This window comes from Oryza glaberrima, chromosome 5 (genome assembly GCF_000147395.1).
Source record: "Oryza glaberrima chromosome 5, OglaRS2, whole genome shotgun sequence".
NCBI lineage: Eukaryota > Viridiplantae > Streptophyta > Magnoliopsida > Poales > Poaceae > Oryza > Oryza glaberrima.
This window is the reverse complement of record NC_068330.1, coordinates 11711263-11782889: the sequence shown is the minus strand read 5'-3', so window position 1 is coordinate 11782889 and position 71627 is coordinate 11711263. Positions and strand designations below refer to the sequence as shown.

At 41.6% G+C, this 71627-nt stretch overlaps 4 protein-coding genes, 1 long non-coding RNA gene and 2 pseudogenes across 12 annotated transcripts in view; 5 read left to right on the top strand and 2 right to left on the bottom strand.

Annotated features, from left to right (window-relative positions):
* Window positions 1-3457, bottom strand: part of LOC127772551 (leucine-rich repeat receptor protein kinase HPCA1-like) — a 6116-nt gene extending 2659 nt beyond the window's left edge. Inside the window, exons 1-13 of the mRNA XM_052298485.1 lie at window positions 3017-3457; window positions 2196-2322; window positions 2001-2072; window positions 1672-1746; window positions 1470-1541; window positions 1200-1361; window positions 1039-1113; window positions 871-942; window positions 713-781; window positions 535-603; window positions 373-447; window positions 207-278; window positions 1-127 (exon numbers count right to left, since the gene is read on the bottom strand). The exon at window positions 1-127 is cut by the window's left edge and continues 11 nt beyond it. Of these exons, the coding sequence (XP_052154445.1) occupies window positions 1-127; window positions 207-278; window positions 373-447; window positions 535-603; window positions 713-781; window positions 871-942; window positions 1039-1113; window positions 1200-1361; window positions 1470-1541; window positions 1672-1746; window positions 2001-2072; window positions 2196-2322; window positions 3017-3104 (1155 nt within the window). The 5' untranslated portion in view covers window positions 3105-3457. The remainder of the gene's footprint in view (window positions 128-206; window positions 279-372; window positions 448-534; window positions 604-712; window positions 782-870; window positions 943-1038; window positions 1114-1199; window positions 1362-1469; window positions 1542-1671; window positions 1747-2000; window positions 2073-2195; window positions 2323-3016) is intronic.
* Window positions 3458-8270: 4813 nt separating this feature from the next.
* Window positions 8271-9418, top strand: LOC127774167 (protein ALP1-like). The gene is made up of 3 exons (XM_052300447.1): window positions 8271-8720; window positions 8812-9037; window positions 9111-9418. Exons 1-3 carry the CDS (start codon window positions 8271-8273, stop codon window positions 9416-9418), a joined length of 984 nt encoding a protein of 327 aa, XP_052156407.1.
* Window positions 9419-9810: 392 nt separating this feature from the next.
* LOC127774166 (uncharacterized) lies at window positions 9811-10735 on the top strand (annotated as a pseudogene).
* A 3016-nt stretch (window positions 10736-13751) lies between these two features.
* LOC127772627 (uncharacterized) lies at window positions 13752-18939 on the top strand. Of its 2 annotated transcripts, none has more exons than XM_052298579.1 (7): window positions 13752-14187; window positions 15496-15595; window positions 16469-16528; window positions 16848-16962; window positions 17430-17512; window positions 18006-18067; window positions 18462-18939. In XM_052298579.1, exons 1-7 carry the CDS (start codon window positions 14003-14005, stop codon window positions 18562-18564), a joined length of 708 nt encoding a protein of 235 aa, XP_052154539.1. In that variant the 5' UTR covers window positions 13752-14002; the 3' UTR covers window positions 18565-18939. The 2 variants fall into 2 exon arrangements, with proteins under 2 accessions (XP_052154539.1, XP_052154538.1); XM_052298578.1 differs by having other exon boundaries at window positions 13754-14187; window positions 18459-18939.
* Window positions 18940-19845: 906 nt separating this feature from the next.
* Window positions 19846-35470, bottom strand: LOC127774091 (disease resistance protein RGA2-like; annotated as a pseudogene).
* Window positions 35471-36892: 1422 nt separating this feature from the next.
* LOC127774092 (uncharacterized) lies at window positions 36893-45388 on the top strand. 7 transcript variants are annotated; one of them, XR_008017705.1, is made up of 4 exons: window positions 36893-37489; window positions 37686-41744; window positions 44589-44944; window positions 45203-45388. It is a non-coding gene; the product is annotated as an uncharacterized LOC127774092 (long non-coding RNA). The 7 variants fall into 7 exon arrangements; XR_008017704.1 differs by having other exon boundaries at window positions 37686-41786; XR_008017706.1 differs by lacking the exons at window positions 44589-44944; window positions 45203-45388 and having other exon boundaries at window positions 37697-37793; window positions 37954-43855.
* A 15138-nt stretch (window positions 45389-60526) lies between these two features.
* Window positions 60527-64183, top strand: LOC127774088 (pentatricopeptide repeat-containing protein At5g16860-like). Its single transcript, XM_052300362.1, is given in 3 exon segments — window positions 60527-61518; window positions 61520-63318; window positions 64146-64183. Coding segments are annotated over 2 exon segments (2655 nt in total). The 5' UTR covers window positions 60527-60636; the 3' UTR covers window positions 63293-63318; window positions 64146-64183.
* The last annotated feature ends 7444 nt before the right edge of the window (window positions 64184-71627 follow it).

Genomic DNA, 71627 nt, shown 5'->3' with positions numbered 1-71627 from the left:
GCCTTTGAGGTTGTTGTACAATGTAACAGAGGCAATTTTGTTATTCTGGATGTCGACAAGGTTGAGTTGTTTGCTGATGTTGTTGCCCATGTCAAGCGTTTCATTGAGTTGATTATCACTCAGTATTCTGCAATATGTTCAACGAATCAGTAAATTTTCATGAAATACACATGACAGACATCCTTTGATTTTATTTTTATACTTACACATGTTGCAAATCAGGAAAGCTGAAAAGCTTCTGCGGCAGTTGTCCGGAAAGGCTAACTGATTGCATTGTTCTAAAAAACATAAGTAAAATAATTATTCTGATCATTTACTGCTCTAAAACTGTCCCTTAACTGAAGACAATTTTTACGGTGGACTGCTACTTACAGTGTCGTTAACTTTGGCAATTCTGAGAACCAGCTTGGAACTTCAGAAGGCACAAAGCTGTTGTTACTTAGATCCCTGGAGATGTTTCCATGCAAGGTGTCAGTCATAGTGGAAGAGAAAGGTTGTATAAAATCCGATTTAAATTGTATTAGAAGTTCTTACACATTTTCAAGCGCGCCAATTCCAGTCAAGTTAGGCATCAGTCCAGTTAGTTTGTTATTTGACAGCATTCTGGAGATTTTCAAGAATATGTTACAAGTGACACAACAGTATTTATCAACTGTATGTTTAACGTTTCCTTTTTTTCAAAAAAAAAAAAAAAGCTGGTGCAAAAACTTACAGAACATGGAGCATAGTTAGGTTGTTCATAGCAGGAACTTGTCCCGTGAATGCATTGTCATTCAAACGGCTGTTTCAGAGAGCACATGGAGCAAAATCATACACAAATCCCAAATCCGTACAGCAATTCTAAAGCAAGTTCTGCAAAAATCTACTTACAGTACTTCGAGCTTGGAAAGTACCCCAATAGATGCCGGTATTGATCCACTAAAGTTGTTCCTGTCAAAAAGTCTGGACACGCAAAAAAAAAAAAAAAAAGTTTCTGTCAAACAAATCGCATTCAAAAGTATAGAGGCAAACAACAAAGACCTGAACTTTGGAACTTACATATGCTTGAGCTCCATGCTAGAGTTGAATAGATAATCTGGAACTGAACCTTGCAACTTATTTTGGTTGAGATGGCTGGAAAAAGAAAAAGGAACAAGGGGCGAATGATGATCAGATAAATATATACTTAACAATAGACTCGTGTTACTAGTGACACTTACAAGTGTTGGGCCTTAAGTAGCTGGTCAAATCCAGCTCCATGGTCCCTAGAGTTTGGGATTGGTCCAATCAACTGGTTATCAGCAAGGTCTAGCCAAGTGACCTTGGAAAGTTTGCCCAATGATGGAGGAATGATGCCCGTGAATTGGTTAGAGTTCAGAGCACTGTGGAACAGCAACAATTCAAGAAACCACATTGAGATCAAATAACAGACATCTTTCCAGATATTTAAAAATCTCTCAACTGTCAAATGATAGCCCAAAAGATCTTACAGGAAATTGAGTTGTGACAGGTTCCCTAGTTCTTTCGGAACATTACCACTGAAACTGCAACCTATCAGTGCTCTGCACAATGGTTCAAGTTACACATAAGATGGCAAGTAGCAATTTTATGGAATGATCGTGGAATCAGAAGATTATGAATTTCATAGGAATAGCACTATCTCATCTGTTTCAGAAAATTGTTGCAACTTACAAGATTTCAAGCTGAACCAACTTCCCAATAGTCGCTGGGAGTGTACCACCAAGGTCTTTGTTTGAGGATAAATCTCTGCAGTGGAGTTCATCACTAGATGATTCAGTGTCTTAATATTACTGTGTGACATCATAAGAGACATAGCACCGGAGATATCTTTCGACAGTGAACCTAGTCTTTTTGTTGTGAAAAAAAGAAAAAAAGAACGTGCGACCAGCACTGAACCTAATTAAGAATATACAATATCAGAACAACTCTTCTATATGCTAGAAAAACTCCAAGATGGTTTCATAAAACAAAGCTGTGATGGCGATCAAGTTAGAACTTACAAGATCCTCAGTTCAGTCAGGCTTCCAATATCATCACTTAGAGTTCCTTTCAAGTTCATACCAAACAGATTTCTGCGGCATCAGATAGAGTTTCAGAAAAAACGAATTCATGATCTTGAACAGCTACTAACATATCAACTCTAGTTTTTTTTTTTTTTTTTTTTGGGTGGGGGTACTGGGAACAACTCTACTCACAATGATGTAACCCTTGAGTTCCGATCACAGATAACTCCATCCCATCTCACACAAGGATCATTAGACTTCCTCCAGCTAGCAGGCACAGTTTTTTTCCATTTCTTCATCAAAGATCTGAGCGCAGCCGCTGCAAGCGCGAGAGGGAGACAACAACTTGTGAACCAACTTTTAGGCCAAGCAATGGATAAATGATTTAACTAAGAGATTGTGACATGCTATAATTAGCATTATATTGGACTCGCTGACTCGGCCATATATAGAGAAATGTCAATTTATTATTACTTGCTGAATCAAAGTTCCACAAAATCTATTTGGTAAAAGTTTTAATCAGCATTTATTCTGGGGCTGCAAAAATTGGAATGCATCATGTCTATGCATATTCTATCCAACAATATCATACTGCAAGGGAGTTTATGACCATGTCATTAGAAAAAAAATTTTTCCAAGCAGCTCTCATCTGGGCAAGAATTTGTACACAAAGATGCAGACAGAAAAACACAAGAGAAGGACCTTTGCAAAAAGGAACAAGAAAATATATTCTCCACTCTACCATGTTTTCTTGGGGCAAAACCCAACATTTCTGAACCCAAGCCCAGAAAAGCTACTAGAACTGAATTCCCAGTCCAATTATGCTTTTTAACAAGCTACAAATTCTCCCCAAAACAACAGCTTGACCTCATTTTACCGCTAGAATCGAACCTTCTTTCACCGAAAAGTTCGCCCGAATTGCACATCCAAGAAAAGCAAAAACCCTCATCAAACTAACCTGCATGCAAGAACTGCAAGAACCAGGAGGACGAAAAAAGAAAAAGAATCTTTACCATCTTGCGGGTTGGTATCGGCAGAAGCGATTCTTGACCCAGCGAGGCAGCACAAGAACAACAGCAAGAACAGACACCTCTTCACCATCCCCCTCCCTACTTCCTCCTCAGCAGGAACCGCAAAAAGAACCCCTTTTTTCTCTTCCAATGTTTCTCCGGGATCCTCTCCTGCAGCTCCTCTTCCCTGCAAAAAAAAAAAAAAAAAATAGCCGCTTTCTCGCGCAGGCACAGGGAGGAAATTTCTGAGGTGGAAGAAGGCGAGAAGCAGAGACTTTGCCCACGCTGAAATACAGGAGCTTTTTCTTCCTGCAACTTTTGGATGTATACTCAGTCCAATTCCAACCCACTGAAATTTTCCAATGTTTCATTTTTTTTTCTTTTTCACCTTCTCCTTTTATTTAATTATTTCTCTAAATGCATTCACACTTGTTAGGTTGCCACTCCCCTTCCATAGATATTCTACAAATTCTTCCAAATTAAAACACTCGTAGTTGGTAATGACTAATTAATCCTTGCCGATTGGTTCTGTGAACTTGGAGCCTATGAGTAGCAAAGAAAAGAATCTTCTTGCCACTTGCTGAAACGGATTTTTTTCATGCATATCTCTGCAGTGGAAGAAAGAAAGAACGCGCACGCTTCCCGAACAAGTAAAAGTGCGTTTTTTTAAAAAAAAAATCTGTTAAAAAGTTGCTTTAAAAAATCATATGAATCGATTTTTAAAATTTTAAATAGTTAATATTAAATTAATCATACGCTAATAGCCCACCTTATGTTGCGTATCTTCTCAATCTTTCAATCTTCTCTTCTCTCAAACAGGTGAGAAAAAAGATTGAAGAGAAGATTGGTAAGATACGTAAAACGAGGTGAGCCATTAGCGTATGATTAATTGAGTATAAACTATTTTAAACTTTAAAAATGGATTAATATGACTTTTTAAAACAACTTTCATATCGAAAATTTTAGTAAAAAACACACCGTTTAGTAGTTCGGGAAGCATACGCGCGGAAAACGGAACAAACTATCTCCCAATCTCACTGTGGCGAACGCAGCGAAACGCTTAAGCTTGTTTTTAATAGCACTGATCATAAAATTGATAAGAGCAAGTTTAATAATATAGCCCACTACTAGTTCCAATTCATTTATAGCCAATCTAATAGACAATTCATACAATAGTCGCTTACTATACTATTAATATATGGTCCCACCTGTCATACACACATTGCGTCTTGGAGTCCGTGATCTGTAGCCGCTGCTCTTCTCTCTCATCCTTTATCTCATTAAAATATGTTTATAACTGGCTAATAATCTGTTATTGTACCTGCTCTAACGATAATTTTGTCATGTTCTAGTGAGTAGTAACAGTTGAAATGGACTTCTTTTCCCTTGCATTTTCAGGCTAGTTCAATGTATCTGAACTGAGAGCCCAGGTAATTCACTTGTGCTAATTTTGACAGATTTAAATTGTTTGGAAACTTACACTTAAGTTCGTTCTTGTAGAGCACTAACCATATTTTATTTATGACAATTATCTCAGGTTCTCTGTTAATGTGACGTGTGATCTCTGTTAATGTTTACCCTTTCCTAAACGCGTCTGCCTTTTTGGTAGCTAAACCAGGTCAACAAACACGATGGCAACATGCACCCAGTCGATAGATGCATGATGATGGTCAAACAAGTCTCTATTAAAATAGTGGAGAATCTCTTCCAGAACCCATTCGTGTACTGCTACTACAACTAATCTATTTATCTTTTTTAGTATTATTTGAACATTTTGACTTAGGAGAGAGGATTTGAAAACAAAAGGATGCATGGGCACCTCATCTGGACCCCTGATGTTCATATAGTTGATGCATGCATACGCACTGGCAAATCTTGGTTAGAACAATATTAAAATGTTTGGCTGTTTTTTCTATGTTGTTTCCAGCAACAATGCATGCACCTTTGGTAATTGGTATTGATTATTGAACTATTTTGATCCAGAGGACAGGGAGCAACTTGATGATAGTTTGGCTCAAGGTCTTTTGAATGATCATGTGATCACAGTTCAACGCCAGGGAAGAAAAAAATATTTAATAAAGTATAAGAACCTGTACTAATTTTTGTTGGCAAAAACTCTAATACATATGGCGATAAAAAAGTGTGGTAGGAAATTGCCGTTGAAACATTACTCGGGGAATTGGCAAAGATGTATTATTCCCGAGCTTGTTACTATGCTACCTGAGAAAATTCTCATCAGAGCAATTAATGGTCATGTTATGCTGAGGGTGTAAACCTTAAAATTAAACTTTGGACAGAGTGTGAAAAAAAAAGTCATGGTTAACATTTTTTTTAGCATTTATACCATTTGGCCTCCAATCATACTTCATCCATCTTAAAATATAAAAATATAAATGTCCAAGTTTTTTTATACGGATTTCAATATTATACATTGATGATTAATTTATTTTATAATAAATTATCAGTATTAAAACAAAACCCTAGTTGATCTTTATAAAAAAATAAATTGACATGGCCAATTTTCACTGAAGGTTAGAAATAGCAAATAATAACAGGCCCGAAAATGACTGCAAATTGGCAATACTGAAATGCAAAACAGCCAGACCAACTGCCAACAGTTTCAATGTGCGAAAAGTCTACTTGACATCCTGAATTTTCACGAAAATTTAAAAATCATCCGTATACTTTAAAACCGAACAGTATTCATCCTGTACTTTCCATACCGTTTACTTTCTCTCCTATGACTCAAAATGTGTTGTAATGCTAAACACACACATGCACAAAAATATAGAGACGCAAATATTAGGGAAAGACCTAATATCAAATAATCAAAAGGGGATAGGCTTTGAACCTAGGTCGTCTAGCCCACCACCTTGTGGAGCTAGCCAGAAAACCCTAGGCATTTCTCACATGAACAAAAACATATTCCTTTTGTTTTTGTTTTAAATTTAAAACAAAACAAAAACATATTCCTTTTGTTTTAAATTTTATGGCGCTGATGAATTTTGAATGTGACATTTGACCATTCGTTATAATAAAAAAAATTATGCAAATAGAAAGAACTATAACTCAAAATGCCCTAACTGACAAAACAAGTTATCATACTCTACATAATACTTACATAGATTATTTTATCACGTGACACGTAATCACATGTATTATAGTAATAAATTTCACAAAACTACATCATTAACCAATTTAACATACTCATGTGTCAAATTTTGAAAAAGCTTTACTCATATGGATGTAATATATATTTATATGATGGATAAAGAACCCTAAATTTGAAATATGATTATAAAACTAGATAAAAGTAAAAAAAAACATCAATAGTATGGTTTTGTAAAACTTTATGGCTATAATATATGTGGTTATGTGCCACGTGCCAAAACCCATGTGGTTTTGTACAATTTAGATATAATAGGCGGGGTAAGGTGAAATTTACTTTATGACATTTAGTTAGAAATTATTTAGAAATAGTAACGACATACATCAGAAGTATTATGAATAAGTCACATACTCATTGATCAATAATAAGTTATTTTATCTTAAGGAACACTTTATTATAAATACATAGATATAGTATCTAATACAATAATTTCTATGATTGTCTTTGGGACATATCACTAACAATCACACCGATGCACGGGGCCTTCATTATTTATCAAGGATCAATGACATTCTACTTGTACTGAATTTTCTAATAGCTAGGTGCATCATGGGCAATCCCAACCTTGTCCTTGTGATCAGCCCAACAACGGGAGGCGCTATATTGTTGGTTTAGGCTGCGTTCGTTCCAGATACAATGAGTTAGAAAGTGCATCGTTTTCCTCGCGCACGCTTCTCAAACTACTAAACGGTGTGTCTTTTGTAAAAATTTCTATAGGAAAGTTGTTTTAAAAAATCATATTAATCTATTTTTAAAATTTAAAATAGTTTATACTCAATTAATCATGCGCTAATGGCTCACCTCGTTTTGCGTATCGTCCCAATCTTCTCAATCCCCTATCCCTCAAACTCACCCTTAGCGTGTGTTTGGTTGCAAGGTTTTGGTGGGTTGGGCTAGAGCCATCCCATTTTTACAGGTGTTTGTTGAAGGACTGTGTGGACTGGGTTGGGTCAAAAAAAGAATATTCTGTCCATATGTGAGTTGGTCTTGCTCGGCGAAATGTGGCGAACTGATCCATCCCACCTGTGAGACCATGCAAGAGTAACCCTATCTCTTTTCTCACCATGTTTTTCCTCTTCACAGTCACAAGCGAAACAAATCCAGATGAGAGAGGGCGGCGGCGACTCGTGCGCAAGAGGGCGGCAGCGGCAACTCGCGCGCAAGAGGGCGGCGGCGCCAGTGTCGTGCCACGGGCCCTGCTGCGCCTCCTCCTTCCAGTCCCGCGGCTGGAACTCCCACCTCTCCCGCCCCGTCAGCTCCCCCTCACCTCCATAGCCAAGGTAAGGAAACCCTAGCTATGTACCATATCTGCTATTTTGTTTATAATGCTAGATCTATGCGATTCCGTTTGCATGAATGCCCTTGCTGTCCACAACTTTTGTTCAAGCACATTGCAATATTTTTGTTTCATCAATTACACCGTAGTTATTTTCCTGATGGGAACAAGTATTAGTATGTGAATTGGGCAAGTATTAGTATGTGATTTGGGCAAGTATTAGTATGTGCTTTGGGGTTTCACAGTACTTATTTCCTGGGGAGGGAACATGTATTAGTATGTGATTTGGGGTTTCATCAATTTTTATACGGTAGTTATTTCCTGATGGGAACAAGTATTAGTATGTGATTTGGGCAAGTATTAGTATGTGATTTGGGGTTTCATTACATAGTACTTATTTTCCTGATCTGATGGGAACAAGTATTAGTATGTGAATTGGGCAAGTATTAGTATGTGCTTTGGGGTTTCACAGTACTTATTTCCCTGATGGGAAGGGAACAAGTATTAGTATGTGATTTGGGGTTTCATCAATTTTTATACAGCAGTTATTTTCTTGATGGGAACAAGTATTAGTATGTGATTTGGGCAAGTATTAGTATGTGATTTGGGGTTTCATCAATTTTTACATAGTACTTATTTTCCTGATGGAAACAAGTATTAGTACGTGATTTGGGCAAGTAGTTTATGATGAGATGATTTATGCTTGAGAATGACATGGCAATGTGTTTAATTTTCTTTGATTGTTGTTGTAGATGGATAAGAGGACCAAGATTTTAATTTTTGCTGCTGCTGCCAATCTATTGTTGTCAATGATGGCCATGATTATTCATGATAGGAAAAGAAAGAGAGTTTCTAGGAGGGAAGGTGTTAAATATGGCCCAATTGTTGAAAGGGATAGGATGAGAATTGAGTATCTAAACACAAAAATTTGGAGGAACGATACCACATGTGTCGACATGCTTAGACTTAGAAAAGATTATTTCTTTCGGTTTTGTAAGCTCTTTAGAAATCGTGGTTTGCTTGAAGATACCATCCACATGTCTATTGAGGAACAAGTAGCTATGTTTCTAAATACAATAGGGCACAATCTTAGAAATAGATTAGTTCGCACTAATTTTGATAGGTCCGGAGAAACAGTTAGTCGTTATTTCAACAAAGTGCTTCATGCTGTTGGTGAGCTGCGAGATGAACTAATCAGGCCTCCCTCATTGGACACCCCAAGTAAAATTGCCGGGAACCCTAGGTGGGATCCTTACTTTAAGGTGTGAGATTAATCCGTGTCTCATTTTCAATTATATATTTGAACAAACCTCAATGTGCCCTAATCTGATTATGGTGTTGAATATAAAATAGGATTGTATTGGAGCTATTGATGGCACACATATTAGAGCCTCTGTTGAGAAGAATATGGAGCCCTCTTTTCGTGGTAGGAAGTCTCATGCCACGCAAAATGTAATGGCAGCTGTAGATTTTGATCTTCGGTTCACTTATGTCTTGGCTAGTTGGGAGGGTACAACACATGATGCTGTAGTTTTAAGAGATGCATTGGAACGTGAAAATGGCCTTCTTGTACCCCAAGGTAATAGAATAATTTAGTTTATCATTTTCTCCATCTCAATAGAAATGTGACCAACTTGTCCATCATATGATAGGAAAATTCTACCTAGTTGATGCTGGATGTGGAGCCAAACCAGGATTCCTCCCTCCATTTCGTGTTGTCCAGTACCACTTGAAAGAGTGGGGGAATAATCCTGTGCAAAATGAGAAGGAGTTGTTCAACCTTAGGCACTCGTCCCTTCGTGTCACAGTTGAACGTGCATTTTGGGCACTAAAGAGGAGGTTCAAAATTCTAGATGATGCCACCCCATTCCCTTATCCAACTCAAGTAGATATTGTTGTAGCTTGTTGCATTATTCATAATTGGGTCATAAATGATGGAATTGATCAGTTTATTACTTGATAAGTGAGACCACAACAGAGCCATTTGGGCAAGCAAATGACCATGCATTGATGGTTCAGTTCAGACACGGACTTGCTGATGACATGTGGGCTAACCGTCAAAACCATCATGGGAACTAATACATAGCTGTAATATTTGTATTTCTAGTCATTTGTGTGCTGATATTTTATTTGTATGGACACCATGTGTGCTGAATTTTATTTGTATGGACACCATGTGTGCTGAATTGTAGTTTCTATGGACACCATGTGTGCTGAATTGCAGTTTGTATGGAAACCTTGTCTGCTGATGATTATTTGCATGGACACCATGTGTGCTGATTTGCAGTTTGTATGGACACCTTGTGTGCTGATTTTTATTTGTATGTACTAATAATTTATGGTATGTAGGAAATGGATAGCAACAATGGAAACGGAGGAAGCACTCATGCTTCATGGACATCAGCAATGTCCTCTTTCATGCTAACTCATCTAGCCAATCTTGTGGCTAGTGGCATTAGGACTTCATCGGGCTTCAAACAAGTCCATCTCAATGCATGTGCAAGAGCTCTCAATGAGATGTTTTGCACTACTCTCACAGGTGATCAGATTAAGAATCATTTGAAGACATGGCAAAAAAAAGTTCAGCAAGATTAATAGGCTAAGGAAAGTGAGTGCTGCTGGTTGGGATGAAAAAAATTTCATTATTACTCTTGATGCTGAGCATTACAATAACTATGTGCAGGTATGCTTTATCGTCATTGAAAGTTAAATTGGTATTTCACATTTATATTACAAGTGCATGATTTTTCGATTTTTTTTTCAATATGATCACAAGTGTGATGCTGAGTATTTTAACAAACCTCTTATGCACTATGGTGAGATGCTTACAATCTTTGGGAGCACAATGGCTACAGGAAAGTTTGCTAAAGACTCAAGTTCAATTCTTGGTACTGAAGATGTTGAAACTGAAAATGAAGAGGTGAATTGTGGCCCTCCCACTATTGATCTTGATGCTGAAACATCATCTGCAAGCAAGCCAAAGAAGCCCAAAACAACTGAAAGTGAAGATGATGGGCTGATTAGTGCATTCACTAGTGTTGGTGACAAGCTTGCCACTGCCATAGGAAAGGCATGTGAGTCAAACAATAAACTACCATAAGGTTTATTTGATACCCTGAAAAGCCTTCCTGGTTTACAGGAGATTCACATATCTTTCTATTATGCTCATTTGGTGGCCAATCCTCACATTGCTAAAGCTTTTGATGGACTACCACTTGAAAACAAGCTACATTGGGTTGGTATGTTCATTAGTGAGAAGTTCCCCGGATCAATGTAGGATTGTTGGATGGGATGGGTAGTTATTTTGCTATATTATAAACTGTGTCGCTTGAATTGTAAGGCTTCAACTTTTGCTATTATGAATTGTGCGACTGAACTAAGGCAGGGAACTAGCTACAATGTGCAAGACTTGAATTTGCTACTATGTGTAAGACTTGAATTTGCTATTATGTGCAAGACTTGAACTCCTTATTATGTGTGGCTTGAACGTCCTATCTATGCATTGATGTATGCTAATTATAGGTAAGGCTTGAACTTCCTTTTGTGTTGGTTTGAATGGATGAATGTCTCCAATGGTCAATTTTCTTGTTTTCATCTTGGTTTGCTGTAATGATTGCACGTAATGGTTAAGGCTTGTACTTCTTTTTGTGTTGGTTTGAATGGAGGAAGGCGTGTCTGCTGTTTTCACCCTCTTTTGCTAGGCAGAGCAGCATCAAGAATGTACTTGTGCATGTTATCCTAGATTTTATGGAGATTTTGTCCAAGTAATTTCATATGTGAGGTAACCTCACAGGAGGTATCTCCACCTAAACAACCCACATTTATCCCACCATCTAAATAGAGGATAGAACCATTCCGACTCACCATATCCCTCAAACCAAACAAAAAACAGGGTCCGTTCTATCCCTCCAACAAAACAGAAACTGGGTCCAACCCATCCAAAAAAACAGGAATGGACCTAACCCATCCCACCATATCCCCCAACCAAACACATAGTTAGTCTAATTCAATGGGTCACATACTAGTACTTACTGTTTCAATCGTCCTTTCCATTAGCCTCCCTTTTGTTGTGAGATGAGAAGAGACCTAACTATAATGCAACACTTATATCTTTTACTCTTTTCTCAAACCAGCTGAAGAGCTTCCTGTTAGGGGAAATAATTGAGCAACCCACGGGAAAAAAAATAAAGTTCTTTTATATATGGAATAAGTTCACCGGAGGTCCCTTAATTTGACAGCGAGATTTTTTAAGATCCCTTAACCACAAAACCAGAAATATGTACCCCTAAACTCTCACAAACCGTTCACCAGAGGTCCCTCGGCAGTATTTTTGTCCGCTTTTGCTGACGTGGCATCCTAGTCAGCAAAAAATAAAAAATAGATATGTGGGGCCCACATGTAAGTGACACAAAAATGTTAGGTCAACAATCCTAGTCAGCACTGATATTCATAAATAAATAAACAATTCCATGATTGACAGCATATTAAGCTCTTTTCACCCATGTGTGGAACCGCTAATCGCTGGTAAGGCAACTATATAACACTAACTTTGATATAGCAGTTCGATTTAGTCACTCCCTTTGTTTCATGTTATGAAACGATTTAATCTTTCATTAGTTAAACTTATTTAAATTTAATTAAATTTATTAAAATTTAGCAATATCTACAACACCAATCTGGTTTCATTAAATCTAGCGTTATATATATTTTGATAATATATTTGTTTTGTGTTAAAAATATTGCTATATTTTTCTATAAATTTAGTCAAACTGCTAGAAAAAAAGTCAGTATAATATGAAAACAAAGGGAGTACCACGGAAAACTAAACAAGCCATTAGCACTTGATTAATTAATTATGTAATAATTGTTATAAAATTAGAAAATGGATTTATTGATTCTTTAAAAAACTTTTATAAGTTTTTCATGAAACTTATCGTTTTCAGTTCAGGAAACATGTTCATGATATACGATAGCCCAATCTAACTCCAGATTAGAAGTTAGTACACATCCTATCACTGCTACAAAATCGATTTTGGTATACGGTCAAAACTGATTTTTGCATATGGTTGCTCTTGCTGCATGCACGAAAAGGTATGTGAAAATCGGATTTTTCATGCGGCTAGGGCAACCCATAGAAAAAAAATTAGATTTATGCATCCAGATGCTTAATTCGTCCGACTACGAAAATAGAAAATCAAAAAAAAAATCAAGAAACCCTAACAATAGAAGCTCGCAGCCGCCACCGACGGCCTTCTTTGTCGCCATCATCGTCGCTCGAAGCCTCCATCACCGTCCTTGTCGTCGCTGTCGCTTGCAACCATCATCTCTTTGTAGGTGGAGGGGCCGCGGGATGTGCGTGGGAGGGGGACTGGTGCCGGCTCCGCCCCTCCCATCGTCGTCGTCATTATCACCGGAGCTGGCATGGTAGATTCGGATCCGCCGCCGCATATCATACCTCATGTGTATCTAATCAGACAAATATTATATGTAACACTTACCTAGTCAAACACACATCTATACTATATATCAACCTATTAGAGTGGAATGCAACGTATAATGAAAACATAAAATAGATACAGAAACACGGACGTGAACCTTCGTATTCACATAACCCTTTTACCCAGGAGAAATAGAGATGCGATTCACATATAATCATTTGCATGATTGGAGGCAGTGAGCTCTATCCAACCATCCATATATAATCATTTGCATGTGTCCCTGGTTCGCCATCGTCCACCTTTGGATAGTCTAAAAATGCTCATCGTCTCCACCACCAAGGGTGCGTGAAGGTCTGATTTGACTATCGTACAAGTAGAATTCGTCCGCCTCTCCGAGTGATTTAGGTGAGACTCGGTAGGACCGCCGTCTCCTAGGGACGATAGTGACATCAGATAACGATATAGAGGCGAACGTTGACCCCACGATGAGGTGGGGTCATGGTTCAGGTGTATCTAGTCGGACACACATCTCCGTACCAACTTATCTAGTCAGACACACGTCTATATATCAACCTACCTAATCAGGCACACGTATATAACGAGGCAAACAGTACAAGCCCTCTAACTCTCGATCTATATATAAACCGGAATGCATATGTACTATGTAATGGAGACATACGCTTAAAAAATATACGCGGAAACATAAAAATGGAAGCCTCCGATTCATATTTACCCTAGAAAAAAAAAAGTGAAAGGAAGACTCAACTGAACCAGGAAGGCAGGAAACTTATTTTTTCATGATTGAAGGCAGTTACTCAGTGAGTTCCAATCCAGGCCATCCATCCATCTACCCCCCACAACATAAAAAGCCCAAATTCATTCATTTCCCTTCTCCCTTCCTCGCTCCCCGTCCCCCGACTCGCCGCCGGCTGCGCCACCGGAGAATCCAAACCCTCGCCGCCGCCTCCGCCGCCCGACCGCGCAGAGCTCTGATTCCGCGGAATCCCTGCGCGCCTTCCCGAGATTCCGTCGGGTTTCGGCGGGACCGTCGTCCCCTGGCCTGAGGGGGGGTTGCCGAGTTGGCGGCGGCGGTGGCAGGCGGCGAGATGGGGGCGAACGCCGACCCCACGGGGGTGCTTCTGGGCGGGCCCCACCACCGCAACCCTTCCCCCGCGCCGGCGCTGGCCCCGCCGCCGGGCGCGACCACCGCGGCGGCTCTGCGCCACGACCCGGGGCTCTCCGTCCGGTGGACGCCCGAGGAGCAGGCCGTGCTCGAAGGAGGGCTGGCCAGGTGAGTTTTCTAGGGTTTCTCTTCCCTTCGTCTAATAAACTCTTAGAGAGAGGATTCTCTGGAATAGTCCGTTCTCTCTACTACTTTTGATTGCTAGTCTGGTTAGGAGGTGGAAGAGCTTTGTAGATGGCATCGATCTTGGGGAGTTCTTGGATCGTGGGTATGGTGGTTTTAGTGATTATATTTTCTAATCTACTGTTCGCTCATCTAGAATGGAATTATTTTACTACATGTTTGCTATAGTTTCTCCACTTTCCCGTCTAGGATGGAATATTTATTTGTTTCCTTTACTAGTGAATAGTAGCAAGTTATTCTTGGGTAGGAATGTTTGCATGCTTCCTTATGGGGAGTAGTTATGCTTGGCTAGGTTATTTTTTCCCATCTTTTATTCAATATATCTTCAAGGTTTTTTATATTCATTCATGAGCAAGTGATTGTAGATGGTTTTCTGTCTATTATGATAGAGTATAATTTCGCAGTTGTAGCTGCTGTCATCTAGTCTATCTAGGATGAAATTCCTTTTGTCGTAGTTGCAACGGCAATGGTACTTTTAGGGCTCAGGTCATGCCTGTTGCTGCATGACTTGCGAACAGGACAAGGAAATGGTAATGCTCAAGTGCTTGTATAGAAACGGATAACTGCCATCGGTTATTGCGTTGTAGTTTGGTTGGTAATTTGGAAGCTCAAATGGAAATTAGTACCGTGACTTGTGGAACACGCACATTTTCTGCAAAATGTAGGCATGCATTTATCATGTTGTTTATTAGGGTTTCCTTGTGAGATGAATTCTTAAATGGCCTGTAGTAGCATTTCAGTTGTCGTGTTATTACTCAGTGCAGTGGTGGAGGCTTGTATTTAATAGAGTAAATTACAGTTTGCACTGGTTAGATTTTTGTTTTTATGAGAACTTACACCGTTAGATTGACTTACGTTTCACAATGCACTGAGTTAAGCATAAATTTCTACTTTACTCTGGGGTAAGCCTAAATTTAGTTTCACATAACACCAGTCTATCCTTTTCGGATGGGATTGACGGACCGTGGGATATTGTGCAGCCACCTCATTCTGGCTTGCAATGTGTATGTAACCCTATCTGTTCGTTGTTGTTCTGGGAATAAATGTAGTGGCCTCATGCACTTGGTTAATGTCCCCATCATTACCACAAGTGTTGTACGAAATCTGAATCCTTGAATTGTACTGTTTTTGTTTTGTCCTTATGTAAGCTAGCTTAAATCCTCCGATGTCCTGTACTCAAATGTAGCAACAATTAAGTTAATCAATCTTACTTTCTGACTACACCTATTGTAGCTATGCGGCGGATGCAGCTGTAGTTCGCTATGCAAAAATTGCTATGAATCTGCCTGACAAGACAGTGCGAGATGTGGCCCTGCGTTGCAGATGGATGGCTGTAAGTTGGACTCTGATCACCTGCTGTACTTCTATATTTGTTTGCTCTTTATTTTGCTTTAGCTCCTCTATACAGGAAAGTTGTGGTTATGATAATTGACATATGGGTTTATGTTTCACTGCTTCAGCTTGTCTTATTAAGTAATATATCTAGCGCATCCGAATTTCCCGCCCAAAAATTCTATAATACATCGTTCTTTTATGTTTATCAAGCATCCCATGCCAATCAACCAATTTGAGATAATTCAGTACCTCATATTATTTTTTTTACCATTCTCATTATGTTTATTAGTTGCTTAATTGTTTAAATCAATCAAGTAATTTCACTTTGTTTTTTGCTATGCTTAACCAATGGTTTCCGGATGGCCTGTTACCAGTTCCTTGTGCAATTATCAGATTTATATAGTGAATCTAACATAGAATGCTAGGTTCTAGCATCTCCATTACCAATACCATATTGAGCACCACCTCCAACTTTCATCATGATTACTGTTATTATTATTATTATTATTATTATATCATGATCATGATCATGATCATGATCGTCATCTTTTATCTTCTTCACTAGTGAAAACCATTAAATCTACATCCACACTACATCACTGCCAAAATCACATCATCTGTTTCAAAACCAGTCGTCTTTCAGAAATGAATCCTTCCAAGTCATGCATCATAGTTGTTTTTTATTATAAAAATTAACTGAAGCTGTAGGCTTGTAATAACCATGCAAACTGACAAGTATTGCCATCAACAGATAGTTATGTCTAGTGAATTTTCTTTTCAAACATTCTGATGTTTCATATTACATGCACTATAGTTCTTCTGCCTAACAAATATTGTTATATAATCTCAGCAACTTTTTCATCTCTTGCAGAAAAAGGAGAGTAACAAGAAAAGGAAGGAAGAGTCATCTAAGAAAAACAAAGAAAAGAAGGTTACCATCTGGCTCACTTGTCTACTGATTCCCTATTTTATCACTATTATTTTTCCTGATTTGGCAAGCTATTGATTTCATGAAAGCGGTAACCGGCATTCTTTCTTTCTAGTGAAGTTTTAAAAGGCAGATTACTAGCTTTTAAGTGTTTTAGCAAACCTAGAAGGTGGCACATGCAAAGTCAGTGTTTCACATATGTAAAAATGCATAGGTGTTTGGATGTAAGTATGTAAAAATGAATAGATGTTTAAAAAGCAGCATCATTTTTTTAAAAAATTTCTTGCATGATTAAAATGTATATATTTTTACTAACCTGTAGGAGAGAGCCAATGATTCTTCATCAAAAGGGCCAGCTCACCTAGTGGCCCGACCTAATGCCGCTCCATATTCCCTTCCAGTTCTTCCCATGGATGATGATGATGTGTCATACAAAAGTAAGTCTTCTGTTAAGTACTAGCACTCATATTTTGTACTTTCTTGTGTCACATTTGTTTGCTTATATTTTTTCTTGATGTTATGGTTCCAGGCATGTGGCTATTTAATCCTTTGTTCCTTTATTTTTTTCTCTTCGACCTTGTTGATGCTGCTTTATTATGTAAAATATATATTATTGAACTTATTTGTAATTTATCCAAACCTGAAGTTTTCCAGAGCATGTATGAAAATTTTAAAATAGAGTAAATAGTAGAACATGATGCTTGCAAATTTTTCTACTGTATGATGTTATCCTGTTTGTGATCCAGTAGTAGAGTACCATTTTCTTTTAAATATAATAGGAATAGGAAGTTGAATGCTGTAACTTTAGAAGCATCTTCATTAATATAACAATTATCACTATGTTGAGATTTTAAACGTTGAATTAAGATATTATATTTGATCAGTGCTTTCCATGTCATTGCAGCAATTGGAGGTCAAACTGGTCAAATTCTTGAGCACAATGCACAGATCTTGAACCAGATCTATACCAATATTTCAAACATGCAGGTACTTCTAGTTCTATCTTCTGTTATTTTTTCAGCTCTCAGCCCTAGCATGATAAGATTATGTGAATAATATTTTGGCTATTATGATCTACATTGGCTGTGGTTTACGTTGCATTGTCACTGAAGATGTAGTGTTGCAATTAGTTTCTTAAGTTGCCTGTAAATCACACATGGACAAGCATTCTATCAATAATTGCAAGGTTCTAGAAGAATTTCACTTGATAATAGAACATGGGTATGGGAAATCTGCAATTTCCATTGAACTGTAGGTGTTTTACTTTATTAGTACCCATTTCATGATGGTTATATACTTATACATTGGGGAAAGGAGCAGCCATTTGAATGTATGCTATATTAAAAGAATGTGTTCCAAATATTTTTCTTCCAAAATTTGTATGATTATTTTGTTTCACAAAGGTATAACTGATACCTGTCACATTCACCTGATATTTGCTATTCTGTCAATATTCTAATAATGATTGCATTTATTGTAGGTGCAGGAGAACATCCCTCTTTTATGTCAAACTAGGGACAATATACTTGCAGTCCTGAAGGAGTAAGATTCTCTACTTTGCTTTTTGTACAGTCTTGAATAACTTGGGATTTGAGTACCAGATTTGTCTTCCCATGATTGTTTATCTGGCTCATGTTTTTTCTTTTTTCTCATTCCTGAGTCTTCTAAAGTAAATGCATTTCTTCTCCACTTCAGATTGTACCCCAAGTAGTCTCCTTACTTTGGAATCTAAGTTTCTAACTGGCCTACATTATGTATCAATAAGTTGCAATGTCATTTTAGTCCCCTCCTTGTTATATCAATGCCTTTCTGCTACATCTTAATAACTGAACACTTTCTTCCATGTGATCTTGAAATACAGATGTTATTTATTGATTAAGTAGTTGCTGTCGTTTCATCACTTGTCCTAACAACAATTTCTTCAATTTTATAGCAGGATAGGCGATGTTCCTGAGATAATGAGGCAGATGCCACCCCTTCCTGTAAAGTTGAATGAAGAACTGGCTAACTCTATGTTGCCGAGGCCTCCACATACATGATATGTGCAACAGTTTGCTCAACCAAATCAACTGTGCATGAAGATCAGTTTAGATAGATGGGTTATTTGCATATGCTTTGTCGCTATAGATTCCAGATGTCTGATTGTGCTGTCCAGATCTTAAATCCAGCCATGTAACAATTCTATACCTTGGTTCTATTTGTTCAGCTGATAGTAGGTGCTCCGTGTACAAAGCCAGCAGTTTCAGTGAAACAAGTTCGTAGCCCTCTAGTCCTTGTAGAAAAAAAACATAGGGATTAAACTTCTGTACAGTGTCGAAAGAAATAGCTTCTTTTCTGTTTCAGTTATGTTTAGAACTGGCATTCAGCCAATCTTACATGTTGGGACATGATATAATACAAACAAAACTTCTTAATTTGGCACTGGTGTTTCGATTCCTCCAATTTAATTTCCTTGATCTGTTGCCTTCTTAGTTGAGAACTTAAGAAAGTTCAGTACTTACAGTAAGTAGCATAATGTTTTGCTTTGTCCAATATTATCACTCGCCGTTCTACCCTTCTTTCTATTGCCATGCGTACCATGCTTGCTCTCCTGTTCAATTTGGGATTAATGAATTGTATTCTCCTGTGTAATTTGGGATTAATGAATTATATTTAGACGTTCTTTACGCTAATTATCTGTAGGGTTACTGTAGCAGAGACCGCAAGTTGGCTGGTTGCTTTTATTTAATTAGGAGATAAGCTGCTATGGATAAGAGATAGATATGTTTTAAGTTAAAAGACAAGAAGTTAAAGATAAGATTTAGTTAGTTTGCTATTTGGCTGTGTAAGGTGGTCAAGGAATCTATTCACGTCAAGCAAGAAGTACTAATTAGTGGACTTAATATTTTCTACCCGAGTTTGCGTGATATAATTGGCATGGTTTCGTTTCAGGTTCAATCGGCCAAGGACGATATGAGGACTCTTCATTGAACATTTTGCCTGCTTATATGCGGTTTTCAGATTGCATTTTGTCCGGTTATCTTCTCAATGTTAATAGGAGTGAAACCTTCTCTTGTAAGTCATTGGTTTGACCTAAAACACACTTACTTTACTTGAACTAGCTGAATGTTTTCATAAGCTTTTAGGAATTTAAATGAACTACTGTAATGACTTACGAAGGTGTCACCGCTTGCATCCTAAAAAGATACATTAAAGAAAGGGCCATGCAATCACCAACTTTTATGGATTAGACTTTTTTCCATGATTTCATAACATACTTTTTTACGACGAATCTGAGGATAAGGAATTGAGAATTAAGCAAAACAAGAAATGGTAGAAAAGCAGAGTACAAATATATATATATCCTTCCCTGGTACAGTTCAGAATATCAGTAAAATAAGCTTGATCACCACCGCTTCCAGGAAGCTCAAGAGTAATTGATCGATCAAATGTAACTCCTCACAGAAACCACAAGAGTAAGTAGCAAAAACATGTCACACACTAACCAAACGCGTGTAGTGAGACCAGACTCCAGCACAGCAAGATGACCAATATACAGAAGTACAAAAGACAAGATCCAGAGTAAAGTTGTAGTCTCCACACTCTTTAAAACGGTATTGATCTAAGATGATCAGCATACAGTACAAAAGAAGCACGAAAGCATTTTCTGAATGGTCCAGCAGAAGAAGAAATGTACTCAGCAGACAGTCTTCGACAATCCAATCCTTCTTATCACTTTCTCAATCTGAAAATCTGTACACAAGAACCTTAGTTTATTAGCATCGGCATGAAACCTTATCATTACGAGAAGAAAACAGGAGTGTGATTGTAGAGGACGTACATGTTATATTGGGAGGAACAAGTAGAACCACACTCTAGGGAAGAGAGGGCAGCCAAGACTCTGTTGAAATACGAAACGTACAAGTGCTTTTAGTACCACTATAAGAGACTACTGTAAACTCATACTCCTACATAAAAATAAAGCAGGGACCTTAGAACCTTAGTCTCATATCCTTAAATTAGGAATATGAGAGACAAGCTGCCAGTATTCCCCCATTCCTTGCTTATAACGCTTAGCCAAATAAGGGCAGCCATAAATGTACAATCCCTGGAGATTAGTAAGGTGTTTTATGGACTCGGGCAGGCATTGAATGGAAGAGCACTGTTGGATAATAAGTTGATGAAGAGCAGAGAGTTTTCCGATGCACTCTGGTAGTGCAGTCAGTGCACCACATCCTACCAAGCCGAGTGTTCGAAGGGACGTGAGGTGCTGAAACGTCTCAGGCAGCTGTTTCAAATTATCGCATTCAATAGTCAAGTTCGTGAGGGACGTAAGGTGGCCTATCGATTGATGGTGACTGTCCATCATTGGGGTCCCCGTGATATTCAGGTACCGTAAAGAACACAGTTCTCCAAACCATTCTGGCAGCATGCCAAAGGTGGGGCACTTGTGGATGTACAAATTCTGGAGGGAGGTGAGGCTTCGCATGCTCTCAGGTAATTGTGTTAGGTCATCGTTGTCAAAAATATGCAAGCGTTCTAGTGCATCAAGGTACTGCAGGAATTTCCAACCACAAGATGATACTGTCATTTTAGTTAGAAATAGATTCTTCAGTCGGGGCACCGCTGAGTGTGCACTGCTGCAGGGATCAGACTTGTGGGCGAGTGGAAGAACCAGATGGGAGAAGCTACCCGTAGATAGCAGCTGCTCATTGCTTTCTTTTAAAGAAAGTTCCTCCAAAGATGATGGGAAATGGGGCACTACATTCAATCTTGGACAGCCCTCTATCGATAAGGTGGTCAGGACAGGGAAACAGTATTGTGCCTGCAATTCATCACCCCTGATTTCTGAACCAGTTGTCGTGGTCCACATGTCCTCCAAATTAGGCAATCCAAATAGTTGAAGGTAATTCAGCAAAGGCAAGTCAAAAAGTCCTTGTATATGCTTCAAGTTTGGAATTTCTTCTAGTGTTATTCTTGTTAGATAAAGAAGCTGACATGGACTTGTTTGCATTAACATTGTGCCTTCCCAGCAAGAAGAATCAGTTTGCTTCCTCATCCACTGTGGCAAACAGGGACCTCCAAAATAATGTATTGATATTTCCTCAATTTTAGATGGTGGTTCAAGAGCATTCAGCACAGCCATGTCTTGTTCCATGACCATATTCGATACTAACTCCTTTTCAGTTTCACCTCGATACCAGTTCAACACCAGACGCTTTATGTTATTCTTCCTCTTCAAGCTTGCCCTATCTGCATCAGTTGGATCCTGCATATATTTAAGGTTGGTAATTTTTATATCACCACTTAGCATATCAAGGGTTTCAAGCTCTGAGATCCTTGCATCATCTCCACCACATCCAACAACAAACAAACCCAGCTTTGTTAAACGAGTCAGCTGTCTGAAACCTGATGGCATGCAACGTAGTTTATTGCAACCCTCTAAGTTCAAAACTGCAAGCCTTCTCAAGTTTGTTATACCTTTAGGCAATTCCATGAGCTCGTTGCAATATCCAAGGTCTAGACATTCTAGAGTATCATTCAAAGTAACCCATTGAGGTAACATGGTAATCTTGGTATTGTTAAGATTAAGAGTACGCAGTGCACAGCAGGCAAATGTGCTTGGCAGGTCATGGAAGCAGCGGCAATAAGCTAAGTTGCTTATCTGAAGGTTGTTGAACTCCCTGCATGGTTCTGATGGTAGTTGTTGTAGAGATGAACACGGTTCAATATGAAGCACCTTTAGGTTCTCAATTTTTCCTATCGAAGTCGGTATGTCTCGAAGCTCGAAACATTTATGTAGTTGCAAGGATCGAAGATTTTGACAATCACCAATGGACTGCGGCAAACTCTTAAGACTAAGAACTGTATTCAGCTCTAGAGCTCTTAGCTTCTTAAGCTTGCCAATAGACTCAGGTAACATCAATCTGTTGCACATAATTAAATGAAGTGACTGCAAGTTCCAACAGCCTGAGATTGCTTCAGGAAGTCTTTCGCAATCAACTTGGTGGATTTCAAGGTATCCAAGATATTCAAACTTCAACAAGACTAGTGGAAAAGGAGTAAAGTTTTCACTGTCAAAAACTACACTGCGGACATAGCAGCTCTTCTTATCTGGTTTATCAAATGATAGGTTACCATCTGACATATATAGAGCACGGACCTTGTCAAGTAAACCCATCTTAACCTTCTCAGTTCCTGATGTCAAAGATAAATATCTGCATTTGTATGTTTGATCTGTGGTCATATTCTTTGGTCCAGATGTCACCGCTTCGTTCTTTTCACAATATTGAGCAAGATCATGAATCAGGTCATGCATCTTGTACAATAATTTGCTGTTATCAAACCCTTTTAGTGTATCTTGAAGAAAGAAGCCAGCTTTCACAAGAGAATTGAAATATTCACTTGCAATATCTTCTGGCTGCTCTTCCTTCATCGGCGTGATGAATCCATGGGCTATCCATTGTGCAACCAATCTGTCTTTGTTGATCACATAGCCTTTTGGAAATATGGAGCAGAATGTAAAGCACTGCTTAAGTTCATCTGCCAAGTGAATGTAGCTCAATTTTAAGGATGCAAACACTTTGTCATTTAGAGCAATTCTACGGTCCCTGAGGAGGTATCATGAGGTACCAAAAATTTAGTGTAAAATTTGGTACCTCACTCATAGTACCTAAGTACTAAATTTACAATAGAAAAAATGGTACCTCAACAAGGACCGTAAAATTGCTCTGTCATTTATACTCCCATCATTCCATAAGTCACTCCCTCTTATGGCTCTCCAAGTACGGATCTCCCTCTTTTTACGAAGGACACCTTCAATAGTTCTGATTGCTAGCGGTACCCCACCACATCTCTTCAGAATCTCTTTCCCAACCTGTATAAACTCTGATCCCAAATCATCCTCAACCCACCCAGAATACTTCAGGAACAAGCTCCAACTCTCAGACTCTGATAAGAACACCAACTCGTATGTATGATCCGATTCTACTGCTTCTGCAACCTTTCGATGACGGGTAGTTAGCAAAACCCTGCTTCCGGGTGACCTATCCTTTAGATGCAGCATGAATTGTTTCCACTCATCCACATCCGTATGCCAAGCATCATCAAGAACAAGAAGGAACTTGTTACCAGATAACTCTTTGGAAATTTCACGGATCATCTGTTTTTCGGCTTGATAATCTGACTTTCTGCAAACAACAGTTTCATATAGCTTGCCAATGAGTTTTTTCACATTGAACTCTTGCGACACATGGACCCAGAAAATTCTATCGTTAAATGACTCCTTTATCTTGTTGACATGGCAAATGTGTTTGGCCAGAGTAATTTTGCCTGACCCGCCAAGCCCAACAACAGAAACTATCTCAAAATTCTTTACCTCATTAGAGTCTACAAGCTCATATACAATTTCATCCTTCACCTTGTCCCTGATAGGTATTTGTGACTCGTCAACATTATTACTCAACACGGACCACTCCTCGCTTATGCTGTTCCTGCTAGGAATAGGTTGATCCACTTGTAAATTACTGCGTATAGTATTGGCATCCCTTGTGTGCACCACAATCTCATTATCTTGCGACGGAACACAAATGACTTTGGTTTTTCACATAACCTGTCAAATATAGCATGCTTGTCACCATCGGTGTGTATCTTGTGTTTCTCAGATTCCAGTTGAACTTCATGGAGTAGATCTTCAATATCATAAGCTATATCCATCAATTTATTAATCACCCAGCGGAACTGTAGGTCACACTCTCTTGATTGATCACGAACTATGGACAGCCAGCTTGTAATTTCACGGTGAATACCTTGAAGTTCAGATAGGTCTTCGGCCACACGCGCTATAGCAGCAAACTCGCTGCCTATCAGTGAGACTAACTTGTTTCCTGCGATCTTCAACAGCCCAGATGCTACAGCAGCTTCCATTCCACTCATGTTTCAAAGTATCTTCCGAACCCCTGTTCACGGAATTGCAAAAGGAACAATTATATTTAGTTTAGACAAAACTGATTCAATGGCAGCAATATTGTTGCAACAATTAGTAACTCAGTAATCAGTAATGGAACGGAAGATAACATTGCATTGTGAATTAGAATGAGCGGGCGCACGTACATATCATACCCGCACGTACATATCATATTTTCATATTTGATCCCAACAGTTGGAGAAAGAAGTATCCAAAAATTCATGTAAATGAAACATTGACCTATTACCCATTGGCAAAGACGCAACAAGGGGTCAAGTGGTCCAATTGTAGTCGGATGGCGACCGTGTGAGCCTCTGAATAATCCCACCTTACTTAGTTTGGAAGAATGAAGCCACCTTAAAAGGGAGAGCCACCCTTCCCCTATTGGACTAGTCTTTTAGGGAGATTGGGCTTTTCCTCGAGTGGGTATGCCTAAGAATTGTTGGGGGTCCGGGCAACCTTAATTTATTGGACCTCGGCCAACCCCGATGCATAGTTTATTGGACCTCGGCCAACTACACCTGGGCGAGATGCATCACAAACTAAATGGTGCAGCCAAAATATTTTTTTTAGAGCTACATGCAAATCTAACTGCAATAAGTATTTACTATTACAATAAGTATTATTTTGGCTTCTGGGGGTGGACAAAAAAAGAAGAAAACTTGTTCTCATAGGAGCATCTGATATATGTTGGGCTCTATGGTTGAGTAGGAATGATGTCATTTTTGACAAGTCACCATCTATTTCATATATGCAGGTAGTTTTCAGGGCAACACATTGGCTCCGGTCTTGGGCATAACTACAAAAGTGTGAGGAAGATATTGAGCATTTAAAGACTGTATGCTGTATTCTTGAGACAACGGTTATGCAACTTTTTGTCAATTTTGGATGGAGGTTCACAAACAGAATTCAATAATTGTGTACTCTTTATCTTGGGTTGGCAGTCTTTAGGTTGTTTTTTCTTGATGGTTGGTTTCATCTTTTAAGTTTCTTTGAACTTCACTCATTTTGAGTGTGACATTGTAATAATTGGCTGTAGCTCTTTGAGCAAAGGCCGAAATACTCTATTCCATTATCTAAAAAAACTGCAATAAGTATTTACTATTACTCCATGTCTCCATTCCCTATTGTTATTGAAATTATATTTTGCGTTCCGGGCGACCTACAGGCGGTGGCTCCGCTAGGGGATTAGTCAAGATAGAGCAACAAATTGATCTTAGGAACTGTAAGTTGGATACAAATTGAGCCCCAGCGCGAGCTTAATTTTTTTCAAACCGTGTGCGATCCTGGAACACGTCGGACTGATCGAGATCACGCTCTCCACGCAAGAGGTAGAGGGATAGAGAGAGCATGCATGTGTCGATCGAGAGCTCATGTCCATGCTGCGACCTTGTGTCACACATGCATACGGGAGAGATCCGAGATGAGCAGTACTAGTACAAATTCAGAGATGCTAAATTCTGGTACGTAATTATCTTCGCAAGCATGCTTCCATGAATTATATTGCTTGCTTTTCTTTTCCCCCCAATTAATTCTAATAGGTTGCTTCATTTAACTTCCTGGATCATAGCTTTGCAGGCGTTCGTGTTGCCTGTTGTTTTGATCCCGGTCTAGGATCACCTCGACGATCATGTTTGTCGTTATAACATGTATAAAACTATCCCCTTTTCCTTAAAAAAAAATCAGCCAGCGTTCCATCGCTGGGCTCGGAAAAATAATTTCCTAGATCATCGAGTTTATTTGTACCTAAAATTAGCAAATTATGCTATAGGATATTCAAAGTTTGTATAGTTTACTAACGAACATAAAAAAAAGGTGCCATGCATACCTAGAGAACACCCTAAAAAACTGATATTTTATCAGAAGACATTTTCAGCCCACCCACTTGAAGAGAGAAATTCTTAACAAAGACGAGAATACCTCTGAGACAACAAGATTCTAACCTAGCATTAGAGCGAAAATTTTGAAATTATGCAACTCTCAAAATGCCTTCACTTTAAGTACATTGTTCGCATATATCATATTTCATCATCACTCTGAACATCAGGTTAGTACCTTGTAGCCCCAGGGGTATTGTCACACCCTGATTTTGTTTCAAGGATTTATAAATTATTTAATAAATTATTTCTAGAATTTATATTAAGTGTTCATTAATTTACAAGTGAAGTTAAATGTGGGAAATAAAATTTTGTAAATAAAGCATGGCTGGATTTAATTTTAATTAAATTCTCCATAATTAATTATACTCACTGGAATTTTCTCTAATTTTTCATAGCTCAAAATATAAATTTTAATAATACAAAGATCATTTCAGTGATTAATAATTTAAATAGAAAAGTAAATAAAATCCCCCTTCCAGTTTTGTGCCGAATCTGGAAAAATTTCTTTCCCTCCCTTCCTCTCTAGCCGCAGGCCTGCCCATTTTCCGCAAAGTCTACTTTGCTTCCTCCTTCAATCGGACCAAGGCAAAAGAAGTCGTAGCAGAAGTCTGATCTACCTCCATGTCGCTATAGTAGCTTCTTTAAGCTCCAGCCGAGCCAGAGCCCGGCCTACACGCGACATCACCCCAATCCCGCATCCCATTCAACCAAGTCCGTGTAGATAATCTCAAATTAGTTGAGGGCTTTTGATCTCCTGCTCTATCTTTCCCCTCAAGAAATCGAAGGAAATCCCAAGGTAATCGCTCCCGTATCAGGCTCGAACTCGAGTTTATCTTTCCCACCAAAACCCTAGGTTTTCCCGGCGCCGTCTTGTTCTTTTTAGGCCCGGACTCAAGCTCCCGCGCCTATAAATAGATCCCCCATGGCCCTTGATCTCCTCTCTCGTTTCAACCCCTTGTCCTAGCTTGCCGCCACCCGAAACCCTTTTCCCCAGCTACCTTCTCTCTCCGCCGTCGGCCGCCGTTCCAACCGCATCCGGTCGCCGCCTCGGTCGCCTCCGCTCTGTGCCGTCGCCACCACCAGGACCGCACTGATGAAACGAAAACCAACAACCACCTCCTTTAAGCTGCAAGCCTCCGGAACATGGTCGTCACCATGAACCCGAGCTACTTCGCCTCCGACCGAGCCCCACTATTGTTCCCGTCATCGCCGGACCTCACCGAAGCCACCGTCGGCATCACAATAGCGAGAAGAAGCCCATCCACAATTTGTCCTCCACTGAAGATCGCCGGAATTCCGTCGTTGACGCCAACCGATCTCACTGGCGCTTGGAGCTTGTCGCCGGTCATCTTCCGCCGCCGTTCGTCGTCGTTCTCACTGGGGTAAGCATCATCGTCTCCTCCTCTCTCTCCCGGTGCCTTCACCTCTCGCCGGAGCATCGCCGTTAGCCATCGCCGCCGCCGTCCAAAGCCTGCCAGTCGTCCAGCCTATTTAGCATGTCCACGTCATTGCCGCTTAGTCCTTTCTATCCGCATGGTCGCTTGCGTGGCATCCCATGTGGCCACTCCGGTTCAGATCAATCTAACCATCCGATCTAGGTCGAAATCCGGTCAATCGATCTCAGCCGTCCAAAATCATTATATATAATTTCCCCTCTTTTTTCAATGGCATATTGGTCCATTTTACTATAGGTTATCTACCAAATTTGATCCCATAAATTTCCAGAGGATGTTTTTAATATTTCTCTCAGTTATAAATTATTTTTAAATTGTTTAAGTTATTTGGAATAGTCTTTCCTTTAATAGGTCAAATTGGATTAAATTTTGTAAAATTCATAACTAATTCATATAAAGTCAGAATGAGGCTGTTCAAGTCTCTAAATTCATCTAAAATCATGATCTACATGTTTGTTTACTTTTTATGTACTATTTATTTGTTTTCTATTATTCTATTTCCTTGTTTTGCATGTTAGCTTGTCATTTTCGTCGTTTCGAAGGTACATGAGTGCGTCATAAGTGTTCCTGATGAAGAATTGAAGACTGATTATTGCAAGGAAAGTCACACAAATCCCAAACACAATCTCTTTGAGCATGTTCATCCTATATTTAAATTCTCTATTTATTTCAAATGTGCATTTATTTTTGAACGTCACCGGGTGGTGTGAACCTATTCCATTGTTTATGGCCAATTTGCATTGATTTCAAATGTGCATGTATTTTCGAATGTCACCAGGTGGTGTGATCATATTCCTTTGCTTATGGCCAATTTGCATTAATTACCTTATTCCTTGATACCTTGTGTTATAATTTGACTAGCTTGGACTTTATACATTAGTCCAACTAGATATTAGATATAATTGGTTAGCCATGCTTAGAAATAGTAGTATCATTTTATATGGGATAACTAATGATTCACTCATGAATACTGATGGATATCAATGGTAGCTCATGATGGTCAATCGTGATTGGTTAATTAAATTGCCAACTAAAACTTGATAATGGTGGGTTGTGAGCACATGCTTTGAGGTTTGGATAGTTGTGCTCATGATAATTAAGGACTGGTTCGCGAGCTACTGTTGTGAAACATTACCCGTACTAACCACAAGTCAGCATGGGCAACAGTGGACACTTTGTGTAGCATGGTTCATTATGGAGTGCTAGACTGTGAAGTGGCGGAGATAAGCCCACGGGAGTTGTTGGGGAGTCCATACCTTAGTCTAAAGGGGGTGACTGTGATCCGGGAACGGTGCACCGCTTTGAGTTGTGTTATGTGAGGGTTCTTGTCACAATTACACACGTGGTGACGTGTCAAGCATGACATGGTGGCATGATGGAGAATTGTGTCTTGTGCGTAAAGTTGTATGCCTCTGGACAGAGGAAAACTATTCGAATAGCCGTATCCGCGGTTATGGGCAAGCCTAACTAAAAGTTAGTGTCACTAATTTGGTTTTGGTGATTAATGATAAATCGAATTATACGAGACTAATATTTTTATAATCATTGTCTTTGTCCTAGTCTCATGTGAATACACTGCTACAAAAATGCACATATGGGTCGGCAATATAGGAGCCGGAACAGCCAAAACTGGCACCTATAATGCTTTTCCCACCTCTATAGACTGAAAACATACAAAACCAACACCATTTTAGCAACTATAGGTGTCGGTTATAGAGAAAAACCGACACCTATAGTATAGGTGCCGGTTTTTTAAATAAAATCGACACCCTTAATATATTATAGGTATCAGTTAATTAAAAAAAAACTGGCACCCATCACAAACCGAGCCGAACCTGGCAAGCTTGAGCCGATCGCTAACCTAACCATTATCTGGCCACTTCCTCTCTCACCAATCCATATCCTCTCTCGCTCTTGTTTCTCTCTCTCGCCCCCTCGCTCTTGCTCCCGCTTCTCTTTCTCGCCCCCTCCTCCTCCTCCCCACATTCGGTGTCATCGGCGGTGGCTTCGCCTTCGCCAGATCTAGCGGGAAGGGAGGCGGCAGCGCCCTCCCCTCCGTTCGATCCGGCGGGAGGGGAGGAGGCGGGCCCTCCCCTCCACTAGATTCGGTGGGAGGGAAGGCGGCGGGCAGCGGCGGTACCCTCCCCTCCGCCAGATCTGGCGGGAGGGGAGGTGGCGGCAGGGGCAGCGGGCTCCCTAAGGGGAGGCGGTGGTTAGGGTGCGGCACCCTCCCCTCCCTATCGGCGAGGAAGCTGAAGGTGGAGCAGAGAAGCCCTCCCTAGCCTCTATTGTGGATGTTTTTTTTGGATTTGTGGATGATTTTTGTTGTTGAGTATGTTAATTCATTCTGTGATGTCAATCATCTTGGTGACGATATAATTTTGATTTGGGGATTTTGGGATCTTGATTTGGGGATTTGGATCTTGGGGAACAAGGGGAGCATGGTGCGGTGGTGAGTTTGACTCGATTCTAGACGGCTCTCTTTTTTTTTTGGCTTGTGTGAAATCTATAGGTGTTGGTTCTATTTTTCTCATAAGTGTCGGTATCTTCTATGCCGACAAATTGGTGCCGGATCAAAATCCAACACCTATGAACGCTTACAAACTGGCACTTATGGCATATTCTGTAGCAGTGGATATGGAAGTGAAAATTGTGAGTTGTGGTTCCCGGACTTCATATGAGTTGAGATAGAAATATTCGTGGATGGTGGACTTAAATCACAACAAGGATGAAGTGCATGGAGATCATGTTATATGTATCATTCCTTCTCTCCATGCACATATTGATTTGCTTATATATAATATTTCCATGTAGTTAACAATATACATGTGAGACTAATGTTTTGTTTGAGCCTTTTCTCTTGTTTACTCTCTTTACATTGATGAAGGTATATTTTTTATTTTAGTGTCTATATTTGATAAATTTCTTATATTCTTGTATAGGAAGCTCCCAATGTTTCATATATTTTTATGCAAACTCTTGCTTCACACAAACAGTTTGTATGCATACATTTAGGAGGAGAAAATCTTATACCTTAGTGTGACATCCTGGCACAATTAGGATTTGGCCTGTGTGGCCCATGAGAGCTGTGAGCATATTTAGTACCACCTTACTAGTTTAGCAAGGTTGGAACCAACTTATAAGGCCTCTTCCATCCAACCATGTCACTCCCAGGTTAACCCTTTTACACGAAGAGAGGATGAAAGTGTAACTGGAGTGGTGTGTGTAAGTGGGCTCGCCCGTCGGATGAGCTGGCTATTCGGTTCTGGAGGGAAGGTTGTTACACGTAGTTATGCATGTGCTCAATCCAAGTTATTCAATTTTATTTAATTGGGATATTTACATTTGAGCATATATTTGAGTATATGACACTTGTGATGTTGATTAATACTCATTACTTATTCATATCCTTTTATGCATGCGATCGGTTGGTCAACAAGTAAAGGTCGACAATTGAATCATTGAGACTAACAATTTCATTGAGTTGAATGAGAGAAATAGGTTCTAAGATTAGAAAATGTGTTGATACTCAAGAAAGATGATGACACCTAATGATATCAAGGATAACAAAGTGAAATTATTGAAAATGTGTGGTATGAAGTGGCTACTATCGCAAGACGAAGAAGGGCAAATGATGCTCGGCCACGATGGACCATGCGGTGGTGAAGGGCAAGTAAGGGGCTTGGCGCCGAAGGACCAAAATGCGATGGTGAAGGGTGAGTGACGGCTTTGTCGTGATGGACAGTGCGAGGCCATTTGAAACTACAAGGGGGAGCACACATCAATCTTTGAAGAATGTACGGTGAAACGGTTTTGGCGTTCGCAAGCCTTAAGGTAAATAAAGGAAGATGGCATGAAGGCATTCCTATTAGTATAATTCTTTTCCTATTTATATTTGAGTATAGGAATGATGTACTATTAAGAGGGATGCAACATCGAATTGTTTGTGTTTGTCTCGGTGTTCAAAGTAACCTATCCTAGTGCTACCTTGAGAGATACCAAGTTTTAACCTATCCTTTGAGTGGTTTTAGACGTTCCTTTTGGTTGAGTTGGGTAGTCCTTTCAGTGAGCTTTCCATAGAGTTCAAGAACATAAAAAAAGGGACTTTCGAGCAAAAAGGTTATGGTCGTTTTGCTCTATGTTGTTTTTCGGAAATTCCAAAAATATTTTAAAAAGTCCAAAAAATTTCAAAAATTCTGAAAATAGCTGCAAAACTGAGATTGCCTTATGTTGATTTCAGACTTGTCCGAAAATGCATTTCAGAAATTCCGGAAAATGTAATCTTGGCCTTTGATGGCTCCTGTTCTTAGACAAAATTAGATACATCCAAAGCCAAATAGCCTTCCCCATCCTCCTACCTTTGTGGTGCCTCTTAGTGAGAGTGATTTGAGGAGGGGAGAGAGTTTGATTGAGAGATTGAGAAGTTGAGAGCTAGGGAGCTTCACTCCATACTTTCAGCACTCGAGTTCATAGCAAGCAAATTTTTGATTGTGTTTGTTACTCTTGGGGACTAAGGTCTTCTAGATGGCTAGACATCGCCGACGAGCACCCAAAGTTGTGGTATGCATAGAAAAGTTTGTGAATGCTTCAATTTCGCCGTTGCAAAGGAAGAAATCAAAAGTAAAATCGAGTGCATTTGTGCATCCTCGTGAGGAAAGAGTTGAAATAGACCTAACCTTTGTGGCTCCTCAGCGGAGGCGTAGGATCCGTGGATCCGAACTTCTGGAAATAAATCAACACGTCTGCTCTCTTGGTTTGCTCATGTTTACATTATCTCATATTGTGCTTGAGCTTATTTTTACCCGATCTACTTGCATGCTTAATTGATTTAGTTAGTGACCTTATATCTTGCTTAGATACCTTGTTTGTCACCTTTTTTATTCATATACATTTTGTTTATTCGAGCTACAAGTTAAATTCATAGCTAGTGTTTTATTCCATTATTTGCCGAATTTTTTGGTTGAGACCGAAACTTCCAATCCTATACCTGAAGTTTTGATTTGAATAGAAAGTTTTCATCTTTCTAATATGCTATAAAGTTGTGATAATATTTTTCGTGATTAGTCTCACACTATTCTTTAATGGAAATAATTTGATAATGTGATAAATGATGGCAATTTCTTAGCTCCAGCTATGGAATGATTAATTCTTGTTTGGAGGTTAAATCTGTACGACCCGGGATCGGTTGTTCAGATTTGGTTGGGCTTAGGCCTATATAGCATTGGTGTGTTCTATAGTGTCGATTTTAATATTATTTAATTACTCAACTGTTATATTACTATCTAATATTTATTAAATGGTATTTATGTAAATGAGCCTATTATACCATCCTATCTATCTTTGTGCCCATCGGCGACCATGAACGCTTCCCCGGTGGTGCGAAGCTGCCGACGAGCTCGAGCTCCTCCCCTGGTGCTTGATCTTTTGGTTAGTTGATCGAGAAAATTAACCATGCTTCCACATCTGGTAAATCTCGGGTAGTTGGTTGTGTTAATGAATTCAATATCCCATATTTTAAACTGATGTGCAAAAAAATTCGTGCCAAAAATTTTATTTGCCAGTTGCTTGATTTTTATTCAATTACAAAAATCATTTTGGGCAGCTACTGTAATCTCTGATGTTATTTTTGAGATTCTGATGTTATCTTTGAAGTGAAGACTAGTCAAGGGTGTATTGGCTCGCGAGCCAAACGAGCTAGCTCGAGCTATCAGATCCGCTAAGCCAAGCTAGGGTTTCGTTGGGATAACGAGCCGAGCCAGGTCTATATCCACCTCTACCACCGCAGCTGGTCCCGCCACCGTCCATGGATCATGGTGGTTGTGCCGTTGTGGACCTTGTGGTCATCCACACGCCAACCTAGCCTCGACTACGCCAACGAGCTCTAGGGCGGTGGATAGGAGGCTTGCATGTATATTAAAATATTTGCAAATTATGTACTATATACTCTTTATTTCTTAATACAAATAGAACTCAAGTACAGATATAACATATCCTATGCCTATAAATATAGATAGGATGTTATCCAAATCCGTGCTCCTAGGGTATACATGTGTACTAGGTTTGTATTTGTATTGGAACGAAAGGAGTAACTAGCTTAAACTTTCTTTTGTTTGGTCAAAACTTGATGCGATGTATCATCGAAGTAAAATGCTTGAAATTATTCTAATGGGACTCTTTTTAGAGAAACTATTTTAATCCCTCGAGGGGATATCCCCTTGTTCTTTACATGTCACTTAAATGATTATGAAAAAAATTAAGTAGGTGCATTAACATGTGATGTAACACTTCACAAACATGCAAGTTCAAATTCAACTTCTACATCTCGTAACGAAAAAACAAATTAACCCGCTACTATTCATAGTCAAATTTGTTTTTTTCGTTGTGAGATGTAGAAGTTGAATTTTTTTACTGACATGTTTGTGGAGTGATATATCACATGTTAATACATCTTCTCAAATTTTTTTATAACCATTTGAGTAACATGCAAACAACGAGAGAATATCCCCTTGAGAGATCAAATTTCATTTCCCTCTTTTTATCATTGTCAGTTGTCACTCGTTACGTAGTTTCAGTTGCCCCCTCAAGTCTAAATCATGGCTCTAGCACTTGCCTTCTCCTGATCTCAACGCCGTCGCTAGCTTCACGCATGGCGTGAATCGATCTTTCTCAATCCCATGACACACCTTCTAGAGTCTAGACCCAACGACGAGATGGGCCATGGCGGCGACGTTGACGTTGAAATTAAGAAGCCACCGTAGTGCTCACCGCCAGCGTGTAGATCTAGCTAGGTACACGTAGATTCAAGGTGTTGCCTTTCTCTTTCCTTCCCTCCTCCCCTTTTGGCCTCGTTTGGCTGTGAATGGCACCACATAGATCATACGAGAGGATGTAGCAACGCAGATATACTGGATGGGCAGTTGTTTAAATGAATGTTACATTGTTAGATTCATTCAAAAGATATCTTCAAGCAATCTTCAATTATGAAAAGATTTTCCCTTTTAGTAAAATATCATTAGTTTAGCCCAAACAAACAGTTCCATCTAGCCAGGCGCTGCTTTTGCTTTTGAGTTTTCATGTGTTGCCCCTTGTAAACCACGTAAGCAAACTCCGTATCACACGCCACAAGGAGCGTGCGTGTGAGAGGATGTAAGCATGCAACAGAGATCTATCCAATGCACGGGTGGTTGTTTAAACGAATCGAAGACAAGCTAGCTTGCATATAAGTTGTAACTTACCTCTCGAGAAGGGCAGAGCAGCAACGGCGCGATGATGTCTGGCACTCGTTACAGATCGCCAGGTAAAGACTGAAGAGGGGGCTTGATCGATCGATCAGTACGTACGTGTACGTGGTGTCTACCGATCGATCGAGTAGATCGAGTCGTCAGAGCAAAACACAAATTAAGTTAGTTAACCATGCATCCAGATCGATCGATCGAGAAAAGCAGGAAGAGATCGATGTATATATATATATGCAGCTAGAACTAATTAAGTAAGTCATGGATCAGACAATATATACCACGAGTTCCAACCAGGATCGATCGGCTGCTTGCCTTCCTACTAGTACTCCATCCGGACCATCCCCAAACGCTGAAACGCGGCGCTCCCAGCAGGACGAAAATCAGCGAGCTTTCGGGGGCGTAGGCGCAGGCGCAGGCAGGATGATGGCACAGTGAGTGACTACTGGTGCTCTTCCTATTTCGTGATGCTAAGTATTAATGCCATGATCCGAGTCACTTTTGTTATATTATACTAGTATATGTTACTCCCTCCGTCTAAAAAAAAAGACAAACCCTGATTTCCGTACCCAACGTTTGACCGTCCGTCTTATTTAAAAAAATTATGAAAAAAAATTAAAAAGACAAGTCACGCATAAAATATAATTATGTTTTATTATCTAACAACAATGAAAATATGAATTATAAAAAAATTTTATATAAGACGGACAGTTAAAGTTGGACACAGAAATTTAAGGTTTAACTTTTTTTAGTCGGAGGAAGTACACAGGCAGGCAGCTGCACTTTATCTGGTTTAGTGCCAAAAAAAAAAGGTTCCGGAAAACGAGGGCAACACGAATCTTCCTTGCTGTACCAAACAAGTCTTGAGAATTTTTTAGGACTGCTCTCCCGCGGATTGGAATTTGCTGTTTATATATGAATTCTTTTCGTGTTTATATACTACTCCCTCCTTTCTTAAATGTTTGACGCCGTTGATTTTTTTAAACATGTTTGACCGTTCGTCTTATTCAAAAACTTTTGTGAAATATATAAAACTATATATATACATAAAAGTATATTTAACAATAAATCAAATGATAGGAAAAGAATTAATAATTACTTAAATTTTTTAAATAAGACGAACGGTCAAACATTTAAAAAAAGTCAACGACGTCAAATATTTTAGGATGAAGGGAGTACTCCCTCCCAAAAAAAGGAAAACCCTGATTTCCGTGTCCAATTTTGACTGTCCGTCTTATATGAAATTTTTTTATAATTCGTATTTTCATTGTTGTTAGATGATAAAACATAATTAATATTTTATGCGTAATTTGTCTTTTTAATTTTTTTCATAATTTTTTCAAATAAGACGGACGGTCAAACATTGGGCACGGAAAATAGGGTTTGTCTTTTTTTTAGAATGAGGGAGTACGTATTAATTAATGAACACCAACCAGGCAACCACCCTGTGGCTCTCTAGGCGCCCACGCGGCTACACACCTTTGCTTTAGATTTTTAAAGTTTAGGGTTACGCCGATGCCGTCGTCTCAGCTGACGGAGAGGGGAGGGGGGGAGGAGGAGGGGAGGAGAGGCTAAAGGAGGTGAGAGAGAGACGGGTGAGATAGGGGCAGGTGGATAAGTGTCATGTCCCGATTTTCGTTCGGAATAAAAAAAATCATTAAATAAATTATTTCTATACATTCTATAATAATACTATACAATTAATTCCCACTTAGTGTAGTTATTAAGGATTTTCATGAGCTGTGGTTAAACCACGCCACTTCTTTTATTTTCAGTCGTTCGATCAAACCTCGCGAATGGTCCGATCGCACTCCATCACACGTGCACGTCCTTTTGCCTCCCTCCGCCACCGATCGAATCCGCCACCGCCACCGCCACCGCCGCCGCCGGGTGCGCTCGCATCCTCTCCCAAATCGCGTGCACTGCTTCCCCCCACCACCCCCGCGCGCGCCAAGACGCGGGCCCTCTCCTCAATCGCGCGCGGCAGTGCGGGCCCTCCCTTCGGCCGCCGCGCTCGCTCCTCCTCCCATCCCCAGCGCGAGCCAGCTGCGGGCCCGCCATCCTCGCCTCGCCGCGCTCGGTTTCCCATCCCTCGCGCACTCTGCTGCTAGCCGCGCCGCTCCCCCCCCCCCCTCCCCAGGTTGCCCCACCCCTGTGCACAGTCCTGCCGCTCCGCCTCCACCCCCGGCGATTCTTTCTCCACGCCCACCAACGAGCAGCGCGTGCGCCACAGAAGCGAGCCGTCACCATCATCAGCGCATCAATGGAATGGGGATCGCCGCCGCCGTAGCAGGGCAAGGGACGGAGAAAGCTGCATTGCTGCTGTTTGTTGTGTTGTTGCCCCTACGAACACACATGTTCATGGATCTATCTGCTAGCCCAACGATGACTTTGTTCCCCTTTACGATGTTATCTACTGTTCCGAGTTCATCCCCAATCCAGCATTCCAGGTAAATAGCTTTTCCTAATCGACATTCATTGATGCAGATACTTTTTTCGCAATTAAGCTATCAGTTTCTGGCAGATTTTAGTATCCAAGTTCCCAACCTGGCCTCTATTCTATCTTCTTTTTTTTTTTACGTAAGTGGCCTCTATTCTTTCGTACAATGATATTTGTTCCTACAGATTACTCACTCATTGCTTCAGTTTCTTCACAGATTTGATCGGAGGTTTATTTCTAGATTAAGTACCCTATGATGCTGAATACAAAGTATATTGGGGCAAAATTCTTTTCATGGTGTACATTACCACTAGGTCTGATAACAAACTATACATTTTCTGTTATGCTCCATTTTTTATTATTTATGTTACCTTTCAACTGTCCTTAAACTTCATATTATTTATATACTGGTTTTAGTATTATATCTACAAAACACTGAGCAGTAGAATTACTTACTGAATCCTCTCTGCATAGATTCCTATCACTGAACAGGTTTTAGTGGAGCAATTTATTTGCTATGCTACTATAGGTCGATGCTTCCTTGAGGTGAAAAGTTATCAAAAATAATGTCATCGTTTAGGCAGCCGGTGATTTCACACAGGGTTTTGTGATTGGGGATAATTATCATCATATGCAGCACGGTGATCAATGATGTAAGTGAAAACTATATTCTGTGCGGATCCCTCGCTCGGATTTTCTTTACAAATGTTAATTGAGTTCGTAATTTAAATAATAATTTCGTGATCTTAATTTTTTTTCTTGAATCTCCTTACAATTAAGTTATTATTTGTTAACCCAAAGTTAGTATGATGAATTCATTTATCATGTTTATTTTCCTTCTTATGTACTGAGGAAACTTCATAATCAGTCTCATAATTTTATCTTAAGGACAAGGGAAATTTAACTATTTGCCACTCTTGTGACATGGCAAATAACGATTTGCCACACCCTGTCAATGACATGTGAGCCCTCATGTGTCTATGATATGTGGGATTAATGGCAAATCGTTAAGCAACATTCGTAAGAGTGGCAAATAGTTAAAAGCCCCGGAGGACAATAGGCAGAACTTTTCCTCCTAATTTGTATGTATCTTAGGTTACTCATATTTGTTGCTTTTAGATGTGCCGATGATCTGGATACATCTATAAATTACGGATTGGTGACTGGGCAATAAGCTAGCTTCGTTTCATCATAGGCCTATTAACTGTATCGAAGTATTTTCCAGCTTTGTTCTTCTCATAGCTCCATTTATATATTTAGAACCTAGCTTTTGGTTTATATAAGTTGTGTCCTGAGCTTTTGGTTGATATAATCATCATGCTTGAATAAGCTCCTATCTCTGTAAGGACCTGAACCCATCGCTTCAAAAGTGGGTACATATATGCTGCATGCTGTTGTTATGTTATATATGTTAAATCCTTCCATTCGGAATTTGTGCATGGATCTTTCTTTCAAACACATATTGGTACATAATATCCCGCGGCAACACGCGGGGTATCATCTAGTTATATTAAAAGTTGAAGTAATCTAATCAAGTGAATTAACGGGGGAATTAAAAAATTCATTTAAAAATCATGATCGAAAATATTTTTGTAATATTCTCTGTGCCCTAAAATACTTTCTGAATTTCCCGTAAATTTTCGGAGCTCAATATCTAACTTTAACATCACAAAGTTCATTAAATCAATTAAATAAAATGAAAAGAAAATTTTAAATCTCCTCCTGGACTTTGGGCTGCTTCCGGCCCAAAGTCCATCCTTCGTCCTCAGCCCGCTCGGCTCCCCTTTCCCCTCAAGTCCACTTTTCCTCCCCCTGTCTCGGTCTCCTCTCTCTCATACAGGTGGGACCTGCGCCCCACCTATCATCCCCAACCTCCGGCCGGCAACTCCCCCATGCCTCCTCCTCCTCCTCTCTCTCTCACCCCACGTCGTCGCTTTCCCGGCCTTCTCGCGCGGGTTGGATGCCACCCATCTCCTCCACCTCGCGTCCACTCCTGTGCACACTTCCCCACTCCTCCCCTAAAAAACCAGCCACCACCTCCCCACATTGCCGCTCCCCGCTCTGGCCGGCGAATCCGCCACGCCCGGCCTCGGCTCTCGCTCTTCGGGCCTATATAAACACTCCACGCACCTCTCTCTCACTTTTCCCCTTTATCCTGAGCTCTCCCGTGCCCCAAAACCACCCCGCCACCACCGCCTTCTCACCACCGCCGGTGGCCATCTCCGGTCGTGCGCCACCACCGTCCTAGCCAACGCCGCGCCGCACCCCGGCCTCCACTCCATTTCCCCCCTCTATCGTTGGAACCACCACTCTGCCACCAACCGGAGCCGCCACCACCTACACCGCCTCCAGCCGTTCTCCGCTGGCGAGAAAGGTCTTCCCCGGCCGTGTTGCTGCCGCCAAAAGCACTGCCGTGCCCCACCCCTCCTCGGCCGCCCTTCCGTTCGCGCCAGAACCCGTCGGAGCACGGACTGCCTCGCGACCCGATGAAGTTTCACCTCAAGCTCCATCTCAGGCGTGGTTTTCTCATCGCTCTGGTCGCCCATTTTTCTCCCAAAACCCCTCCAATCTCTTCCGCAGGTCTCGCCAGCCCTCGGCTTCGCCTCCTCCTTCCCTGGGCGCCGCTGGAGCCGGCTCACCGCCTCATCCTCATTGAACGTGGCCACCTTCCTCTACCCGTGCTCCGCTCGCCACCCCTCGCTGGCGCCCCTTAGTAAGAACCCCCTCCGCCCCTCTCTTTCTTACGATCATAGATAAGATCCGCAAGTGTACGGATATACCGATGTAACACTTCCTCCTACGGAGTATTCCAAGGGTATCGAATCCAAGGGAACATGTGTTATTATCTCCTCATCTGGTTCATCCATGGACACAAAGCTAATGTGGGCAGAGGGCAGAGAGGCTTTCCTAATGAGAAACAGTGTCTAGGGAAAGCTTAACTTTAATCCTAACGCAATACTTTAAGCACTGGCAACTCGCTATTCCTAGATGTCGCGCTACTACGTACCCGGACAAGGAGGACTTAAGTGCTCTTAAGGACGGTCACCACCTCTACACCCACCTCAAACGTACTATGGGATACGCAGCAACCACTGGAAATTAATTACGCAGACACCGCATCTACGCAATTAATAACTACTCTAGTGCCAATCAAACACTAAAGCAATCATTATAAATTAATAAACTATAGTGAACAATGATCACGTATGCTGATTAGGAACTAACCAAGAAGTAATTGTCACTAAGCAAATCTTAATTACTCAGAATGATATTTCTATTAAAACAGAGTAATTAACAAGATACAAAAGCAAGAGGAGATTACCGACAACTCTGAAATTCCTCCGATGTCTTCTACCTTACTCTCTCCCTATTCTAATATACAATAAAGTACACTAGAGCCTATTGTAATTCAGCTCATACTTTGGTGTGTGTGAGAATGAGGGAGCAAAGGGGTATCCCTTCTTTCTATAAAGTTATTAAGACCCAAAGCTGAGATTTGGTTAAGCCACTTCATCATTTAATTGTTAGCCGTTGGATTACATCTCAGCGGTCCTCATTGTGTTTTCGTAGCACGTCCTCGGTCCCTTCGCCCCCCACCGCATGGCCTCCCACACCAGACCCTCCGCCCCACGGCTATTCGCCTCCCCCCGGCCTCATTGCCTATTCGCCTTCCCCCGGCCCTGGCAACAATGATGACGACGGCGACAGACTCTGACGATGACGACAGCGACGGCGGTGGTTGCGGACGAGTGTGGCGATGACATTTGCTGACGAGCGCGGCGACAACGGCGGCGGAGGTCGCGGACGAGGACGGCGGCGGTCGAGGGCGGCGGCAGACGCGGAAGAGGGAGGCGACAGCAGTCGAGGGCGGCGACGACGACGACGGTGGACACGGACGAGGGCAGCAGCGTTGGTCACGGCGATCACGGATGAGGGCTACAGCGCCGGTCTTTGGCATATATGGTACTACTATGTTCTGTGATTTATCTGTTTTGCAGCTCTGATGTGCAGATGACTATCCGTCGCAAATTGAGAATGCCTATTGCCTGTGACTCTCCCACATGTCTGGCAGCTGAAGCACATCACCTTCACTACGCATGGTGCAGCGCCACCAAGTCTCTCCCCAAATCCAGGAAACTGCAAGGCATCAACTGTGGCAATTAAATCAATTATCAATTCCATCAGCACACTTGAGTTTTCTCAGAAATCGATTTCTTCAACCTGCATCCGGTTCCTGGCCGTAGATGTCTTCTCACAGTGTTTGGGTATGACTTGAGGACTTCATCTTCATGTTTCCTTTTTCTCAGGTTCTTTTCTTTACTTTTATCTAAGCCCCATTCAGCTTATTTCATTGAGGTTTGGTATTGTTTGAGCTAAATCATGTTTATAAGCGTTAGTAGATTTGGTTCATTGGTTTCGTTCAAGCTTCACACTTTCCCAATTAGAGTTCTTCCACCGAATAGCCTTTGTATTGTTCATCCTTTATCCGTTGTACTGTTAGGTGATGTTCGATGTTCTCTTTCATGCTACATCTTGCATTTCTACTTTCCCGTGGATTTTATAGCACTTACCTCTAAATTTCACCTTCAATTTTCAGTTTTATTTTCTGTGATGAGGTTTTTTTTTCTCTAATGCAAAGGTGATTTATCAAACTTTCAGAACTGCAATATGCTATTCTCTGTTTAATTCTTATTATTGGAATATACCATATTATGCCAGTGGCAATCATATCAAGCACTTTTAATCAAAGAACAAATGAACGCAATTCTTAGCAGCGTACAGTATCAGGTATATTATGCTATTCTATAATTGTATCCCACTAACCTGCATTTATTTTTTTTCTATCTTGCAATATCAATTTGCATGGGCCTTTTACTAACCATACAAAACACTTCTACATTTTGCAAATGAACTTTCCTATTTCATCACACTTCTACATTTTGATGATGTTTTGCCTATTTTCATCAAGTAGTGTTATTACCACCCTACAGGGTGACTTTCCTAGATCATGTCATCAATTATGATGCATTCTTTAGTTGTTGTTTACCCACATACAAGCTCTGATGCCCAATATGTTGGAAATAGTGTATACTTAGCCATTAATTTTATTCCAAACATTATTATTTGAGAGCATATACAGCAAGCATAATCTACTTGCGACATGATAGGACAAGAAAAACTCATAAATTCTATCATGCTAGATATCAAAAAAGACATAAATAACCAAGCCAAGTAGGTCATTAGGCTAATCACAATGGTAATCTAGCTGCAATATTTTAATCTAGATGAACAGTACCATGCATATACAAAACTCAGGTATGAACAAAACTAGATTAGAAATGCACCGGTTCCTTTCCTTTGTAAACGAAAGAATTCACTCACTGAATAGATCGACGGAGATCAGCGAGTCGAAGCAGTGCAGTCAATCGATGATGTCGAGCAGCCGTGTAGAAATACGCTGCCCAGAAACCTTTACACCGCCCCCGTGCAGGTGCGAATGCGGCGAACGCTCGGAGACACCGCTCGCCGGAATGCTCGTTGCACGACGAGCACCACGGCCGGCTTGGATCGACGGCGACACAACACGGCGGCAGTTGAGGAATTTCAGAGTAGATGGCTATTGTGTTCTGTATCCTTCAAAGACGTCTCCTTGACTCCTATATAGAGCTAACACTGAACAGCAGCCCACGCTCAATCCGTTGCTCCTCCGCGTCAAAGCCGGATCAGCTCCGTGAGAAATGCAGCCGCCAAACGGCCAGAAGCGCATGTTCTCTCTTCACGTGAGAACCAAGTCTTCCGATGATTGACTCGATCAGCAGAGGTTGTTGTATGCAAGCATCTTTTCATCCAACACATGCTGATCGTGCGGCTAAGCATTAGGCATTTAAATTGATGAAATGATCAATGTCTCCAAGCATGTTATTTCCATCACAATATTCAGCTACATGTTCAGCTAATGAGAAAGTGTCCAATCATAGGCTAAGTGACATTTTATTGTTTTAAGATAATTTCACATTCTTATGTTGGACACTCAATTAATTGTACATGTATTTAATTTCAGGCTTGAATATGATCTGCTAATTACACAATATCCATTGCCTCCACGGTTTTGAAACTATCTGCTCGCACTTCTATAAACCCCGCAATGCTCCTTCACTAATCAAGTAATCACTCCAATTAGTAGCTAGATTAGGGTTTGTACGGTACTTAAAAGGAGTTTAGAAGCATCACACCACTTAAACAGGTAAATATAGAACATTTTTTTATTAGAGATTCATTAATTGTGGGAAATTAAGATGTTCAGGAAATCACACATTCACACTTGACAAGTTGATAGCTACTTCTAGCTATACAAATGCACTATCGCTGAATTGAGATCTGCTATTTTCAATGAAGAACTCCCATTATTCATACTAGACTGCATGTATATATTTGTACAGAACATTCATATTGCCCTACTTCAGAGTTTTTGCACTGTTCCTACTCTAATTGATTACTTTGTTGTGTAATGCTTGGGCATTTGTCAGCACTTAAAATATCATGATCACTTCTTACAAATCCCGCAGCAACGCACGGGGTATCACCTAGTTTATAGGTGGAGAGGTGCCTTGGGAGTGTGGAGATGCTCCAAGCATCCTATGAGCATCTTTGCTCTCCTCATGGCAAGTGGCATACTCAAGCATCCAAAGAGCATCTTTCATCTCCTATTGCCACGTGTCCATGACGATTTCTTCAGGTAGAATTAGCTCCAACCATCATAGATGTCGGTAGTAACCGCCTAGCCGAAGATGTGCTGGATTGGGCCAGCCGGGGGTTTGGCCGAACCCTGGTTGGCTCCCCTGGCCCAGAGCCTTCTTCAGGATGCTAACATGTGGGCTCCACTTTATGGTACACCATGTTTTGGCTCAGAATGATTGCACATTTTATATGTTGTAGCTCAAAACCATGTGGGTCCATCGGCGCAAAATATATTCGCATTCCTCATGCTCATTCTCTCTCAACATTGGTGGTTGATCATCTGCATACAAATATAGACCAACACTTGTGGAAATTGTTAGAAATAAATCCTATCACTATGTTGGATGTTTTACATTTATGGTTTTCTGCAGGTATTGACGGCGTTATTTTGGTACTTAACAACTGTCAACACCTTCCTCCGTCGCCTCCCGTGTGCGTGCCGCGCTGCGCGTCGCCAACGGTGACCTTTTGGTCCCAGGCGCCGCCGCCGCGCCGTGTCTGGGCGGGCCAGCTTGTGCCGTGGCCGCTCCATTGGCTTGGGCCGATCTGGGCCGTCCACGCGGCCTCCCGGTGCTGCCCGCGTCAGTGCCGTCGTGTCGCCACGTCGGCGCCAGCTCCGCCTACTTGTCCGCCATGGCCACCACGTGGTCGCCACATGGCGCGCCAGCGGACGGTGCGCGCGAGGACCTAGTCCACCGTGCGCCCTCCTCCTTTGAGTCACCAACAGGTGGGGCATGCTTGCCGGCACTACCTATCCGCTCGACTGACGTCATGATTGGTATTAGTTGCGCAGTAAATCGATAATAATTCTAGAAATTCATGTAATGGCTCAAAACTTCTTAAATTCATTACTAATTCATACGAACTCCAAATTGAGCCATTCAACTTGCAAAATTCATCCAAAATTGATCTCCACATGTTTGTTTAGTTTCCATGTACTATTTATTTGGTTTTTACTAGAGTTTTTCCTCGTTTTGCGTGCCAGCGCGCAGTTTACGCCGTTTCGGAAGATCGCGGTCGTGAGGAAAAGTGTTCGGAAGATCTTTTGATGAAGCAAGGCAAGTCACACATTATCCTCGAGCATGTTGAGCCCACTTTATAAATGTTTTACTGTTTACAAATAAAATTGCATGTTTTGCTAATTATATGGGAGTAGGGTTTACCTATCTGCTCGCTTGTGCCATGTTTACTTGATACACGTCCTTTGTTAAACCCGGGTGATAATTTGACTAGATTCTGTTACTTATATGACCTAGCTAGAATCATGATATCCTTTGACATGCTTAATTACCATAGCTCACGTAATGAGATAACGTAATGAGATAATTACATGAGTTACATTAGCATCTTGATGAGCTGTGAGCTCGAAATATCTGGCCATGTGAGCTCGAAATATCTGGCCATGTTTTATTGATCGTAATTATCCAACTAAAATATGGCTTAATGGTGGGCTGTGGGTGCATGGTTTTGCTAGTTGCACCCTTGGCAATTAAGGACCGGTTCGCGGGAAACCCCTGTAAGACTTACCGCGCTTACCACAAGCAAGAATGGGCAACTGTTGGGCTTGTAGTATCCTCTAGTTGACGTACCCAGGATAGGGTGGGCGTGATAGAGTTGGGTCGGCCGGGGTATCTGGTTGATTGGCTGCCGGATTCACCATGGCACGAGGAGGGCTGCCCACTGCCGGATTAGGGGTGGGGGCGAAACCTGAGGTGTGGTGCGATTGGTTAGGGAGAGTTATGCGAAGGGTCTTGTCACAATCACTCGTCATGGTCTGCGCGGACACGGTGACATGATGGTGGGTTGTGTCTTATGGGTATAGTTGTGCACCTCTGGCTAGAGTAAAACTATTCAAATAGCTGTGCTCACGGTTATCGGTGATCGACCAGCTTCACCGTGATTAGTCTCACTCTATTAATAACCTGACATAATGAACTGGTGTAGTTCAGGTGGTTTGGTTGGGCCTGTTCAACGTGGTGTAACGTTATTTAGTGGATACTTAATTTTGCCTTAATTAATCAACAATTTTAATGTTTTCAACTATAAAATGTTTACAACCGCCTTTATGTAAATAGCCACAAACCCTCCTTGTCTCCCCTTGCACGTCTGCATCATTGGTGTGGTTATACTCATCCTTGCTATTATTCCCCCTTTTCAGAAGTGTAGTGCTTCTGAGCTGAAGACGAAGTTAGAGGACCAAGGCTCATACCCCAGTTGAGTTTTGCCTATGGAGTGGAGTTGAAGCCCCACTAGTATCGCCTTTTCCATTATTCCTTCTTTCTTTTTCGGTGTGAGGATTAAGTGCCTGTTCTGTAAGTATTTTACGCTTTATTTACGTTTGGATCTGTATATTAATTTGTCGTTTTGTGTATCCTGGCTGATTCCTGGACAGGGGTTTAATACACAAAATAGTTCGGAAATTTAGACTAAATGTCTAGGCATGACAATGAGCTCCCTCTTGCCCCATTTGCACTAAAAAAGGGTATATGTGTCGGTTTTTCTCTAGAATCGGTACCTATAGTTGATTAAAGTGCCGGTTGTATATGTTTTCAGTCCATGAAGGTGGGAAAAGATCTATCGGTGCCGATTTTAACACTTCCAGCACTTATAGTGGCATCCTCGTTCAGCATTTCTGTAGTAATGCTGGTAGGTGATGAGCAACGACAATGGTGTCTCTCAGGCGGCTGGATGGAGGTAGACCAACAGAATTTTCTGGTTTGTTTTTCTACCTTTGGTTCTTGTTTTTTCCTTGTGGTGGTGTTTATGCAATCGATTTGGTTGTATCTATCAGAGTTATGGATATATAAGGCATACCCAATAATTTTGGATTGGGCTCAGCGGGGCCCACCATATACCAAGTCTTATACAACAAACTATTTGACCACTTCGGCTTTAGGAGATACTACCTGACCAAAGTGCGTTCTTCGACGGATTGGGACCCTCGTTATCTGGAGCTTCATCAACACATTGCACCTGTGGATTTTTTTCGACGAGAGATATTTCAACACCTTTCGCCCTGGGAGATTAGACCTCACCAGAATACGTTTCCCGACGAGATCGGAACCATCGTCATCGAACAATTTCATCTATCAAGATCGAACAAACTTCCAAACGTCGCTGCCGCTGCGAAGGACATCAATCCAATATCATCGGCCACGAGACCTCCGCCTAGACCGACTACCCCGAACTGACATTGCTACCAAAACTCGACTAGATCAAACTGGTCGACTGCGACGGAACTTTGTCAATTTGGGTTAATTGGATCCATGCCACTGCAACTTTGTCAAATTAAAAAAATACCACTACTATTCGTCATTTCAGCTGGGTGCCATTGTAATTTTGGGAAATTGGATCTATGGCACTCCATTGCGGTTTCCATCCACTCCCGTTGACGCCGTCTCTCCGCGTCCAAGGACCGAGCCAGAGCACACCACCACCGACTCCAGCTCCGGCGACGACACCGACACGCTGCTTTTTGCCGACCAGTACACCTACTTCAACGGCGGCGCCTATGAGTCCCTCGACAGCCTGTTCAGCGCCGAGGCTGTGCAAAGCACCACCGCCACCGCCAACCAGGACATGGGGCTCTGAAGCATTGACGATGGCTGCTGCCTCGTCGACGTCGAGGGCAGCTTGTCCTTCTAGCCGCCGCCTCCGTCGGGCCAACTCGTGCGCATATCCAAAGGTGAGGAGGACAAGGATGACGACGTCGCGCAACCCAACCCGTCGCTGCACCGCCGCTAGGACCTCGTCGCGTGCAAAGGGAGTGGCGACCGGAATCCTCATCGCCTCGCCGGTCATCCACCACCGCAAGGACCTCGTCGCGCGCGAGTGGCGGCGAAGGAGCTTGGTCATGGCTAGGGAGCTCGGCGGTGGCGGCGAGGGAACTTGGCAGCGGCGAAGGAGCTCAGTGGCAGCGGGGAGCTTGGCGGTGGCGGTGATGGAGCTCAGCATTGGAGGCGAGAGAGCTCGGTGTCGACGAAAGAGCTTGGTGGTGGCAGGGAGCTTAGCGGCGGTGGCGGCAGTGAGGGAGTTCGGCAGTGACGAAGAAGCTCGACGGTGGCGGCGAGCGAGCTCGGCGCCGGAGAGATCTTGGGCTTGGTTTCTGGTGGGGCTTCCGGCGTCTTGGCCGAAGGTGGCGGGCACTTCCGTGGCGGGATAGCTCGGCGACGGCGACGGGCGGCGCCGGCGCCTTCTCCTGCTCCTCATCGCCGGCGCAGAGGCGTCCGCGCCTGCCGCCCTCGCTTCCACACGCTCGTCCGACGACTCCCCGCGAACCCTGCCAGGCCCAGCCGCGTGAGAGATGAGACAGTGTGGAGGGGATGAGGATGGAAACGGAGACGGTGTGAGAGATGAGACAAAAAAAGTGACGGGAATGGCATGGTTCCAATTTTTGAAATTTCCAGTGGCACCCAGCCGATATGATGAATAGTAGTGATATTTTTTTAATTAGAAAAAGTACAAATTACCCCCTGAACTATCGCGGTTGACCGAATTACCCTCCTAAACCTGAAAACCAGACATTTCTCACCCTGAACTTTCAATACCGGACGATTTACCCCCCTCGACCCAAACCAGAGCGGTTTTGTCCTACGTGGCGCATGCGTGGCAATCCAGTCAGTATTTTCTCTTTTTTTTAAATGGTGGGGCCCACCTGTCATATATACCCTCTCATCTCCTTCTCCACAACCCCTCTTTTACTCTCTCTCTCTCTCTGCAAGCAGGGGCAGCTCGCGACGGCGGGTGGTCAGCGCGCGCGGAGGCGGGCAGTCGGCGGCGCGCGGCAGCGGAGCCCGACCTGGATAGCTACAGCCCACCACCTGGGATACGGAGGCGGCGGCAGCGTGGGACACAGAGCCAACGGCAAGGTGACGGAGCTGGTGATCTGCCCCATCTACGCCAACCTCCCCGCCGAGCTGCAGGCCAAGATCTTCGAGCCAACGCCGACGGGCGTGCTCAAGGTGGTGCTCGCCACCAACATCGCCGACGCCGAGACGCCATACAACCCGCGCACAGCGATGGAGTCGTTTCTCGTCGCGCCGGTGTCCAGGGCGTCGGCGGAGCAGCGCGCCTGTCGGTCGGGTATCCAGGTTCGAGCAGCAGCTGCCGTGGCTAGGTGGCTGGGAGGGTGAACCGGTCCACGCCGCCGCCGCCGCCTCCGCATCCAGTGCCGCCGCCGCCGCCTCCGCATCTCGCACCGCCGCCGCCTCTGCAACTGCTGTGATTGACGAAACGTTGGGTGTGCTTTATCGATCAAATCGTGTGTTAATCCCCATTTGCTTCGGCTGGAATTGCAACTTGACCACCAAGGAAAATGAGCATGAACTTTTACTTGTTCTGGTCCATATGAACACATTCTCCAAGCCATGCGGTGTTCGTCTCGATCTGTAACTTCAACCAGAATTCCCAATGCCTTCGAAGGACAAGTGTGTGCGTGCGCGCATGTTCAACACCATCATATCACTATCTAAAATGTGATTCCTCCGCATCACATCGCCGTCGCCGATGCGGACGGCGCAGGCGGTGCCGGCCTTGAGGCCTCCTGCTCTGCTTCCAGGTCGACCGGGACAGCGACACCATCGGGGCGTACGTGTGCAACCCAGCGACAAGGCGGTGGGCCTCCCTGACGCAGCCGGCAACCCCGTGGCCCCGCAAACACGACGGCGCGTTCATCGCCTTCGACCCAGCCGTCTCGCAGACACGACGGTTGGCTTGTGGCGTGGTTGGACGTACGCCGATGCTGGATTTGCTCATACCGGAGTCGTCGTCCGGAGAAGACGAGCTAGCGCCGTCGCCGGAGGAGAGGACGTTGCTTCTGCGCGTGTTCTCTGTGTCCCATGCTGCCGCCGCCTCCGCATCCCAGGTCGTGGGCTGTAGCTGCCAGGTCCGGCTCCGCCGCCGCGCGCCGACCACCCGCCGCCGTGAGCTGCCCTGCTCGCCGAGAGAGGGAGAGAGAGAGAGTGAAAGAGGGGAAGAGGAGAAGGAGATGAGAGGGTATATATGATAGGTGGGCCCCACCATTAAAAAACGAGAAAATGCTGACTGGATTGCCACGCATGCGCCACGTAGGATAAAACCGCTCTGGTTTTGATCGAGGGGGGTAATTCGTCCGGTATTGAAAGTTCAGAGTGAGAAATGTCTGCTTTTCGGGTTTAGGGGGATAATTCGGTCGACCGCGATAATTCGGGGGGTAATTCGTACTTTTTCCTTTTTAATTTGGCAAAGTTGCAGTGGCATGGATCCAAGTAACCTTTCTAATTTTATACGGATGAATTATTCTTGTTTACTGTCGCCATCTAATCTGTAGATTGCTAATTAATGATTATTCTGTTGTTTTCTTATCACATAGATTTTTAATGTTTAAATTAAAATCTAATAGACACAGTAAAAGATAAAAGGCAACTAAGAAACACCATTATGGACACTAATTACCATATCTTCAAGAAAAAGACCAAATCCAATATAAATTTCAAAACTTATATGCGAAGATTCAAAAATTACACTATAACTTACAAGAAAATACACTGTAAATTTGAGTGAGAAAATCGAGTGAGATAAGAAAAAATCTTTCAAGTGAGATATAGCAAAATCGGTTCGAATTTGACTGGCTGCCTGTCCCATATCCTACTCGGATACAATGATGGAGAGCGACACACTAGGATCGGAGGTACATGCACTACTACGGAAAGGGTTTTTCCATGCGGTCAAAAAAATTTTCGCGTGCGGATGAATGGCCCGCACGCAACAAGGTGTTTGCGAAAATCGTGATTTTTGAGTGTGGGTGGCGCCCCCGCACGCGAAAATCGGATCTTTTTTTCCGTGCGGTTTCTTATGTCGCCCGCACGGAAAAATAAAAATCCGAAAAAAAATCACAAATTACCGAAACCCTAACCTTAGATCCGTCGCTCCCCGCCGCCACTGCCGCCTCCAGATCCGGGCGGAGGGCAGCCGCCACTGCCGGATCCTGGCGTGGGGAGGGCGGCGCCGCTATCGGCCGCTAGATCCCGGCCGCCTCCTCCTCATCGTCGTTGGCGGCCGCATGAGGTCGGGAGGGTGGTGCCGCTCCCGGCCACTCCTTGACGTCGGCAGCGGTCGCCGCGCCACCTCCACCAGCAGTCGTGACGAGCGCCTCCTCGTCGGCACGCGGCGGCGGCGCTCCCAGCAGACGCCTCCTCGTCGTCAGCGGTGGCAGTAGCAGCGGCCGCCGCGGTGCCTCCGGCAGCAGCCGCACCAGCCTCTCGCGCCTTGGCCGCCAGCAACCCGGCCGCTGCCTCATCAGCAGCGGCAGCCGCTACCTCATCAGCAGCGGCAGCCGCGAGCCAACCGCCACACACCCGCACACTCAGAGAAAGGAGAGGAGAGGAGAGTTGAAAGGCACAGAGAGAGAGAAGTGTTTCGCTTAGAGAGAGAGAGGAGTGAATATTAGGAGAAAGGTAGAGAGAGTAGGTGAAATTTTTGAAGTGTGTGGGAGGGAAAGCCAATGCACGTACCCATCAAGTAATCGGACAACACATACGCAATACGCATGCAGTGATTTGAAGACCCTACCCAATTCTGGACATATGCCTTTGCATACATCACATCCATCAGTTCCCAGCCGGCTAAGAGCATCTCCAACAGCTTCTCCAAGTGCCTCTCCAAGCCAAATTTTAGCAAATGAAGAAAAAAAAAAGGGTGCTCCAACAGAGTTGCCATCCAGAAGGCCAAGCCATTTGGTTGGCCAAACACCCCCACCGCCTAGCCAAATGTGGAGAGCCAAACTCACTGTCCAAATGGTGGGCCCCACATAGCTTGCATCTCTACCTCCTCATCCGGCGTTGGCGCGTCACACAAAGGAAAGGGAAAAGCATCCCCGCCTTCGAGCAGCAACGGTGGACGGGGATGGAGCCGAGGAAGGCGGAAGAGGTGGCGCGACGGAGGCGCCAGTCCACCGCGCCGCTCGCTACTATAGGCGGATCGTCGCTGTGTGCCATCGTTTGCGGGGGAGAGTGCGTGACGGCGAGGGATGGAGGGCACGGCAGGAAGGGAGGAGCGAGGGAGGCCGGCGACGAGCGGATCCGCGCACTGCAGCCTCCGCCATAATGAGTTCACTCCTCCTCCCCCTCTTAACTCCACTCCACCTCGCCGCAGATCTCCCCTCCCGCGACGAGCTCGAGCTTGAGCCATGGTGAGCGCGTCCAGCCTCCTGCTCCCGTCATCCATGCGTGACTTCGCCTCCTGCATCAACGACGGTGCCGCCTGCACAGCGCCGTCCTCCACTCGCACCCGGAGGAGCTCCGCCGTGCAGGTGCAGCCATCCACGCTTTCCGTCACCGCCTCGTACCGCATCGCGCTCGCGTCGTCATCGCTAGGGACACCACCGCTACAGCTTCGGCTCACCTGAGCGCACTCCCCGCTCGGCCCCACCCTGTTGTTCTTTCCCTCGGCGTCCATCGTCGCCGCATCGACGTAGAGGGCCTGGGGACGGGGGCAGTAGTACTAGTAAGTATAGGATGAGGAAGAAGAAGGGTGGGGAAAAATAGGATGGAAGAAGGGTATAGCAGAGGCTGACATATGGGTCCCATTTGTCATAGACTTGTAATGGAGATGATAGATGGAGAGGCTGTTGGAGTAAACCAGAGTTTAACTTGCCAAATTAGATGGAGAGTTGACTAAATAGACATTTAAAGAGTCAGATTTGGAGAGACTATTGGAGATGCTCTAACACTAGTACTAATTAGCATGGCTGAAGATCGCCGGAGAAAGACGAAGAAGATCGGGGCTTTTTGGGAGAGACGAAGGGTTCGAGACTGCTGGAAGGCTGGAGAATTTTTCGGCAAACAGACTTGAAATGGATCCTAAAATCCCTTTAAATAAGCGCACTACCTGACGGTTCGTATTCCAAGGAAGGAGAGAGATTACCACCAAAAATTCCTATGGCCCGTTAGGGTCAGTTGTTCAGACTTCAATTTAAATTCATATTCGAACCGTTGGACTTCCTCTAGCGTTGTCGTAGCGTTGTCGATAACTTCTTGTCTATACGGTTTCGCACCGAGATCGACCAAGCAGGTAAGACAAGCCGCTAGCAGGGGAAGTAGCGAGCGACAACAAGAATTCATTTAAGTTGAAGTCGGGACTACTGTCAGGGTTACGAATAAGGCATACCTCTTATCCTACGACTTATGGAATACACCGATAAGCCATACCTTCATGTACACGGATCGTTCCCATGTACGTCGGTAGGAATCCGTCCTGAATTATGGAAAACATCTCTACGAGTCAAGCGATTTCCAAATTCCTACTCGGAAGGGATAGAGTTTCTGTTATGCCGTACCAAATCAAATATCCTCAGATCTTTCTTGGGGGTCAAGATGATCCACGGTATAAAAGGGACCCCCAGGGAGGGGTGCAAGGCATCGAATCCTATCGCCAACACACCCACCATAGTTTATGAAGCCAAAGTACACGGAGCCAAGTCGCCGGGAGATGTCGTCGAACTCATCAACCACGATCTCGTCGGTATCATCTGTTTCGACTACTCTCTTTGTAATATGTTCTCAAAATCATCAATTCTATATAAACTGGACTAGGGCTATTACCTGACAAGAGGCCTGAACCAGTATAATCCTTGTCTTTTTTCTGCTTGATGTCTGTTGATGCGAAAAACACACACTGGCCTGAAAGATCTGCTTAACTTCTGTGCAGGTCCAAAATCTTGCCTTTAGGTTCGTGAGCGTGCTAGTTGATTTGATCCTGCAATCAACGAGAAAGAAAGACAAAGAAACCGTGGTTAATCCATAAACAATAGCCAATCGGCTAGTTGCCGATGACATATCATTTATCTTCGAGCCGATGTCATATTGGGATCGATCGGCAATCATGAATAAATAAGACAAAGGTAAATCTACTCGATCGGCTGTAGATGTCAACAACATATAATAATTATGTTGATGTATATTTAAACTAAGTGATTGGGATAGATCGGTCGCCATGCCGAGACAGTATAAATCACTTAAATCGAAATATACATTAACACAGTGGTTATATAGATGTTTACAGCATAACCAATCAAATAGATCTAGCACGTATCGGCTAATACTCCGATACAACTCTATATTAAGATATTAAAGCAAGCATAACACATTAAACATGAAGCCTAATATATTCTAATATAGTAAGATCTTAACATAAAGGGTAGATTTAGCATGTCAATTTAAGCATACAAGGTATAAAATAACTAAATCAGGTAAGATCGGCTGAAACCCCGATACTATCTCTTTCAGTAACCATAAAACAAGCCAGATATTATAATTATAGGTATTACTTAATAGATCGAACTCAACCGATGCAGCATTAAGCATAAAGATAAATATAAGATCTAGGCAAGATTATGAAAACATCTAAGAGACGGTAGATATGCTATATAATCTAGATTAATAGTAAGATCTAACCTTATCGGCCGCTTTCCTAACAGTAAGAACCAGCCGATTGCAGGTTAGATAATGCAATTGCTAGAGATTATAGAGCATATATGATAACTCGACGAATTACATAAACAAGATTAGAGTGTCATAAAGATGGAAGCACTAATCCCGAGAACGCAAGCCGCCATGACAAGTTTACCTCTAGTTGAAGATCGAAACCGATGCAGCTCAACCCGAAAACAAGAACTCGTCGAAATAGAACGAAAGTAAAAAGGGTGGCGATGCACCGAAAGTGTTATTGAACTGATGTTAATTGATTACATGGGTTCGGGTCATATTTATACCCGAGATACAAAAATATGTCCTTGTCGGACACGACTCTTATCTCTAACAAACTCTAAGATACCATAAGTCTTTGCGGCAGACTTTTGCTCAAACATATCTCTAAGGAAACTATACAAAATATCCTAATTAATAGATACAATTGCCTTTCTAAGAGCTTATCTCCATCGTGGCAATCCCTGTGAAGCACGTAGATCGATTCTAGAAGCAATTCTGGAACCATCTTCATCAAAATCGGCTGTATCGGCTGTCCCCTGTCCGATTTATCTCAGCCGATGCAGACCCCAGCCGATGCCTTCGCAGCCAATGCATACTCTGTTCTTCGAATCTAATTCTTTGCTGAATCCGCTTTGATTTCAATGCTGAACCTGGTTCATATCTTACCAAATTTGGTCGTTAACAATGTCGTACTATGTAGACCCTCGTTCCAATGTATCCCAATACTCAACTCATCCGGTCTATGAGTATCACTCGTTGACAACGGTATTTTAGTAAGATTGATTTTCTAAATTAATCTACTAATTTCGTAAATATATCCAGCATATATCTACAAAGGTACGCAATATTTTATACATAATTTTCCATACTAATTTTTAGATCAATAATATATTATCTTTATGTAGCGACCCATGTATTCCACTTCCAAGGTAGAATACCAGTGTACGGCTCATTCCTTAGTAAGAGCCAACTTTCTAAGAAATGGGTGCACCAAAGTAGCATAGCAGAAACAATTATAGCAAAACCCATTAAATAAATACCCTAAGAAATTAGTTCTTACCAGAATAATAACACTAACAGTACCATTCTCTTCTAGATCTAAATCACCTTTAACATTAAGTTGATGTAGAGATAACACTTGATCAATTTTATAGAATCTTCTCTCCGCCTAATTGTTAGCTCAACATTACAAGGAATAATATATATAGGGGATGAGTACGAATGGTACTCAACAAGTCCAACTATAGCAACCTAATAAATATATACCCATAATCCACCTGCATAATACATATATCTCCAAAGCCCATAATCCAACAAGGAATTTTATGCATATTTATAAAACAGTGTTACAAAAGATTATATTAAGTAATTATAAAATCTACTGTATACAAGGCACCATACGTATTAGGGCATCCGATAGGTTCCTATCCTGTCGCGTTCGTAGTTTCTACCCAAAATAGGGAGTGACATATCACAATTCATACACTCTGCAGAGGTGTGTCGCTGTACCCACATACGCCTTAAATCTTTTTATGCCCACGCCCGTCAGTGCTTGAAGCACACTTCATGGTGCATGCCAGCAAGGCTAAGGTCGTAAGCTTTTCATCAATCCTATCTGTCAATTATCTTTTCGAGGGATTCCCGCAACAACGGCACACCATCAGATCCCGCAACAACGGCGATCCACATCATCGGATCGGGTCCCGCAACAACAGCAACCTTCATCGCTAGCCCACACTCACGGGGTTCACGGAAGTCCTTAAGCCCGCAAGATAAAACCATTAAGAAAGAATTACTAAGTCAGACTATCCCATTCTAGGTCATATGGTCGACACGATCGCTACGGCGCTTGAATGCCATATAACAGTTATTGTTTAATCTTATGATGATAATATATGCAACTGAACCCCCACCACCATGGCAAGTTCGGAATACACTACATGCACGCACACAACTCCTACACAGACTAGTATACGCATCAACCAAGAATTATGCTATGATGTGGTTTGTCTCATTTTATTTTTCAGATTACCTTGTTTGATGGTCCTAGTGTGGCTGTGAAGATGGTGTAATTTTTTTCTTCTCTAGTTTCTACAGCTTCTGCTCCTGCAACTGAAATATTTGGACACTTGTTCTCCTTGATCTGGAATGCTGGATCATATCTTTCTGAAATTGAAGCACTTGGTACAGCTCCTCCTCCTTGAGGTAAAATATCAGCCTCTCATCTGGAATTGAATCACCAGTGCACTTACTCCTAATAATTTTGTTGATCCTCCAATCTGATGTTAATGGTCCTTCTTGCTTGAGCTGCTACTGGTTGTTTCTCCTCTTGGCTCTTGGCTCTTGGCTCTACTGATCTTGTTTCCTGCCATCTTTCTTGATCTTCTACTAGTGATTCTCTCCCTCCTCCCGAAACTGATTCTCCTGCTTGATTTTTACTGCTCCATCTTGCTTCCTAACCTTAGTATCATCTCCTCCTAGAGCTGAAACCCCTGTTCATCCAAGAACTGAACACCCCTGCTTCTCCATCAGATTTGGTTTTCCTCTGTCTCTCCCTCTCTCTCTCTGGTTGCTATCCCATGGATAATACCACTGTGATCTAGTGAGGTGTATTGTCTCTCCAAATGAACTACTGGCTACTACCGCTACTGCAGCTGAGCTGCTCTTTGCAACTAAAAATGGTAGTACTACAGCCGAGGCTACTGCTGACCTTGTTCTCTCCGACAAGAGGGCTTGGTTTGGAATGAATGGGTTCACACTGATCTAGTTAATTTGGTGGAACTTAACTAGTGACTCACCTGATTGTTTTTTTTTTTTAAGAACTACCTGCTTGTTGTTTTGGTGGTTGTTTCACTACCTGACACCTAAGCAGTAATTTTTTCCACCTGACACCTAAGCAGTAATTTTTTCCATAAAAACAACTGGGGTCTAAGAAGGGTATAATTTGGGGTCTACACTTGCTCCCTGCCGCCCCCTCCTTCCTCAGTGCGCCGGCTGCCTTGGAATCCCTCCTCGCGCCGGCCCCATTGCCACTCCTCTCTTCGCGTGCCGGCACCACCACCGCTGCCTCTCTCCGCGCGTCGGCCGCCCCCGCTTCCCTCCGTACACCGGCGCAACTTCACCCCCTCCTCCCACCACCGCACCGGTTGCCACGGCTTCCCTCCTCGCACAGCCCCCGCTGCCTCTCCTCTCTCCGTGTGCCGGCGCCCCCGCCGCCGCCTCCCTCCGCGCGCTGGCTGCCGCCGCCTTTTTCCGCACGCCGGCCGCCCCCGGCCTCCCTCCGCACGCCAGCCGCCCCGGCCTCCCTCCTCGCGCCACTCCTCCATTGCTCCTCTCTCCGCGCTCCGGCGCCGTTGTCGTGCCTCCTCCCCGCGCCGCCGCCACCTCCTGCTCGCTCCCCGCATCGGCGCCACCGCCGCTGCCGCCATCGAGATGTGAACGAGAAAGAGGGTAAGGCAGGTTGTGAGATTGGGTTGAAGTGAAAATGTATGGAGGGTATTTTGGTCAGTTTTAATAGTAGAATGATTTTTTTTCTTTTCTTTTTGTGAAACCCTAATGTGTAATGTAAATAGGGTCAAACGGCATGCTCGATTTTAAAAAGCGGGATGAAATTAGCAAACTAAAAAATGTAGGATCAGATTAGTAGTTAGGCTTCAAAACAAGGTCAAATGAGCATTTGTCCCTATAACTAACCTGTGGCGCGCAATAGATCTGTGAAACCATTCGAGTTGAAAACCTGCTTCCCTATGTTTGTGTTCATAAGAGAGAGAAAATCGTGCTCAAATGACATGGCAGCTCGATCTCAGCCTTATAGGAGAAGCTATTTTCGCTGGCGGTCCTTTAGGTACATTGCCAGCGAAAACCTCGACATCTTTGCTAGTGGCCCGCTTAACTTAGCTGCCAGCGAAGATAAGTTTTCACTAGCGGTCCAAAACCCCCTACCCCTTCTTACGTTGCTTTTGACGGTTTTCGCATATGATCCCTAGCGAAAAGTTTAGTGTGACGCCACGAAAAAATCGTTTTATAGTGAGATGTCGACCCAATATTTAGATGCTCATATATATGGGAAAATATGCTCGTTGGAAGCGTTTGTGACGACTTTACCAATCTTAAGTTTGGTCAATCTAGTCTCAGGAAGTGATAACATTATGGGCCGTACGTGTGGCTTCAGATTGGGCCGCTCCAAAACCCAGACTCCGGACGGCTCTGTCACAAGCCACGCCGCCGCCTTCCCTGCAGCTCCGCTCCCCCGGTCTCCGCGCGTCCGCCCCGACGCTCCACTGGCCCTTCCCTCGCTTGCTCGACGGCATTGCCTTCCGGCCACTGCCTTGTGCCTTGGCCTGTTGCGGCTCGTCGGCGCCCTCCGTCGTCCGCCACCTCCGTGCCTGCGGCTCCGACGTATTATTCTTGCGCGCGGATGCCTGGAGGGCAGGTAATAACAAAGCTCTTCCTTCTCCCAGCTCCTCTCCAACTCCAGTGGTGCTGGTGCTGGTGCTGGTGCTGGTGCTGTGGCGGTGTCTCCCCACATGTGCTCCATTTGATCTTCTTCTCCTTTTTTTTTTTTTGTCACTGAAACATATAGCTTACTGTATTTAAAGAAAATCTCTATACATTGTAGTGGGACGGGTTCAGCATCGGCAATTAATCGTGTCTGATAGAAATTGAAGGATGATGAAGTTTCATGGTTACTTTCCTTTATTCGTGTTTTCTTCTTTGGCAATTATACATTGCCGACTCCCACTGCTTCCAGTGTTGATAGTTACACCATATACCGCTTAAGCCCAACAAAAAAATGAAATCATTATTTATGTTGTCAATTAATTTTGAAAAACTGTTACTATGAATTATTATGCCAGATTTAGATTTTATTGCTCAAAATAAATGCTTATGGTTAATCAATAGTACAGACCACAGATAGAGAGTAGTACAAGCAAATCCAATTATCAAAGGTTTCCTTAAAAAGTGGATTTCAGTTGTTCTAAATTGAAACAAGGGAACTTGTACCAGGACTTCAAGATTTAGATCGTAAGAAGTGGAACCATTCATGTTTTTATCTTTTTTTTTCCATTGTGTTCTGGTTGTTGTAAGGTTTTCAAAGAATTGAATCAAAATGGATGGGACATGGTACAGTGAGAAAAGTTGACACCCTTCAATGGCTTCGATTTGTCTTATTAGTTGTAGTACTGAACTTCGAATTTTTTCCACATACTCCTCATAGATTTAGGAGGCGTTAATATGATATAAAGAACAATTTAGTTTGCATTCCTGGTTGATTTAAAATCATTCCACTGTTGCTTCTCATGGTTGATTTGAACTGCAGTGTTTGTGAATACAAAAGGTACAAACAGTTGCTCCTTTGTTATTATTCTTCCTTTCTCATTCTCTCGTGCGTTCTGACAATTTGGTAAACCTATAGTCATGTCTATGTGTGCATCTGTTGCAGCTCAAATTATTTTCATGTTATACCCCCTTATCACACATAAATAGTCAAAATTTTCCTACTAGGGCTAGTATTTCCGCTGTTGTCCTGAGATTGACATTTGAAGTGAAATGATGAAATGGACATTTACAGTCACATGCTCAGGTGGATAATTTGTAAGCATCGCAATGCTTTAGTGCTACATAGAACAAGCTTTGGGCATGAATATTGTCACTGGGAGTTGACAATTGATCTTGCATGATGTTAGGTTGTTAAAACCCCAATAATCCAGATAAGAAGGATTTTACAGGATGGTAGGATACTACAAACTACCTTTGATTCTGCAACCCTGATGGATAGCATGCCTATTCCCCTTTGTGATCTTTGACTTATTCTTCCTTTACATTACATTGTTTTGCATTAGATTGATGTAATATGTATGATGGCTTTTGCTAATTCAGTTATTTTTGGTCATACAGTGATGCAATGGCTGTTTCTTTGAGGATTCATTATGCATAATGGTATTCTACTGCAGCTATGCTTTTGAACTTGCCTAAGGCGGTAAAACCAATTGGAGTACGGTTCCTTTCAGGTGCAAGGGCAGCATGCGTTGGTGTAGATGTTTATCCTAGTCACTTTGCATCCCTATTGAAGGAATGCAAGTCTGCAAATACAGTTCATCAAATTCACCAACAGATAATTGCTTCTGGTCTTCTTTCTTTGCCCACACCATTATTGTCAGTCTCACTGCCAGCATTGCCATCCGAACCATTTATATCTCCAAGATCTCTGGGTACTGGTGTCGTAGCTTCTTATCTTGCTTGTGGTGCTACCGACTATGCTCTCTTGGTGTTGGAACGTGTTACACCGTCACCAGCTGTGTGGTGGAATCTACTTATCCGAGAACACATCAAACAAGGCCGCCTTGACAGTGCAATTAATGTCTCTTGCCGCATGCTGCATGCTGGAACTAGGCCGGACCATTTTACTCTACCACATGTATTAAAAGCATGTGGAGAGCTACCTTCATACCGTTGTGGTAGTGCATTCCATGGATTGATATGCTGCAATGGCTTTGAGTCCAATGTCTTCATATGCAATGCGTTGGTGGCAATGTATTCCCGTTGTGGTTCTTTGGAGGAAGCCAGCATGATCTTTGATGAAATAACTCAGAGGGGTATTGATGATGTTATCTCATGGAACTCTATTGTTTCAGCCCATGTTAAAAGTAGTAATGCTTGGACTGCATTGGATCTGTTTTCAAAGATGACATTGATTGTCCATGAGAAGCCTACAAATGAAAGGTCAGACATCATTAGCATTGTCAACATACTCCCTGCATGTGGTTCTCTAAAGGCAGCACCTCAAACTAAAGAAGTCCATGGTAATGCTATTCGTAATGGCACATTTCCAGATGTTTTTTGTTGGTAATGCCCTGATTGATGCTTACGCTAAGTGTGGTTTGATGGAAAATGCGGTAAAGGTTTTCAACATGATGGAATTCAAAGATGTGGTTTCTTGGAACGCAGTGGTGGCTGGGTACTCCCAAAGTGGCAACTTTGAGGCAGCCTTTGAGCTTTTCAAGAACATGCGCAAGGAAAATATCCCATTAGATGTGGTAACATGGACTGCTGTAATTGCAGGCTATTCTCAGAGGGGATGCAGCCATGAAGCACTCAATGTATTCCGTCAAATGATATTTTCTGGGTCCTTGCCAAATTGTGTCACAATCATCTCTGTGTTGTCTGCCTGCGCTTCTTTGGGAGCATTTTCTCAAGGTATGGAAATTCATGCCTACTCCATAAAGAACTATCTTCTAACCTTGGATAATGATTTTGGTGGTGAGGATGAGGATCTTATGGTGTACAACGCGCTAATAGATATGTACTCAAAGTGCAGAAGCTTCAAAGCTGCACGCTCCATATTTGATGATATACCTCTAGAGGAACGCAATGTTGTCACCTGGACTGTCATGATCGGGGGGCATGCACAATATGGGGACTCAAATGATGCCCTCAAGATTTTCGTGGAGATGATTTCTGAACCATATGGAGTAGCCCCAAATGCTTATACAATTTCGTGCATTTTGATGGCCTGTGCACATTTGGCAGCCATACGTATAGGTAAGCAGATTCATGCTTATGTGCTTCGTCATCACCGATATGAATCATCTGCATACTTTGTGGCGAACTGCCTCATTGATATGTACTCAAAGTGTGGGGATGTTGATACAGCTAGGCATGTATTCGATAGCATGTCTCAAAAGAGTGCTATTTCTTGGACATCAATGATGACAGGGTATGGAATGCACGGTCGTGGTAGTGAGGCCCTGGACATATTTGACAAGATGCGGAAAGCAGGCTTTGTTCCTGACGATATAACCTTCCTGGTTGTTCTTTATGCTTGTAGTCATTGTGGAATGGTTGATCAAGGTCTATCGTACTTTGACAGCATGAGTGCAGATTATGGTTTGACACCTCGGGCAGAGCACTATGCCTGTGCTATTGACTTGCTGGCCCGCTCTAGGCGATTAGATAAGGCATGGAAAACAGTTAAGGATATGCCAATGGAGCCCACCGCAGTAGTTTGGGTTGCATTACTGAGTGCCTGTAGAGTACATTCAAATGTTGAACTTGCTGAACATGCTCTGAACAAACTGGTCGAGATGAATGCTGAAAATGATGGATCTTACACGCTTATCTCCAACATATATGCCACTGCAGGGCGGTGGAAGGATGTAGCGAGGATCAGGCACTTGATGAAGAAATCAGGAATTAAGAAGAGGCCAGGATGCAGCTGGGTCCAGGGTCAAAAGGGCACAGCATCTTTCTTTGTCGGAGATCGATCACACTCACTATCCCCACAAATTTATGCTCTTCTGGAGAGTCTAATTGATCGCATCAAAGCTATGGGATATGTTCCTGAGACAAACTTCGCATTACATGATGTTGATGAGGAAGAGAAAAATAATCTTCTTGTTGAGCACAGTGAGAAACTTGCTCTTGCATATGGTCTCCTCACAACTTCCCCTGGTTGCCCAATAAGGATCACAAAGAACCTGCGTGTATGTGGTGATTGCCATAGTGCATTCACCTACATTTCCAAGATTGTGGACCATGAGATCGTAGTGCGCGACCCCAGTCGTTTTCATCATTTCAAGAATGGTTCATGCTCATGTGGTGGCTATTGGTGAGGGTTTCTTTTGTGAAAGCATCAGAGGTAGAAGCATAAACTAAGTAGTTAACAATGTATTACTAGATATTTTCCCACAGTAAGGAATACTGATGTAATCTAGATTCTTTATACTCTAGCCATGAAAACTTATCATTTTGGGCATCAACATGGTCTCCTAAATATAACTTTGATAACAATTTCTATCACAATATATTTGCAAGACAATACTTTGATCACTAATCTCTAGCCCTTCTATCAGGCCTTACCCTACTTACACTTGCATTAACCGGAGTTATTTTTTTGGAACTGTTAATTTTATACTCTGGCCTTAACCTATTTATTAAACTCATCATGTAAGAGTGTGAGACTTATACCACCATATTATTACCTCCATTCTTTTTTACTTATATTTTGGATATCGTCAGTCTTCCATGCACATGTTCGATCATTAATTTTTCAAACTATGTATTTATAAAACTTAATAAAAGTATAACTATATGAAATAGTTTTTCATAGCAAATCTACTAATATATATTTTCATATTCAAATCCTAATATGTTTTCCATATATGAATCGTTTAACATTTTGAGGTTTGACCGCATGCATTTTATGATGTCATCCTTTTAAGGATGGCGGTAGTATATATAACTCATGGGCCCTATGGGTTCTACACCTACATACATGAAACCCCTTTAGGCCTTGTTCGTTTAATCCCTCTTATGGGTGGATTTGAAGGGGATTTATTCCCTTCCAATCCCTCTCTCTTGGGGATTAAACGAACAACGCCTTAGAAATATGGCTGCTCAGTGCCGGCTGGCCATTGTATTCTCCAAAACCAGTTACTCAGTTTGCTAACTACCTTTGTGTATTAGTTTCTGATTAGGTATGGAAAGAGCTGGCTTATCTATCGTTTGGAATTACAAATATATCATATATGGAATAGCAAATATGTTATATATGGAATAAAAATATGTCATATATGCTGCAAACATTTCAAGCACTTCTTTGTATTTCATGGAGAATTGGAGACAGATATTTATATTATTCTGCTTTTTCTGGAGTAATATTGTAGCTTTCAGATCTGTTGCAGTACAGGTTTGGTATTTGTAAACTCTTTTGGTCCTAATCGAATTTTGCATGTCAATCTAATTGTGGTTGCTTCTTGTACCATCTGACATATGTAGCTATGTAGCTAGCTCTTTCAAAGATCAGTAGCTGTCCTTGTTGGTGCCTCCTGACAAATGCATGCACTGCAAGCATAGGAAGCCTTTGCAGGTATGGAAACTAATCAATAATCTTTATCAGGATGGGAAATTATTTCACTGCATTACTATATGCCAAATTTGGACCTTTTTGCGATATAATTTTCTTAGAATTGCTTAGACAATAAAGTAACGGTTGTTTGTCTAATATTGAGGTGAAGAAAGTCACCTGCGTACTGTTCAATTCAGATTCACCTGCTTCTGTTCTGCAGCACTTTAGAAATTGTGTTACTGATTCCTTACAGATATACATAAGTTCTTAGTAAACTTCATTGATTGTAAATAAAAGCAATTGCAAATTTTCACCAATTTGATCTTATCAGCTTGGGAATTGCAATTATAAATAGTTCTGTGTTTTGTATTCATCAACTTGTTTAGTTACTGCACATGCTTCCTGATATGCCAGAAGTGAAGAGATCCATGCAACACTACTGTTTGACGTGTAAATAGCAACATGAACATCATGCCATCATGGATATTCCAATTTTTTGACCAAAATTTAGATGTGTATCTATACTTTATTATAACAGCACCAGCATCAGTTTGGCTATACATGGAGCGTTGATACAAGTAGTCCTAGCTAGCGCTTGATTTGATCAAACACCTCATATTTGAAGTTGGATCCTTACCTCCAAATCTCCCCAAAACAAATAATTTGTGCTTTAAAGGCATCAATTTAAAATTTTCTGATATATGATTGCTGGATGATACAGGACATCATGGCCATTCGTGATTTGATCAGAAGTCCATCAATTTAATGCGTTTAACAAAGTCTTTTTAATGACTTTGCTCCCAGAAAATTCTGCCTACTCTCTAGCCATCTCCCTGGGCGAACCCAGTCCCATTACTATCCTCGCATGGATTCTGTTTTCTTTGTCCCCTTGCCAGCGCTAGACTGATTGTTAAATTTATTCTTGATTAGAGTGCTTCTCCTTTCAGCAACTGTCAGTATCTGAAAACTCATATTTTCTATGCACATGATTTTGAAGTTTTAAAAAATATTTGACTAGATGCCTCACAAATGTGATGTTTGTTGAATCCACAAAATGCTTTGGACATAACATAAGACTATAGTTTCAGTGATGTTCAGTGGCGAATCCAGGGTGTAAATTGAGGAGGTGCTAGTGTAAAAAATATAATACTCCCTCCGTCCCTAAATATTTGACGCCGTTGACTTTTTTAAACATGTTTGACCGTTCATCTTATTAAAAACTTTTGTGAAACATATAAAACTATATGTATACATAAAAGTATATTTAACAATGAATCAAATGATAGGAAAAGAATTAATAATTACTTAAAATTTTTAATAAGACGAACGGTCAAACATATTTAGAAAAGTCAACGGCATCAAATATTTAGGGATGGAGGGAGTATGATTAAAACAAATAAAGGTATATCAACTAAAGTATTTTCCAATGAAAACCAAATGTGCATATGATAAAAAAAACTCTCTATTTTGATTTGTGGCTATATTAAAATATTCACAAATATATGTGAATATATTGTTATTTATACTCGGAGGATGTTCTGTTTTATCAGTTTGGGCAGTAGAAGAACTAAGGTAGCCTGTGCTATTCGGGAAATTTCTTCACTAATGACTAATTAAGAGCAGGGATTAGAGGTGGGGCTGGCACACCAACCAGCCCCAACAGTGAATCCGCCACTGGTGATGTTGTATTTCGAATGTTCATAAAGCATGCTGTCAGATTATCTGTAAAGCATATATTCCTGTTGCCTTAAATCCATCATGATTTTTCAGGTTTTGGATGTCACACGTCTTCACAATGTTAACAACTTGCTTAGCCTACATTATTTCCATATTGTTTAGTGTTTACTGAGTACTGACCATAGCAAATCTTGTTTGCATGGATGAATCACATTCACAATCCAATGGCCTTATCCTCTTGATTGACTATGTCTAAGCTCTTCCCCTTTTTAGTGTTTTTCTATTTGGATTCCATGAAGGGCTATACTACTGCACATGTCACACTTGATGCCAGGTATGTTCAAATGTAGAAGAGATTAATTCTAGCAATTTCGTTCTACAGTTGATTGCAGATTGTAAAGTTCAGTGAACCACCCTTTGACATCAGAAACCTCTCACTAGTGTGTCTATCTAATCCGTTGATGCTTTCTTTAGTTAGACAAACTATGTGTGTTCTGAGTTAGAATATAATATCCTGGATCTTCTGTGTTCTGTGCATGTCTCTTTGTGTATATATGCTTGGAGTCATGCTGTAATGATCTTCAAATTTGTCCAAGATTACCACTATCCATGAGAACATCTGCTATTGCTTTATTTGGATTTTTTGGTGATCGATGAGATTTTACTATATCCTATACTGTTCAGATAGCCTGAAATTCTGAAATCGTTTTCTTCAGGAGCTATGTTATTCCTGTTTAGTTTTTATATTATGAGAAATATGTGGATCATTTATACCCTGGGTTGAACTGCACTTAACTTCTCCTGAAGACCATGTGTTGCCTCTATATTTCCATCATATCTTGTGCCATTGTTTGTTCTGAGGGCTGTAGTTAAACTCATTTTTTTTTCCTGTTGGACTGCTGTGTTTTCCCCTGATTTTTCCATGGTTATGTGTTTATAATTTTACTCCTTTGACTTGACATCTATTTGTAGCACAAACGGATAAGGAATCAGAGTTGTACATTTTATTTTCTAGCAGTTATCCATGGGATGGCAGCTGGGAGGCATCTGACCCTGGCTGGTAAGACATACAAGTGCCCCTCTGCAGCTGTAAAATTCAGTCCTGAATCTTTTCACTAAATTTATATCTGTAGTGTTAGCAGAACAATATGATCATTAGCCATTGAGATGATGTAGCAGGCAGTCATATGAGATTTTTTTGGACTTCAATGTTAGCATGGCCCATTTCCTGATTAATTGGACTGGTTGATCTGCAAAGGTTGGTCTTGTTAGCTGAAGTGACACCATATGCAGCTTATTACCTTGATAAAAATGGGAGCAATGCTCTCATGCGTTTTTGAGGGAAAAAAAGAGGAAGCAGTGTCAACGGAAACTGATCCTTACTGCAGAGGTGCATCAATACTAAAATGAGTCTTGTGCTACAGTTAATTGTAGTAAATCACTACAGCAGTAGCAATGGTGTTTCCAGTGTAGTGCAGACAACTTCTGTTACTGTAGAATTTCAACTGGAAAGTACACCTCTGATCTGATGTTCAGAATTGATCCTAAAACATGACACAAAATTGATGCCGACTCAAGTGAACTTGTCAAGAGTCTGCGTGACAAGTTGCTTCTGTATTTAAAGTTGGTGATGATAATGCCAAAATTCTGGTGCATGAAGGTTCTCTAACCCGTTGTTGGATGGGTTTTAAGAAAAACAAGCTGTCAACCGATTTTTATTGTAAATCATTCTAAGAAACATACTCCAAACTACTATGAATTTTCCTGGTTATTTATTTAATCCGTGTGCCACTTTACGTAGAAAATCATGTGTTTGTGTAAACCTTAAATTGACATGTTGGCAAATGTCAATATAGAATTGTTTTTCAGAATTTCGAGGTGTTGAAGACATTTCAGTGAGGAAGGTTACAATATAACATCGAGTATAAGGTGGTTACAACGCATAGTTGGATGATTTCAGAGGCGTGTACAACATGCATAAGGTGTTTTTCATATTTCGTTTTACTTATATATTTTGGACGTACATGAAATTGTTTTAGAATCAGTGGCGTTCTAGACTTGGATGGTACTAACATACTACAATCAATGTCTTTACCGCAAGAAAGATTCAAGTTTTCCAGTGTTTGTAGTAAAAGTTTCTTTATAGGGATTTTTATGGTCAATAGGAGGTATCGAGAGGTTATTAGAGCAAATACTTCCTCCATCTAAAATACTTCCTCCATCTACTTTTGATAGTCATATTTCATCTTGGCACACAGAACAAGGATAAGTAATTCTACTTATCATCCATTTAAACATGCTACTAGTCATTCCTCGTAAACAAACGATTCATTAATATTTATATTTCTCAATCCCCATGTAGCCAATTATATGTGGAAGAATAGTGAGACATACATTAAATCCGAGAAAGTCATTAAGAGTATATGTTGTTGGATTGAAATATGACTATCAAAAATAAATTTTTCAGATTTAAAAAAAATGACTATCAAAAATAAATGGAGGGAGTATAAAGGTACGTAAAATCTATTTGGAGAGGCCTCTCGATTTTGCCTTAACTAGCGACGCCTAAACATGGAGAAACGTGGAGAAGTCTAGCTACTACATAGTACTACATGCATGCATTTTTTTAATATACATGTACGTCCTTTTTCTCTTCAAACAAAGTTTTCTCCCAAATTACTTATCCGATCTACAATTCGATTACATCATTGTGTTTGTTACAATTAAATCTTCACAACAAGATCTTACATGATTATATTACGATGAAAAAAATATTTATATTTGTAAATTACTTTTATTTTATATGTAAGTTACTTTTATCATATATATATATATAAGGTACTTTTAGAGTTGATTAAATTACTTCTTAGACATATAAAAGTAAATTTAATAGTCTAAAAGTAATTTACATATATTATATTATAAAAGTAACTTAAAACAAAACGGCAGTAATTTTGTCATGACAATAGAAGTAAATTCGTTGTAGGGATAAAAATATGACTTTATCTAGAAATTAAATTTAATCAGCACGGATCAACACACATAAGTTTAACAATTTTTAAAAGTAACTTCAATGTTAATTGGAAGTAACTTTTGCATGGTTCAAAAGTAACTCTCTATGAATCTGTTTAATCATCGATTGTTTTTTCCCTTTTATTTTTTTTTCATGTAGAATGAGAAAAGAAGATACTGTTGTATTTTTTAAGTTGAAAGGAGATACTAGATGGAGTACAAACTAGCTACCACTAGCTGTGTAGTCACATCCAATTAAATGTTAGGGTTACGGATAAGGTATGCCCTCTATCCTTGGATATACGATGGGTACCGATACAGTATACCCGCGTGTGTACGAATAGTTTCCGTATACATTAAGGAAATCTATCCCGTGATAGGAACAGAATCTACGGATGGAAAGAGTCCTACTCGGACGAGACTGGGTCTTTACCATATCGTGAGGGGTCCGATATCTCCGAGTTCTACTTGGAGATCGACTGACCCCCGGTATAAAAGGGACCCCCTGGCAGGATCTAAGGCATCGAATCTCACCGCCAACACACCCACCACAGCCTACGAAGCCGGAGCTTACAAGAGCCAAGTCACCGGGAGATCTAGTCGGGCCAACTCGACTACGGTCTCGTCGATATCACCGAGTTCTATTCCCTTTGTAATCTGTGGTTTCCATCATATAATCCCATACCAACTAGATTAGGGCTATTACCTGCTAAGGGGCCTGAACCAGTATAATCCTTGGCTTTTGTTTGCTTGATGTCATACTACGTAGATCCTCATACCAACGGACCCCAATACCCTCTATATCCGGTCTACGGGTATCCCCCGTCGACAATACCCTCTATATCCAGTTTACGGGTATCCCCCATCGACACATTCATTAAAGTTACTTTCTTTTTGTTACAAGTTACTTCTATAACATATGTAAATTACTTTTAGGCTTCATTTAATTTTCTTTTACATGTATAAGAAGTAATTTAGTGAAATCTAAAAGTAATTTAGATATATTATAAAAGTAATTTATATTTTTTTATCAGAATATAATCATGTGAGATCTTATTATAAAGATTTAATTGTTACAAACATAACGGTGCAATCGGATCGTAAATCGGATGAGTAGTTTAAGAGAAAATTGTATTTGAAGTATATGTGGATAATGTCTCTCATAAATGGAGTGGTAGCTGGTTTAGCTACCACTAGCTGTGTAGTCACGTCCATAAAGGTAATATAATTTTTTTAGTATAAATTTTTTACCTCCTGGTACCTTTGATACCAACGAGTTGCTACGCATATGCTGTAGTTTTGTTTGGACGCATAGTTAGCTGTTCTAGACTATTTGTTACATGATACAATATAGTTTTCGGGGATATGAAGGAAAACGTGTGGCCTATGGCCTCACATTCATCTTAGTTTATTAAGATCTTTTACGAAGTTTGCGAGATATGTAAAGGTATTGAGAGGTGGTGCAATGTGGATCGTTGATGGGCAAGATGTGAAATAAAATTATTATAACCAATGGCAGTAGGGCAAGTAACTAGTAAAACAACGGTAATTTTATTTGATGTGAATATCTTTCTTGATTGAACCGGTACGTATTAAAAAAGAATCGGTACTTATCTTCCTTATGCTTGGTTATATAGATGATTAGTTCGCAAATCTGTAGATTAGGCGCACGTTGATCCATATATCCGAATACCTTATTCTAAATCCATAAATCCTAAAATCAAAGAGGTAGTTAATTTTCAATGGCAACAATACATGCTATCCAAGCATGCATGTGATTTCCATTTTACCCGATACATTACAAAATAACTGTAAGGAAATAAGGTATTTAATTGCTTAAGACATTTTAGTTAAATTTCATCGGGGAGATGACGCAAACACGTGGAAACAATATAAATATATCGTATTGAGGATGAATTACACATGAACCTACTAACCACTGATCTTTTTACCAAGGTTAGATGTTCTTTGTGATAAAATGTAAATATCAAAATAACCTGGCAAACATTCGATCATATTTTAACCAATCGTGCTCCTAGAACAAAATGAAAATCTAGAGGATTACTGCGTGACCATATTCGTAGGAAAAAATGTAAATCTAAAAAACATGTCATGTAAATTACCGGGCACACAGTTAGTGAGGCATTGTATGCACCTATGTACCTGGAACTAATATCGAAAACAATTATGCCATTCTCTATCTCCTACGAAAATTATCATTTTACTTTTACCACCTACTCCCTCCGTCAAAAAAAAAACTCAACTTCTAGAGTTTGAATTTTGTCCCATAAAAAAACCAACTTCTACCATCCTACCATCCTACCTACTCTTTAGAGATAAAACTCACTTTAATACCCTTTACCTACCTATTATTACTCTTACTACTTTTTTTCAATGATTAAGGGTATTTT

Excerpts from the sequence above, each read along its gene's own strand:
- LOC127774167 (XM_052300447.1), top strand. The coding sequence starts at position 8,271 with ATGGCCATGATTATTCATGATAGGAAAAGAAAGAGAGTTTCTAGGAGG. Across the intron at positions 8,721-8,811 it reads GGTGGGATCCTTACTTTAAG|GATTGTATTGGAGCTATTGA; the intron begins GTGTGAGATTAA and ends AATATAAAATAG. Across the intron at positions 9,038-9,110 it reads TGGCCTTCTTGTACCCCAAG|GAAAATTCTACCTAGTTGAT; the intron begins GTAATAGAATAA and ends ATCATATGATAG.
- LOC127772627 (XM_052298578.1), top strand. The coding sequence starts at position 14,003 with ATGGGGGCGAACGCCGACCCCACGGGGGTGCTTCTGGGCGGGCCCCAC. Across the intron at positions 14,188-15,495 it reads CTCGAAGGAGGGCTGGCCAG|CTATGCGGCGGATGCAGCTG; the intron begins GTGAGTTTTCTA and ends CACCTATTGTAG. Across the intron at positions 17,513-18,005 it reads CCAATATTTCAAACATGCAG|GTGCAGGAGAACATCCCTCT; the intron begins GTACTTCTAGTT and ends CATTTATTGTAG.